Source organism: Silene latifolia, chromosome 4, assembly GCF_048544455.1.
Source record: "Silene latifolia isolate original U9 population chromosome 4, ASM4854445v1, whole genome shotgun sequence".
Lineage (NCBI taxonomy): Eukaryota > Viridiplantae > Streptophyta > Magnoliopsida > Caryophyllales > Caryophyllaceae > Silene > Silene latifolia.
In genome coordinates this window covers 84745040-84817128 of record NC_133529.1, presented here as the reverse complement: position 1 = coordinate 84817128, position 72089 = coordinate 84745040, and the positions used below count along the sequence as shown (strand labels likewise).

Sequence of the window (72089 nt, the reverse complement as noted above, 5' to 3'; positions counted from 1 at the left end):
ATACTCCACTTGGGATTGAGGATGATGCCACCATAGCATTAACATGTTGTTTGGGTGATTTGGAGGCTTCATCAAGCTTAGCCATGGCCTTCTCAATCTTCAAATTGATGGTGTCAATATGAGCACTTAGTTGAGCACCCAATTAAGTGATGGAATCTACCTAATGCTTTCCTCCTCTTATGGCCTTTCGAGGCCTACTATATTGGGAATTATGAACGGCCATCTCTTCGATTTTGGCCCATGTTTGATTGTCATCAACTTCGGTAAACATCCCATTGGATCCCATATTAAGAATATTGCGGGAGTCTTCATATAGGCCGTTCCAAAATTGTTGCACAAGGAACCACTCACTAAGTCCATGGTGTGGAGAAGAACGACAAGTGTCCTTAAATCTCTCCCATGCTTCAGATAATGATTCCTCATCCTTTTGCTTGAACCCGGTGATTTGGGCTCTAAACATATTAGTCTTCTCCGGAGGGTAGAATTTCTTGTAGAAGGCAAGTGCTAACTTCTTCCATGAATCAATACCAAGTGTAGCCTTGTCTAGGCTCTTCAACCATTACTTTGCGGTACCGATCAAAGAAAAAGGAAACAATACCCATCGGATTTGGTCTTGAGTAACTCCGGTTTGAGAAATTACATCACAATAGTCACAAAAAGTCTCCATATGTGAATGAGGGTCTTCACTAGGCATCCCTCAAAATTGACTTCTCTCAACTAATTGTATGAATGCGGATTTGGCAATGAAATTACTGGTTAAATGTGGTGGTGTAGGAGTACCGTTTGGTAGGTTCTCCTCGGTTGGTACGGAATGTGATGAAAATTTAGGCATTGTAGGTTGATTTTGTGGTGGGTTTTGAATTGGGGTATCCTCTCCTTCTCTTGCAAAAGGGTTGGTAAACTCAATGTTATTTGGTTGAATGTCCACAATCTCGAAATCAATAGGTAATAAATTACCTTGTGATCTCCTAGTCATGCAAAATATCAAACAACTCGAAAACAATTAGAACAACCTTGAGGAGATTAACTTCCCCAAGGTAAAGAAAGACACAACTAAAAACAATTAATGAAAATCAAATCAATTAAACACCGTCTCCGGCAACGCCGCCATTTTTGGCTTGGTTAAAACTCGTCGTCAAAAGCTACCAACCAAAACGATATTTATAACTTCATAAACTACTCTTAGCAAAGAGGTAAGTAAAGGTCGGATCCAAGGGACGGGTATTAATGTAGGATTTTCAATTGTAAGTAGCTATGTCTAAGGGTGTCACAAATTGGGTTGAGATGAGATGTAGTCTAAACTAATCAACAAGATGAATGTAAATTAATGAAAACAAAGTAAAGCAAATAAAGGGGTTTGTAAACAATTGATTAAAGGCACTAGGGTGTCATGGGTTCATAGGGGATTCATGGGAGTAGATTATACAAACATGTTCTCAATTAGATGCAAGCACTTATTGTTGTGATGGGATTGAGTTAGTGCATGTCTTACAATCCCTAGGAAGATTTGGGTCCCAGAGCCGAGTCGTCTAGACTTTACAACAACAACAAGTCGACCTAATTCTTCCTATTCAACTCTATGCATGGTCTAATGAGACTCGAGTTGGTTTATATCTTACAAGCCTCATTGAAAAGATAAGGGATGGTCAAAAAATGCAAGGATTCATAGGCTCGCATTTCATCAAACATAACATGTGCATAGGTTGAAATCACAACAAGCAAGCAAATTGATTATGAAAACATATTAGATTAAGAATAGACCAATCCCCATATTTGTTTCCCCTAATTCCCCATTAATCCTAGCTAGAGAAACTACTCACTCATGATCAAGTTTAGCATGCTAATAAGGTTGTCAATCATACTAACAAAGCAAAACATGATGAATAAAGTAAAGCGATTAACAATAATTAAACAAGGGTAAAAAGGAATTATACCTATGGAGATGATCCAAATAATAAAGCAAAGAATAATAGAAGTACTTGATGATTGATGGAAGATTGTCAATCCTCCAAATAAACCCAAATAATCTTCTAATTACCCAAATAAAAGGAAGAACAATTGAGAGATTAATTACAGATTAAGATGTGATTAATGTTGAGAAATGTATTACAACTAAATTAAGACTAATTTAAGAGAGGATTAAGAATTGATTGAACTACTATTAAGAGTTGATTATAACTTGATGATAATCTAGGTAGTACAAAGGGGTATTTATACTAAAATTAAGTACAAGGATTAGGGTTACTAAGGGCTTAAATGACTATTAAGACCCTAATAAAACTTGAGGAAATGCAACTCCCGAGGGACATGCCCGGATCGTCTCTGCTAGTCCCACTATGATCCGCTCGTCCTGTGCTGAGGCACAGGTTGTTCTGTAAGAAGATCCGCTCAGATCAAGGAGGAGACGCTCGGATCATAGCTCTTAAATCCGATCGTCCTGGGATAAAGCCGCTCGGATCATGGCAATTTGGTACGCTCGGATCATGCTCGTGTCGCTCGGATCCTTGGATAGAGTTGTTCCCTTGTTTGGCTCCTTAACAATCCGCAAAGATCGTGTTGGGGATGCAAGGATCTTTTCATTATTTCCCATTTCACTTTATTTATCTACTTAGGCCTCTAGTGTCGGTCTTCTCTTTGATGCTTGGTCATTAGATGCGATCCATTTAGCTCCATTTCGCCTCATAAATGCAAGGTTAGAAATCCTCTCCTACCAAGGACACAAAACCTCAAAGAATATGCAAAATGGGAAACTAAATATAATAAATGACCCAAATATGTGCTAGAAAACATGGGAACGAGGTTAATTCGGGGACTAAATGTGCTCAAATTTAAGTCACATCAAACATCCCCAAACCGAACCTTTGCTCGTCCCGAGTAAAGAGGTGACTAAAACTAGGACCTTTATTTAAACTAGCCTACTAATATAACCCATATGAGACAATTAGCTGGTCTCACTCCGCCCCTTCAACTCACAACAAGACAACCATGAGGTAAGATGCCTTCTTCCAAGGCAAGGTGGGGCTTGCCAAAATGGCGATACATCCAATTATTAAGCACACAAAAGAATGTAATAGATGCATCTACAAAATAATAGCCACTTTCCTCATCTAAATGGCGGAAATTATCTAGAAGGGAAGCAACCTAAGGATACACACTCCATCATAGATATGGTTTCTTCAAATTACTAAGCCTAAAAGGATACCAATAAATCACCTCCAAGTTGTGTCAAGTTAGGGTACCTTTGTCCTCAATTGCTAAATGCTTTCGTCAAGAGTAGACTCCCTATAATGTTAGAAACACTGTAGGATTGCGGAATTCCCCCTCTTGCCTAGACAAGAAGAAGGGTCCTCCCCTCTCCACCACGCACAAAAGTGGGTTCAATGGAAAAAGGGATCAATGTACTTTGAGTTTCGTAAACGGAGTTTGCTTTTGGTTTTGTTATTCCCCCCAATTTCTTGTGGCATTTGACATTTTTGAGAACAATTTCTTTTGCCATTTCTTTGATGTTTGGCAATTTTCAACTTTTGCATTTTTTGAACATTTTCAAAGTCACTCTAATTTGTAACGAGGGTGCTTATATTTGAAGCATAGGAGTTCTTGTTTTTGTACTCCTCTTTTCTTTGATGCAGTTTGCAAACTTTTTGATTTTCATTTTGGTACTTGAACTCAAGTTGATAATTTCTGTGCCCATTCCCTTTTTTTTGACAAAATGTGATAGATGTGGAAGATGGTTGCATGGTTTCAAGGGTCACCTTGGAATAAATGGTAGCCAAAGAGTCATCACATCACAAGGTACTCTTGACTAGGCCTTAGTCCATGGGTCAAAGGATACTAGCATGACACATCATACGGTGTTTTAGAGGTATTCTAATGAGCAAAGTCTCAAGAAGAAAAAGTATCTATAAGAGCCATAAATACACTTGTCAAGTTTCCCAAATAGATGTTTTCACAAAAAAATTCCTAAAATGCAACTACATGCCATGATCCAACTAACATTTATAAAACCTAATACATATGCTTCTATCAACTAGTATGCCATATAAACTACATGAAACTCCTAAGATCACATTGGTTTGTATCGCATCAATCAAAATAAAGCCACATAGTCATTAACATAGAGAGGAAAAAGGAAATTGGAAAGATCATACCATGCGGTCTTCATATTCCTCATGCCTCGGATGTGGCGTAGTCGATCCAATGTGATAAGAGGACAAACAAACACAAGTATATACACAATATACAATTCTACACTATAATGGAAAGGACATGTTTTTGGATTTTAAAATTTTTCAAATATTTATGGTTTTTGTTTATGTGAAATGAAAGAACATGTTTTTGATTTTTTTAAAAAAAATTCAATTTTTATCGTTTTTGATTTTAAAAGTTAAGTTAGAATTTCCCATCCCCACACTAGTATGAGCATAGTCCTCAGTGGCCAAAACGATAGGAAATTATGCAAGCTAAATGAGAATGCATGATTTCTACACTAATATGGAAACTATATGACATATATACAAGTGATGCATTCTAATCTATCCTATATGATGCATGGTTTTATTGGTTGGAGAGCTAATCTAGATTAACTCCATTCCTTGTGTTTGAACTTCCCCAAAACGATCAAGACACCTTTTCTAGTGTCAAAAAGAGGGAGTTCATGCACAAGGGAAAGATGCAATGCATGAAACTAATTGTCATTTTGGATTGTACAAGTGGGAACAATAAATGAAACACCTCAATGGAACCGAGGTGGGAGTCCTTTAAATGTTGCTAGGACTCAAAACAAGTGATCAAGATTAAAATTTTAAAACAAGAGATATAAACAAAGCTAAAGGAGGTGTAGGAAACTCATAATGGAATAGCTTGAAGTTAAGTGATCAACCCCGCATATGTGGCATCCTCCAAATAGCTTGTCAATCCTCAATTGTCGCTCATGGCGACATCCTCATCATTATCATCAATCTCTTCTTCATCATCCTCATCATCCACCTCCACTGATCCGGAGGCTTCACCATTTCCATCATCATCATTGGGACTTGAACCTTACTCTTCTTCTTCTTGACATGAATCATTACCTTCCCCGTCTTCATAAACAACAACCTCCTTCCTATTACCCACCCGACTATCAGTTTAGGAATATTGAGAAGCACTTTGGAAGAATACCTCCATATCCGCCCAACCAGGAAAAGGACATGAAGGATCAAGAAGTCCTTGCCTAGCTAGATGTAGTAGGGGCGGATATTGAGCATGGTAAGCATTCACCCGATCTTCGTGAGCTTCTTTATGCATTTGTTGCATTAGTTGGGTCAAATAGTCGTTGCCTACCATGACATTGGAGCCACTCGGTTTGAATTCTTGGTAGGCAAAGGGGTATGGTGGAGTCACAATGGAGGAGGAGGAGGGCTTTGCATTTGGTTCCCTATGTTGCTTCATTATCACTTAGGCTTCCTTGGGGACGGGCAATAGGTAGTTTAGCCTACAGACGGAGAGACGGCAAATCTTGCTAGGCAAGACGAAGGACTTAGCTTCTTTGATGAGCCACTCAAATTTGTTGTCAAGGTTGTTATTCTTGACCCAATGGAATTTGTTGATCATATTGCTCATACCAAGGAGGTTTCTCCCTTTAACCGGTTTGTAGGTGTTATCTTTGTTGAAATTTGGATTAAAGTGCTTAGCTAGCCTCGTTACTAAGCCGCCGTTTACAATGAAGGCCGCTCCATCTTTCCCGTTATCAATCTCAAGCCACCGATCAAGCAATAGTTGAAGAATGTTGTAATTTTTGGTGAACTTTCCATTGATATTCATGTAGGACTCAAGGTAGACAAAATCAAGTTCGGTGAAGTGATTGGTGCCTTTTCTAGAAATCAAGGTATTGCCCACAAACTTGTGCCATACTCTTATGCACGGATGATGAACATATAGAGCATGACACTCCCGGAAAGAATCAAACTTTCGACCGGTAATAGCTTTCCAAAGGGGTCCGACATCATATTTCAAAGGCTTCTTCTCATAATGGTGATATTGTAAAAGACCAAACACATTACCAAACTCATTCAAAGTCATGCTTCTACTCTTGTTCTCAAGATGGAAATCAACAAAATATCGAGTCTCTACCTTAGACACCTTCAAGGAGCTTATGAACTCCATGGTTAATGAAGGGTAGGTCAATTCTTCCATTTCAAAGAGGGCTAACAACCTCATGGACTCGAAAAATGTTCTAGTTCTTTCAAGCACACCCAATTTTTCCAAAGTGTCTTGACATATAAACTTGGTTGCCGCAATAATCTTTCTAGTAAGGGATAAAAATGCATTCCTATGAGCATCGTTTAAGAAAGTTACCTCCGGAAAATTTGGCAATTGTTCTATAACCGGAGTAGGTGTGGTAGCTTCCCTCAATAGGAGTTGCGATTTCTTGGATTTTCGCCCTTGGTTGTGTCACTACCAAAGCCTTAGATGCAAGAAGAGCTTGTTGTCTCTTTGATAAATTTAGAGTCTTGGGTGCCTTGTTTCCGCCTATGGTCCTTGTCATTGTGTTCTCCTTCTCAAATTTGTATCAACAAACCAATATTGTGCTTGAAAGCTCCTTGTTTCCTCAAACTTCAATCAATTCCTTAATCAATTTTAGGATTCTCGAATTTGTACTCAAACCCTAGAAAATTGATTTAATTTGTAAGAAATTTGATGTTTAGATGGTCTTTTGTTGATAAACGAGTGATTTAATCATGTTCTGAGCAAGTTTTGTTTGAATGGTGGTGAATTTTGTTGAGAAATTTGTGTTTTTGAATGAGGGGTTGAGGGTTTTGAGGGACAAAAGTTACGTGTTTGTGTTTGTGGAAGGTAGAAATGAATTGGGAAGGTGGAGTCATCCCGTGTGTTTGGTAAATAGCAGCTCGGGACGCGCGGATTCAACACGGGACGCTCAGATCGTCTTACAGCATTTCCAGAAATTGTAAACCCGTGCCAGGACGCGCGGATCAGTCTCAGCTCAAGCGGATTCTCTTTAGGGATGCTCAGATTCTTCTGAGGACAAGCAGATTTCTATACAGGGAAATTTTATAAACGTTGAAGCATGCCAGGACGCGCGGACTGGTGCCAAGACGAGCGGCTCTAAGTATGGGATGAGCGTCCTGGAGATGATCTGCTCAGATTTTCTTACAGGATAATTTCTTCACTTCAAACATTCCAAGGACCCGCGTCCTAAGGCCAGGACGCTCGGATCCTTCTCTAGGATGCCCGGATCGATACTGGGGACGTTCAGATCATCTTCAGCTCCCACGGGCTCAGGTCTGCCCGTGGGGTTTCCTTTTCCCATATAATTCTTTCTTCTTTTCCTTTGTTCATTGTTGTGGGTGCACTATGAAGGCTAAGTTAGCCTAGGCACTTGTTATCCCCACACTCGATCAAACACTACACATCAAAACATGTTAAAATACCTCCCTCACTTGCTCTCATGTCAAAAATCTTTGATCAAAGCACAAAAATGCAAATCGAAAAATGACAAAGATGCAATAAAGGAAATAAAATGCGAGCTAAGGGGTTAGAATATTTACAAATGGTGGTTTAGGGAGGACTCCACCAAACTCTCATTATTGGATAAGATGTCAAGGGGGCAAAGCCAAGGTGTTGTTGATGTTGCTCAACACCTTGTAGAAGTAGTTGAAGGCTTGCTCATTGTTATGATAGAGGTTTTGGGTAGACCTTTGCACATTGTTTTCTTCATTGTTGTATTCCAAGTCAAAGTGATGACAAGGATCCACAAAGCCTTGGTCTAGGGTCATAGCATTTCTAATATAAGGATTGACCAACCCTTCAAATTCGTCGGCCCATAGACCACAAACTTCACTAGCTTGTTCCCCAATGATGTCATGAGTTGATAAGGGAAACTCTTCTTTCTTGTTGTCTTGGCCGATGAGGCCTTCTTCATTACTTGTCATGATGGGTGAGCTATTCAAGCTCTCATTGTTGATGAAAATTCCTTGCTCTCCGGATAGAGCTACTTGAAGGTCATCCACTTTCTTCTTCCATGCGGGTGGTGTTTCTTTACTTATGGCTTGATCCTTGCATAGAGATTCTAGCTTCTTCCTATCGCTTTCTCGGCTATAATGATCGATCATGAAACATGGCTCATGTAGTCGGGGAGCTCTCATGGTTTTGTCAAGATTGAAAGTGATTGTCTCATCTCCCACTTCAAGTGTGAGCTCTACATATTTCACATCGATTACCGCTCCGGCGGTATGCAAGAAAGGTCTTCCTAAAATGATAGGAATGTTGGAATCCTCTTCCATATCTACAATGACAAAATCCACCGGGATGAAGAATTTGCCAATTCTCACGGGCACATCCTCCTATTGAAGGAAATGTAAATCTTTATACATACTAACATACTCATATATGTCGAAATTAATTTGTCATAAAATTAAATGTGGATTTTATGCATGCAAACAATATTAAAATAGAGGAGAAATCATGTCCTTACATTGATGATCTCGGTTTAATGGGCACAAGAGAGATCACCTTTCTCTCTTGTTCTTGAGCTTTCCCTTATGGAAGAACAAAGATCCAAGTATAGGATCTCTCCTTAGGATTAATACCCAAAGCTTTCTCTTAATTTAATTAATATTACAAGAACTAGTATAATATTAATTAGTAGAAAATTGACCCAAAATTATTATAAACACTTAACAATTTCGGTTTAATGGAGAAGAATAAGGGAGCTTTTTATCTCTCTAGAAATCTTAAATTTTGGATAATAGTTTGAATGAATGATACACTAACTAAAACTAAGTAGTGTATATTAGAAAATATAAGACAAAACCCTTCCCTTTCTCTCTTGGAAAACCGGGTGGGTGGAGGTCTTTAGGGGAGCCAATACATGCCCATATTTGTCTTCACAAGGTTAATAGGGTTGCATGGCTACTCTTGCTTTTTAATCATTATGTTTACCACTAAATAAAACAATTAATTAGCTTAAACCTCTCTTATTATTTTGGTCCATTTGATAATATGGAATCCATATTATTTTTGTTAATTGTCAATATGTCACATGTCACATGTCACATAAATTTGTTATGTATTTTTAACATATTAAAAATCAACGTATTATCAAAAATACGTCACATACAAAAATCGACTTAGTAATATCATAATTACTTGTACCAAAAATTTTACCAATTTATAAATCACAACAGTTTGTATTTATAACAATTCATTCAAATTTAATTGTTACATTAAACAATTATTTCATTCGAGTAATGATACAATTCAATTACTCAGACCGTATCTTATTTAATCACATTTCAATTTGATACGTAAATTTTACTTCCAAAATCGTCCGTCAATTTTCAAGTAATTTAATTAACTCGCAACATTATACGATTAATTAAATAATCAATTAAGAGTGTTGCCCTATAGGTATGACCTAGGGGGTCAACTGATCACCACCGTCGCACGACAATAATGTCAAACTCTAGTCACCAATCATTACCGATATATGTTGACCATTGACAAGAACAAAATAACTTCCCAATTGTATTCTTTATAATGAGATTTAAACATGTGATCATCATGATCAACAGTCGTGATCGCATTATTGTCGGAGGACACATATTCCAACAATCTCCCACTTGTCCTCGACAAGTGTGCGTCACCAATTCTCTTGTCCTATTACTATCTCCCACTCAATGCAAGGTGTCTTTCAGGTCGTACTTGCAAGTGATCATATCGAGAGTGGTTTCCTCGATCTGGAGAATAACTGATTGACCGGACTTATCTATCATAGATACTTTCCGAGCGTGGCCACGCATTTCCAGTTCATTACTCCTCGAGTGGCCCTGAGATATTGTTATAACCCTGACTAGGGGTGGACAATTCCTATCGCACTCATTCCCTTTGACTAGCCACAGCCATCATAACCCAAAATATGCCCATTTGACCCCATTTACGAAGGTCGTAGTAACACAAATCAAAGTTAATCTGAAACTGTGCCATCTTAGGCGAATAGTCTTTAGTCAAAAGAATCGACTCATTCGAATACTATAGTAGCTCTCGCCACGACCAGGCTATATAAATTTGCCAGAACTCTATAAGCGGTCATTAGGCCCGACAAAATGTTCCTAACAGTCTGCCTATGTGATCGACTAGTCATCTCACATGACTCTATGGTACTTGAACTTGCCATCAATCGCATCACACTCTAGTCACTTCGAGACGTCACCTCATACAAGTAACTATGGGCAAATACAATGTTAATCCATGTTCACTTTAACGGGGTTCAATTGTCTTCACAACCCGTTTGGATATAACAATGTACAAGGTGAGTTAATAATAACTCAAACGACAAATGTCGACATCACACTCGGGTAGTCAATATCATATTACAACCTTGTGATGTATATCATAAGTGTAAACACTCATTGACTGCAATAGAAGTTTAACATCCCATGTGTCCATGTGTTCAAACTTCTTACACTTGCATTTCCTTTACATTCATGTTCTCTCTCATAGCATGAATCTTACCAAGTGCACATCAAGGTTCCCGACCTTGGTTTCGGTTCTTTAACTTGAAAGAACTTTCTTATCGACTATCACATAACGAACGAATTTGTGATGAATAATATAACTTGTACTGATCAAGTATTCCATCCACACACAATGCACTAGGTATATGTTTTTTAGAATCTTGTAACAATTTGTCAAGATTATTAGCTTAGTACTTCTTACAAGTCCTAGCTTAACTAGGAAAGACTGATTTTTGAATAACTTCTTATTCAACTAAGCATCTTTCCAAAAAAACTTCTTATTTCTCTTTCTAGGCTTGAAAGATTTGGGATTCTCATAAATCCTCACATGTGCTCGGACTTTCTATAATATGTGAAACCTCTTATCACATAATGAAGTATTCCGTCAAACACCGAAATCGCTCATCGGATTCTACTTGAGAATTCATGACGTTTCTATTATGGCTTACCAATCAATCATCATGCTCTTATGCATATGATTTATAATTGGACATGTACATGATTATTCTAATGGCGGAAACATTAGTTACTAATAATCATGAGATCAACCGTTCATAGATTCAATGAACGACCATGACTGCTAATGGTAATTCCATTTTCATCTATATGAATAACCTATGTGAATGTTGATACGATGTGTATCCCTTAATACTAATCCAACATCCCTTGATGTAATTGGATTCATCATTGTCCATTTTCATCCAGAATTGAAAACTCAAAAGCTTCTTTATGAAAGAAGGTATTAGCTCGTCATTCTTTAATGAGTGATGAGTCGTAAATATTCAAAGGATGATAGCTCCCACTAAATTCCATGTCTTCACATGAGAATTTCCTAACTCCCACTCAATTCTACACATTTCGAAATTGATTTCTCAATCGAAATTTATTCAAGAATTGAAGTATAAATTGTATTGCCAAGTTATTAAGATAGAACCATATATGTTCCCATCATATCCCTTCAAAATACCTATTTTGAAGTGGTCTCATCTTAACCTTACGGAAAGATATTTTAAATCTCCAACACACTCATGTCATAATGATGTGTAGTAATGTCATTATTCAAATATAAACAATATCTAGAATACGTCCTTCGCAAATACCCTTTTGGAAGGAGGTTTAACCATTTCATAGTGAGGTTAAGTAATGACATTTGCGTGGTTAAAACTTTGGCCATTGAAGATATCGGTATGTCAATCTTTGCAACTCGATCATAACTAGTATGTTACTATGATTCATTTAGGCTCTTAAGTAAATCTCAAGGTTGAAACTATTGGTCAAATGTTTCATAAACTTAGTCAAAAACTTGTTAAGACTTTACATTAGTCATTTTTCTTCCAAAACTTTCTTTTGGTCTCCTCGTGTATTTATCTTGAGAATATTCTCTTATGTTTACTACACTTGGTCTCTTTAGTCATATAGAACTAACTTGAGACCATAGATCTCATCTATTCGGCATACTATGTAAATAGATATAACTTCATTCAAATCATTTTCTCTTGCGTAGATCTTCATTTATACAAGTACACAATTTTATCTTGCCTTGTGTGTTGTGTCCTCATTTTTCTCCCACTCTATCTTTAGAATAAATACACTATATATTCAAAGATAGCATATGAGACACAAATTAATGATGTTGAAGTATAAGGAGAACTATCTCATAAATAGACTAATAGTTATTGATATCATATGTGTACTTGGTGATTGACATTCCTTTATGAGAGTTCATAGACTCAAAATCGCTTTATAAATGATCATACACAAGCCTTAAGCATTTGGACATATAATGAAACCCGTCATTATATTTGTCTATTAGATCACTTTAAGTGACTAATCTTATGTTTCAAAGTGCAAGCATTTAAAGATGAATTTTTAGAACATAAAAAAAAAGGATAAATGATAAAACGGGTGACTTGGGTTGCAAACCAAGTCACCATTATCCAAAATACAAACCATTATCCAAAATACCTTTCCATGTCGAACACGGAAACTACACGAGGAGACCAAAAGAAAGTTTTGGAAGAAAAAATGACTAATGTAAAGTCTTAACAAGTTTTTGACTAAGTTTATGAAACATTTGACCAATAGTTTCAACCTTGAGATTTACTTAAGAGCCTAAATGAATCATAGTAACATTCTAGTTATGATCGAGTTGCAAAGATTGATATACCGATATCTTCAATGGCCAAAGTTTTAACCACGCAAATGTCATTACTTAACCTCACTATGAAATGCTTAAACCTCCTTCCAAAAGGGTATTTGCGAAGGACGTATTCTAGATATTGTTTATATTTGAATAATGACATTACTACACATCATTATGACATGAGTGTGTTGGAGATTTAAAATATCTTTCCGTAAGGTTAATCTCATGATTATTAGTAGCCATGCAACCCTATTAACCTTCACCGATGATTTAAGTAGATATGGCCACATTACCGCTCGTGGTAATGTGGCCACGCTCGGAAAGTATCTATGATAGATAAGTCCGGTCAATCAGTTATTCTCCAGATCGAGGAAACCACTCTCGATATGATCACTTGCAAGTACGACCTGAAAGACACCTTGCATTGAGTGGGAGATAGTAATAGGACAAGAGAATTGGTGATGCACACTTGTCGAGGACAAGTGGGAGATTGTTGGGAAATGTGTCCTCAACAATAGTGCGATCACATGATTTAAATATCATTATTAAATCTCATTTTAAAGAATACAATTGGGAAGTAATTTTGTTACTGTCAACTGGTCAACATATATCGGTAATGATTGGCTGACTAGAGTTTGACATTACTGTCGTGTGACGGTGGTGATCAGTTGACCCCCTAGGTCATACCTATAGGGCAACACTCTTAATTGATCATTTAATTAATCGTATAATGTTACGAGTTAATTAAATTACTTGAAAAATTGACGGACGATTTTGGAAGTAAAATTTACGTATCAAATTAAAATGTGATTAAATGAGATACGGTCTGAGTAATCGAATTGTATCATTAATCGGATGAATTTATTGTTTAAAGAAACAATTGGATTTGAATGAATTATTATAAATACGATTTATAAACGGTAAAATATTTTTGTACAAGTAATTATGAATTACTAAGTCGATTTTTGTATATGACGTATTTTTACTAATGCGTTGATTTTTAATATGATGAAAATACATAACAAATTTATGTCACATATGACATGTGACATATTGACATTTGACAAAAATAATATGGATCCCATATTATCATATGTGCCGAAAATGGGAGGTGGTTTAAACAAATATTGTGTTTGTTTAATTAGTGGTGAGCATAATGATGATTAACCTAATTCTAGCCATGCACCCTACACATTCTTGTAAAGAACAAATTGTGCATGCATTGGCCTTCCCTTCCCCTCCTACCCGGTTCTACCTAGAAAAGAACAAGGAGTTCTTTTGCTTATTTTAATTATTATTCACAATATGTATTGGTGTGTAATAATTTATTCATTCACTTCACAATATAATTTTTAGAGAGATAAAAATTACATTCTTCCTCACCTCTTCTCCTACCCGGTTTTAGGAGCAAAAACCAAACAATTTTTGGTTCAATCTTAGGCGAATAGTCTTTAGTCAAGAGAATCGACTCATTAGAATACTATAGTAGCTCTCGCCACGACCAGGCTATATAAATTTGCCAGAACTCTATAAGCGGTCATAAGGCCCGACAAAATGTTCCTAACAGTCTGCCTATGTGATCGACTAGTCATCTCACATGACTCTATGGTACTTGAACTTGCCATCAATCGCCTCACACTCTAGTCACTTCGAGACGTCACCTCATACAAGTGACTATGGGCAAATACTATGTTAATCCGTGTTCACTTTAACGGGGTTCAATTGTCTTCACAACCCGTTTGGATGTAACAATGTATAAATTAAAGATAAAAGACAAATGTGATTGTGAACATGAACCAAAACAACACTTTTATTTCATTTCAAAATCTAACAAAAACTTGGTACACGTTTAAGTCCCATATATGGACGTAACATGTCCATCATGCTTAGCCTGCGATAAAGGCTTGGTGAGCGGATCGGCTATGTTGTCATCCGTCCCAACCTTACAAATAGCAATTTCCTTTCTTTCAATGAAATCTCTTATTACATGATATTTTCTAAGTACATGTCTAGATCTATTACTAGACTTCGGCTCCTTAGCTTGGAAGATCGTCCCACTATTATCACAATAGAGAGTGATGGGATCATTGGCGGTAGGTACTACTTTTAGACCTTCCGTGAATTGCTTGATCCACATAGCTTCCTTGGCAGCTTCGATGCTTTTGCTATGTACTCACCTCCGTTGTCGAATCCGGTTATTCTGACTTCCTTGAAGCTTCTCCAGCTTACGGCACCACCATTGAGCATGAAAACAAAACCAGCTTGTGATTTCATGTCATCTCTATTTGTTTGAAAACTTGAGTCCGTGTATCCATTAACACGCAACTCAGTGTCTACTCCAAACCTAAGGATAGAGTCCTTAGTTCTTCTCAAGTACTTAAGGATGTTCTTGACAAAGAATCCAAAGACTCTCACCGGATTTCCTTGATATCTACTCGTCATGCTTAAGGCATACGAGACATCAGGACGTGTGCATATCATGGCATACATGATTGATCCAACAGCGGAAGCGTAAGGGATCAACTTCATGCGTTCAACATCATGGGGTTCGGAGGGACATTGAGTCTTGCTCAATATCGTCCCGGTTACCATAGGTACCAAACCCCTTTTGGATTTGTCCATGCTGAATCGTCGAAGAATCTTATCAACATAAGACTCTTGACTTAGTGCCAATATCCTCTTGGATCTAACTCTATAGATCCGGATACCTAATATGCGTTGTGCCTCTCCTAAATCCTTCATTTGGAAGTAGTTACCTAACCACTTCTTAACAGAAGACAACATTGGAATATCATTTCCAATGAGTAGTATGTCATCGACATACAAGATTAGGAACACAACATTGCTCCCACTGAATTTCATGTATAAACATGGTTCCTCAATATTTCGAGCGAAACCATTTTCCTTTATAACATGATTGAATCGATGATTCCAACTTCTAGATGCTTGCTTAAGACCATAAATGGATCTCTTAAGCTTGCACACTTTGTTAGGATTTTTAGAATCAACAAAACCTTCGGGTTGTATCATGTACACCTCCTCTTCTAAATGCCCATTTAGAAAAGCGGTTTTGACATCCATTTGCCATATTTCATAATCATGAAATGCGGCGATCGCTAACAAAATCCGTATGGATCTTAGCATGGCTACGGGGGCGAAGGTCTCATCATAATGTAGACCTTGGACTTGGGTAAATCCCTTTGCCACTAGCCTAGCTTTGTAGACATCGTCATGTCCTTCTATGCCATTCTTGACCTTGAATATCCATTTGCATTGGAGGGGTCTTGCCCCTTTAGGCAAATCTACCAAGTCCCAAACTTGGTTTTCATGCATAGAATCCATTTCGGACTTCATGGCTTCAAGCCATAAGGAGGAATTCGGACTAGAGATTGCGGTCTTGTAGGTGGCGGGTTCGTCATTTTCTATAAGTAACACATCGAGTGTTCCATCTTACTCGATAAGTCCCACATATCGATCGGGATGGCGAATTACTCGACTCGTCCTTCTTAGTGGAGGAGTTACAACCGCGTTAGACGACGAAGGAACATCTTCTTGCGTCTCTACCTCGGTTTGTGGCTCTTGAACTTCATCAAGTTCAAAATTTCCCCCACTCTGTCTCTTAGAAATAAATTCCCGTTCTAAGAAGACAGCCTCGCAAGACACAAACACTTTGTTCTCTTGAGGTTTATAGAAATAGTAACCTCGAGAGGTCAAAGGATAGCCTACAAAGACGCACTTTTCAGATCTTGGGGCAAGCTTATTGTCGGGTTTAGTTTTGACGTAAGCATCACATCCCCAAATTTTCATGTAGGATAGATTAGGAACTTTTCCTTTCCATGTTTCAAATGGAGTCTTTTCGGTGGCTTTAGTGGGACTATTATTTAAAGATAGGATTGCAGTTTGGATTGCAAATCCCCAAAACGAGTTAGGTAACTCGGTTTGACTCATCATGGATCGAACCATATCAAGTAGGGTTCGATTTCTCCTTTCGGCAACACCATTCAGTTGTGGTGTTCCGGGTGGAGAAAGTTGTGATATGATACCACAACCTTTCAAGTGTGAATCAAATTCAAGGCTAAGGTATTCACCACCACGATCGGATCGTAGTGCCTTAATCCTCTTGTTCAATTGGTTCTCTACTTCGTTTTGAAATTCTTTGAATTTCTCAAACGCTTCACTCTTATTCCTAAGGAGAGATCCTAAACTTGGATCTTGTTCTTCCATTAAAGGAAAGCTCAAGAACAAAAGAAAAGGAGATTTCTTTTGTGCCCAATATAACCGAAATCATCAATGTAAGAACATGATTTCTCCTCTATTTTATATTGTTTGCATGCATAAAATCCGTATTTAATTTTATGACAAATTATTTCGACATATAAGAGTATGTTAGTATGTATATGAATCTACATTTCCTTCAATCGGTATCAAGAGCCACGGTTGTTTGCATGCAAATCGGTTAAAAGTTTTTCCGAGTTATAAGAATAACAAATAAAACTTGTAAAATTTGTGTTATTATGATATATCACGAAATTAAACCATGAATGTTAATATTTCTGGTCCTAAAATGTTTTAGGATATTTTGGTTAATTTTTCGGATTTTTATTGTTCATAATTTACAATAATGGCATTTAAATGTGATTTTATGAGTAAAAATGTCATTTTTGGTCTAAAATTAGCTATACTTCGAATTTTCCATTGATTTTTGGATATGTTGTCACATATATTATTTTGAGATAACCTGTAAAGTTTCATAATTTTTGGACTTGTTATGCTCGAAAAATGAATTTTTCATTATTAAATTCGGATTTAGGTGAAAAATAGGTTAATATGAGTTAAATTTCGAATCTGGTCATAGAAAATTAATATGTTGTCACATGCAATTTTACAAGATGTGTGTAAAATAATTGGCTATAAAGAAGTCTTTTTGCATGATTTATGGATTTTTGAAGAAAAATAGCATAAATAGTGACATTATTAGTGGAAAATTAATAAAACATAATCTATGACTTAGGAAAAACGTCTAATGTTGCATTTTATTATCTTTTTCAGATCTAAAATTGAAAAGTTAGTGAAAATAATTTTTCCATGTTTTTATGATTATTTTATTAAAAATCGATAAACCGCAACATTGTTTTTCCGGTAAATTTTCGAAATTTTTATCCTAAGATTTTGAACATTATGAGTGTCATGAAAATTTTCCAGAATGTTCATGAGTTTAAATTTCAAATTTCAAATTTATTTGAAATTTTGTGATTTATTTGAACTTTAATAGATTATTTTTGTAATTTTTGGTCCATTTATGAACAATTTTATAAAATATGGGTTAATTATGGTCAAATTATTAGTGAAGACTAAATTTTGAGTCCTAAGAGGTTAGGGTAATTAACTTATGCATAAATATGAGTTTATGTATTTTTGTGATTATAAAATGTTGAAATCACGCAAATCCGTAAAAACCGAGTAATATACGATATTGGCTAATTAAAAGGCGATTTAGCATAAAATTGAGCATGTTCTTACATATTATAATGCTGCATTTTCTTTATGATTGTCATAATTTTAATTTATGTAATTTTTGAATTATGTAATTTTACTTAGTATGGCCTTAGAATTTAATTGTCCCGAAATGTATGGGAATATCGATTCGGTTGTAATTTTTATTGTGATCTCGTATCACCGTTTTGTAATTTAATAGATTTATTTTATTTTAGTTACAAATGTGTAATAGGAAATTATGTAATTTATTATGTAATTTTATTCATTCCGGAGTTCCAAAAGACGGATTTCTTCAAGAATGACGATACATAAAGACGGTGTTACCTCGAGATGCGTGCCACAACCGAAGTTCAAGGGACCAATGGAGTTGGTTTCCGAATATGTAATAGTTAAATAGTTTTTCTATTTTAGGAAAGGCCATACTAGGATTTATTTATCTTTATGCTTGCATTTTATTTTATGTCACATGCATCGCTAAATCGCCATAACTAAAACATGCATTTTTATCTTATCGAGTTTATCGACCGTGTCAATTCAAATTATCGTAGTTCACCGCTTTAGTTCACTTAAAACGTGATAGATAATAAATTGGCATGACCTCTCGCTAAAACAATTAATTGAGACATAGCCTTACCAAATAGTAGAAACCATGAAAACCTATTTCGCGAGGGAGTGCACTCGGCTACCCCGGGGTACAAACCTTGTTACGTAGGGGAAGTGGGTGATGAATGTTTATCCACTGAATTCATGTTGATAAGGGATGTATCGGCTACCCCGTGCCCAAGTTGATGTGGGTTTGGATAATGGACACATTTATTCGAAATTTGGATTGAACTCAACAAAAGTTATTGATAAGGGTTGCATCGGCTACCCCGTGCCCTTGTTGATGTGTTTTGGGCTATAGATAAACATTAGAGTAATTTTATCGACCAAGAGTTCTAAAAGTAGAATCGATTAAAAGGTTAATCCACCGAGTTATATTAATAAAGGTTGCATCGGCTACCCCGTGCCTAAGTTGATATGAATTTGGGTCTTGGAATCATTTATAATAGTTGGGTAGAGGTCACTATATAAATGTTCATATCTTGTTAATTTGCAAGTATGATTTAAAAAGACAAATGTTAATATTTTCTTTCCTCCATATTTGTAGTGCATTACAATGAATCCAACAAATGCTACCGCACCGATAACTATTGAGTCATATCACCATGTTCTTGACGACGTATGCTCCAACAATAATTTCGATACAACTAGAGAACTTCATTTCGGGATAGGTTCGGATGGAAACCTTAACTTCATCACCTCTTCTAAACCACCCACTTCTACTAGACCTCGCGTGAGTCCATCTCAGGAAGACTACCTCATACGATCTATAGGGTCTTTATCTCTGGAAGATAAGGATGCCAAAGCTAGTGGGAGCTCTAGCAATCAAGTTCTTGCTTCAAAGGGCAAGAGGTTCAAGAAGAAAGGAAAGAAAATCAAAAACTTCAAGCAAGTTAATGATGAGTGCCATTATTGCTATGGCATGGGACATTGGCTTAGGAATTGTCCCATGTATTTGCGAAATATAAGGGAAGGACTCATTGCTCCAAAAGGTACAATTCCTAAAGAAATTTATGTTATTGATATAAATTATACTTCCACTACGACATGGGTACTAGATACTGGTTGTGGTTCTCACCTTTGTAACCATTTACAGGGTTTAAGAGATGTGGAGAGGCTTAGCAAGGGAGATGTGGATCTACGCCTTGGAAATGGAGCTCGGGTAGCGGCCGAATCCAAGGGAACTTATGTTTTAGCTTTGCCTAATGGATTTGAGTTGTATTTGCATAATTGTTTTTATGTGCCTACGCTCTCTAAAAACATTATTTCAATCGCCATGCTAGACATGGACGGTTTTTGTTTTGTCATTAAGAACAATCGTTGTACTATTTCTAGGAACGACTTGGTCATAGGCCAAGCTTCCTCTATCAATGGAATTTACATTTTAGAGACCTCAAATCCGACAAATGATATTTATAACATTCAATCAAAGAAACTCAGAACAAGTGACCCAAGTGAAGCGTTCATTTGGCATTGTCGATTAGGTCACATAAACGAGAATCGCATCAAAAGATTAGTTTCGACTAATGTGATTACACCATTTGATTATCAATCATTTGGTACATGCGAATATTGCCTACTTGGCAAAATGACTCGTACTCCTTTTAGTGGTAAAGGGACACGAGCTAGTGAGCTATTGGGACTCATACACACCGATGTATGTGGACCAATGACTATCACCGCTCGTGGTAATTATGACTACTTCATAACCTTCACCGATGATTTAAGTAGATATGGGTATAGATATCATATGTGTACTTGGTGATTGACATTCCTTTATGAGAGTTCATAGACTCAAAATCGCTTTATAAATGATCATACACAAGCCTTAAGCATGTGGACATATAATGAAACCCGTCATTATATTTGTCTATTAGATCACTTTAAGTGACTAATCTTATGTTTCAAAGTGCAAGCATTTAAAGATGAATTTTTAGAACATAAAAAAAAAGGATAAATGATAAAACGGGTGACTTGGGTTGCAAACCAAGTCACCATTATCCAAAATACAAACCATTATCCAAAATACCTTTCCATGTCGAACACGGAAACTTAAAGTTCTAAAGATTCAAAACATAAATTAAAGTAAGACAATGAAAAGCAAAGCTCCATAAAAGCTATCCATAGCTTCTCCATGGTTTCTCATGCTTGCTTTTCCTTTCTCTTGTCTTTGCTTGGTGGAGGCCCTATTTACAATAAAAAGGGAGATACATTATCACAACTTTGCATCATAATACCATAGTTGAATTAGAAACATAAAAGAAGGTTAGTCATTTACCTACTGGAGTGATCTTTCCAGCTTTGATATCACCAAGGTATTTGGAACAATTTCTTTTCCAATGTCCCATGCCATTACAATAATGGCACTTATCAAGAGGACCCTTCTTGACTTTTGAGGTGCTAGCTTCACAAGACTTAGCTTTGGTGAATGTGGGAGCTTGCTTCTTGCCCTTTCTCCCATTCTTCTTGAACTTCCCCTTACTTTTAGTGCTTATGTTAAGCACATCCTTGGGAGGGTTCACATTTAACCCCATGTCCCTCTCGGCTTGCACAAGTAACTTGTGCAACTCCTCAAGAGACACATCCTTGTCTTGCATGTTGAAATTCACCCGGAATTGCACATATGCCTTGACTTTGGACAAGGAGTGTAGAATCCTATCTACGATGAGTTCTTTGGGGATTTCAACCTTTTGAATTTTCAAGGTCTCGACAAGCTCCATGAGTTTGAGCACATGAGGGCTAACCTTTTGGCCCTCTTTGAAGTCGAGATCAAAGAATGCCGCGGCCGCCTCATATTGGACGATCCGCGGAGTTTGTGAAAACATGGTGTAACACCCCCGTTTATTTAAGGGCCTGAACTAGGACTCCTCAGATAAATGACGGTGTTACCATCTCGGTTTCCCGAGGTAGTGAATAACAAAGTACAACAATACCAAAGTACTTTAAATTAAAACTTAATGATTACATGTTATTACAATTATCCCACTAAACTAATATAAGATAAATACAACTCGTAGCGGAAAATAAATTAGGTGATAACTTCTACTATGTGGTCTAAACTTCTAGGTAGATTGGCCAAGTCCTCACGCATCCCATAGCTCCCAAGTCAGCTAATCTTTAGTACCTGTCAAATCTGCTCCCCATTATGGTTCATCACAGGTGTTCACGAATACACAGGGTCAACCACGAGGTTGAGTAGGGAAAACAATGAAACAATAAATATGATATGCATGCTCCTCCGTCACCTCCATCTCCATCTCAACACATATCTCATATCTCATACCCCGGACAACCCAGCCATACCGATCCCCGGTAGACTATATATATCGACCGAAGTCGATCTGCCAGCTCAACAGCTGAGGACACCAGGGCAAGTCCTGCAGAACCCGCCTGGGCCTTATCACAACATCACCTCGTATCTCAACATCGTCACCACCACATCATCCTCCAACTCCAATGCATATGAAATGCTCAACAGTAATTAATGCAATACAATATGTATATAATTCACTGAACTGATAAATCATAAAGTCATGCCAGTTACCCGATGTTGTGATATCATACTCAATACGATCAAATCAGTCAATCACCTTTCCGAATATAAATGATAACGTAAATCAACAACCAGGAATCAAGTCAACACAATTCAACAATGACGATAATAAGACAAGTGTATTTCCCTACCTCAAGTGCCAGCAAATCCAATTAAGCGATTAAGCGGTCAATGGACAGATGCCCAATAATATATCATCACGAAATCGCTCTCTGAAAGATAAATAATGATAACAATTACTTCACTATTCCCGTTCCCAAGATAGAGGGTTATTAATGATAGAACTTCCTAAAAATGGAAACTTTCCCGATATAGTAATTTTCTATTTCAACAAACCCGATTCAAAACCCGACTTGAATTATTTAACTGACTCGGAAATTAAATTGGATAATTAATATGATAATTAAATGGATTATAAGATTAAAGAATCCGAATCAAACATTGAACAACTCAACAATCCCGACTCAAACCCGTCTCTACTTATTTTAATGTACTCGGGAATTAACTCAAATAAATTATTTAGAAGACTCGGGGATTAATTAATAAATTAAGAATATGACCCATAACGAAATATAACGATTGAATTACGAAAACCCGCTCCAAAAACCAAAACAGCCCGTCATCCACACACCCCCCTTCACACGCACTCACGCACCACCACACACCACCTCACCACCGTGTCAACCACCAGGTCAGTCCCCCACTTCAACACCACCACCAAGGACCACCCCCACGACGGTCGACTCTCGCCGGCGAGTCAGACCGTGGCCTTCTTTTGGCCTGGTTCCACGCCGTGCCTCACCAACACCCACTGTTTCTCTCCTTTCCTCCACCGCAACCAACACCCTATCCCTGCCTCACCACCACCGTACTGCTCACCGTCATCCCACGAACCCAGACACCGTGGCACCACCATTTCGACCTCCCCCGAGTCCACGGTGGTGCCACCCCAACACAGCCTCTCTAACTCGCCTGAAACCCGCATCTTAAACCCGTTTCTACCACCCCTGTCGCTGCCGCCTTTTACTGTCATTATCACCGCTCAAAACCACCCTAACCACCACCACTCCACTCGTCCCTTACCACCCATTACACTTACCCCGACATCAACCACCCATATCCCCTCTCTAAGACACGACACTACAACCAACAACCCACGACATTCATATAAAACAGAGGAAGGAATTGCTCTTACCATTTTTCTGCCACCATAACAGCCACCACGGCCGCCTAAGGACGTCGACGACCACCCCTAGCCCTTCCTTGCTGCACCGTGACCACCCATGCTCTCTCTCTCTCTCTCTCGTTTTGCGTGAAAGCCGAGTTTGAAGCTGGTGAAGAAGGGTGGCGTGAAAGAGGGAGGCGGGTTGAGGGAGGTTAGGGTAAAATTAGGTTTAGGCTTTAGGGTTAGGGTTAAATTGGGTTAGGGTTATTGGGCTGGACATGTTATTGGGCCAACTCAAATGGGTCGATGATTAATTGTTTAGCTCACCTTTCGAATTATATATAAAACCGACTCAATTAACTTAGCTCGATACGACGCGAGTTAAATAAAGTAACTTAACATAATTATCGACTCAACAATTTGCCCGACTCAATTAGTAATATAATATGATAAAATGTATAATAAATAATATTATATGATATCCATTTAATTTATTATATAAAATACGGGGTATTACAGTCTTCCCCCCTTAAAATGAACTTCGTCCCGAAGTTCGCTCCCATACTCAAACAACAGAAAGGTATTGTATATTGTGCTTACGGGCGTCACGCAATTCTAACACGGTTAACACACTTTTGACTCATCGATTAAACGTAACAAATACGGAATGTTACATTCTGCCCTCCTAAAAATAAACTTCGTCCCGAAGTTTAACTCATCTTTTTCTTAATCCAATTAACTACTACTAATAACTACCTGCGAACACCAATGTATAACAACTAAATTATTCATCTGAGAACACCGTCATCTTCCTTCTAAATTCCGATCTCAAACTCAAGTAACTCAATAACCATGGTCTCACTGGACCGCAACGTAACTCGGCACAAAGGCCCCACAACTCAATACTAGTGGCCAATCTAAATCTCAATATCAATAGTTTAACTACACTCTTCTTTTACACATCAACCAACTAACAGAAGCATGAATAAAACATATAGAACTCATTTGCATAGATACCCCACAACGAAACATCTACTTGGTCAAAACTACCATCTACAAACAAGTGCAACATAAACATTAAGATTTTACAATCCTACCCGACTAGAAACATGGTTACGTCCTCGTAACCTCTTTTCAATTTTCATATACCTATACAACAAAATCATTATCAACCACATGTGACAGGAAAGAATACATGATAAGGGATTGCGCATCAACGTTAAGGTCGAAACGAGGTTTTATTAAGGAATTAACTGATTGTCAACAAGTAGCATTTATTACTAGCTCATGCTTAACTTAAAAACACAACATCAAACTAAAAGAACAACAAGAAAGGAACCAAGGTTTACACGGTTTCACAACTAAACAAATTTGATGATCAATTATAGACTATGAACGAGCGAGAGCAAAATCAACAAAACAATTTAAGAACTTCTCACATTTGTAAACATATCACAGAAATAGATCTACCACTACTATCTATCACAATCACAGGATCTTATTGACACGTCCATTCCACCCTTTACTCACTCACTGGTTTAGGTCACGAATTAGGTCGATGAATTTAAGCAATCAACAACATACCCACAATTCATACTTTAAATTATAAAAATTGTTTGCACGATATCAATTCTGAAAACATGTTTCCCAATAAAAGTAACTACATATGATCTATGACAACGACAACATTACTTCCATATCACACCTATGTTTCACATTTTAGCAACCATATCATTCAATTGTGTCCAAAGAACTTAGTATAATTCATTCTCAAAGAAAACAAGAGATATTGTATAAATAGTTTAAACATATACATTTGCCATCATATACTTTGTAGAACACTAGCTATGATAAGAGATTAGCAACTTGAACAACTTCTCTGATTTGCATGATTGAATAATTAGGCAACTCGTAGGCTCAATTAAATGTAACTATAATGACTATCATTTAAACCAATGCATATCATGTGAATCATCAAAAGAGTTATCCCATTATAATTGCCAACATAGTTATCATGACGATTTTTATTGTAATATAATTGATAGTAACGACTCGAGAATATAGATATGCCAATTGTCATGTTATATCAAACAGTTTCCTTTATATCACACCCATACAATTGCAAGAATCACTTTAGCATTTTATGACAATATAATAACGAACATATGCAATAAGGAATAACAACATTGTTTATTATCATGTTATAGTTTTAGGTCCAACTGAAATAATTTAAAGTGATGAAGGTAATAAATATAACTATTGGCACACAACTCATATGAAAGACATTAGAACTTAGATGCATCCTTCATGTGTGTACATTTGGACATACTCATTACTTTCATCCATGTGTAAACATTTAGACATAATTATTATAATTATTCATGCGAGTATATTAGAACAATCAAATTAACTTTTAACGCCATCAACTTTACCAAGATATGAGGACATAGTTTTATATTATATATATATTCGACCACCTTGCAAATATGATGAACATACTAGAGATATTACAACATGCCAAACATACATAAAATATGCAACAACTGGACTCGTATAAAATATTTCACCCTTGATTAAGAATCAATTTAAGCTATCCAATTTTACTCACGCTATCATGCCAACAATGTTATCAACTAGACTTTAATTTTATCGCCTGTTAAGATACATAACTACTGAACATGCGTGCTACTATCATCATATAAAACATTATAAGATCACATTAATAAGGCTCATGAAATAACCAAACAATTATATGAAAAATCACATAGTACGCACATTTTACAAGTCATGATTCGCGTTGTAACTTCTAAAAATCACAAATAAATAACCGTCCAACGAATACTTGAGTTAGATTACTTTTTATAACATACCGAGAGTTAAAAACACAGGGGAAAAAGAATTATGTCTAAAGCACAAGAATTTCATTTTTAAAGCATTTTACAACTCAGTTGTTCCAAATAAGTATGTGACGGCAATTGGTTCGAAACTTGGGCCAGATTTCAAAACGTACCATTTAATATAGAAGCATCAAGAATTTTCGTGGCTTAACAATTTGAAAACATATGCGAATCTTCTGATCGATGGAGTTAGAATTATGCAAAAATTATCAATACAATTTAAATGAGGATTTTTACAAGATCATTGGTCAAAACATCACTGCACAGGAACTTCCTGACCACAGCCCACTAAAATATTTATTACTTCTAATCCGTATATCATATAAGCATGAAACCAACGCCAAATGAACACTAACTCACGAGGCTAACTCTCATAAAATTTTCATCCATAGGAAATTAACAGAAAAGAAATGACAGCAAGATCAATTACAGAGTAAAATCAAACAAAACGGATTTCAACACTAAATCATTCATTTTCCATGTTCCAAGCTCTTACAACCATACTATCAATACTAACTCATCCTAACTTAAATCTCACACTTTTGTATTTACGTAAACATCTATCCCATAGAAGTCCCTTCGCCTCCCGACCTACCCCTTACATCTAATCACGATTGCTACGATTAGAAACAAGCAATTCAATGGTGTCTCTCATTACTATCACGATACTATACTAGCATGGCTTTGGGATCATATAACCACATATTACCAGACATAATAGCACTATCAACACGTCATTAACATCCATCCAGATAAATATCATAATTTCAGCACTAGGTCTCAAGGTATACATCCACTCGCTTATATCCAAGGTTTTCCTTCTAACTATCCCATTCACTCGTTTTCTCTTGGGTTGCCTGGTTCAAAACTGAGAGGGCAAAAGAGCACGCATTAAGGGCGCCTTCTTAACCGCACTGTGAGCTCCTAACAGTTTATTCCCAGGGGTTCATTTTATTTAGACACATCCTACGTTCATTGGGTTCATTGGTTTAGGCCTGAGGATCGTTCGCTCTGATACCACTTTGTAACACCCCCGTTTATTTAAGGGCCTGAACTAGGACTCCTCAGATAAATGACGGTGTTACCATCTCGGTTTCCCGAGGTAGTGAATAACAAAGTACAACAATACCAAAGTACTTTAAATTAAAACTTAATGATTACATGTTATTACAATTATCCCACTAAACTAATATAAGATAAATACAACTCGTAGCGGAAAATAAATTAGGTGATAACTTCTACTATGTGGTCTAAACTTCTAGGTAGATTGGCCAAGTCCTCACGCATCCCATAGCTCCCAAGTCGCTAATCTTTAGTACCATCAAATCTGCTCCCATTATGGTTCATCACAAGTGTTCACGAATACACAGGGTCAACCACGAGGTTGAGTAGGGAAAACAATGAAACAATAAATATGATATGCATGCTCCTCCGTCACCTCCATCTCCATCTCAACACATATCTCATATCTCATACCCCGGACAACCCAAATGCCATACCGATCCCGGTAGACTATATATATCGACCAAGTCGATCCGCCACCAACAAACGAGGACACCAGGGCAAGTCCTGCAGAACCCGCCTGGGCCTTATCACAACATCACCTCGTATCTCAACATCGTCACCACCACATCATCCTCCAACTCCAATGCATATGAAATGCTCAACAGTAATTAATGCAATACAATATGTATATAATTCACCGAATCGATAAATCATAAAGTCATGCCGCTTACCCGATGTTGTGATATCATACTCAATACGATCAAATCAGTCAATCACCTTTCCGAATATAAATGATAACGTAAATCAACAACCAGGAATCAAGTCAACACAATTCAACAATGACGATAATAAGACAAGTGTATTTCCCTACCTCAAGTGCCAAAGAAATCCAATTAAGCGATTAAGCGGTCAATGGACAGATGCCCAATAATATATCATCACGAAATCGCTCTCTGAAAGATAAATAATGATAACAATTACTTCACTATTCCCGTTCCCAAGATAGAGGGTTATTAATGATAGAACTTCCTAAAAATGGAAACTTCCCGATATAGTAATTTTCTATTTCAACAAACCCGATTCAAAACCCGACTTGAATTATTTAACTGACTCGGAAATTAAATTGGATAATTAATATGATAATTAAATGGATTATAAGATTAAAGAATCCGAATCAAACATTGAACAACTCAACAATCCCGACTCAAACCCGTCTCTACTTATTTTAATGTACTCGGGAATTAACTCAAATAAATTATTTAGAAGACTCGGGGATTAATTAATAAATTAAGAATATGACCCATAACGAAATATAACGATTGAATTACGAAAACCCGCTCCAAAAACCAAAACAGCCCGTCATCCACACACCCCCCTTCACACGCACTCACGCACCACCACACACCACCTCACCACCGTGTCAACCACCAGGTCAGTCCCCCACTTCAACACCACCACCAAGGACCACCCCCACGACGGTCGACTCTCGCCGCGAGTCGACCGTGGCCTTCTTTTGGCCTGGTTCCACGCCGTGCCTCACCAACACCCACTGCTTCTCTCCTTTCCTCCACCGCAACCAACACCCTATCCCCGCCTCACCACCACCGTCTCGCTCACCGTCATCCCACGAACCCAGACACCGTGGCACCACCATTTCGACCTCCCCGAGTCCACGGTGGTGCCACCCCAACACAAACCTCTCTAACTCGCCCTTTGAAACCCGCATCTTAAACCCGTTTCTACCACCCCTGTCGCTGCCCGCCGCCTTTTACTGTCATTATCACCGCTCAAAACCACCCTAACCACCACCACTCCACTCGTCCCTTACCACCCATTACACTTACCCCGACATCAACCACCCATATCCCCTCTCTAAGACACGACACTACAACCAACAACCCACGACATTCATATAAAACAGAGGAAGGAATTGCTCTTACCATTTTTCGCCACCATAACACCACCACGGCCGCCTAAGGACGTCGACGACCACCCCTAGCCCTTCCTTGCTGCACCGTGACCACCCATGCTCTCTCTCTCTCTCTCGTTTTGCGTGAAAGCCGAGTTTGAAGCTGGTGAAGAAGGGTGGCGTGAAAGAGGGAGGCGGGTTGAGGGAGGTTAGGGTAAAATTAGGTTTAGGCTTTAGGGTTAGGGTTAAATTGGGTTAGGGTTATTGGGCTGGACATGTTATTGGGCCAACTCAAATGGGTCGATGATTAATTGTTTAGCTCACCTTTCGAATTATATATAAAACCGACTCAATTAACTTAGCTCGATACGACGCGAGTTAAATAAAGTAACTTAACATAATTATCGACTCAACAATTTGCCCGACTCAATTAGTAATATAATATGATAAAATGTATAATAAATAATATTATATGATATCCATTTAATTTATTATATAAAATACGGGGTATTACAGTCTTCCCCCCCTTAAAATGAACTTCGTCCCGAAGTTCGCTCCCATACTCAAACAACAGAAAGGTATTGTATATTGTGCTTACGGGCGTCACGCAATTCTAACACGGTTAACACACTTTTGACTCATCGATTAAACGTAACAAATACGGAATGTTACACATGGTCACAAGTTTGGAGTAAATCTCATTAGCATTGCCCATTTTAAAAGCTCTCCTTTGGAGGTCCGCCTCCATCGCAAATATTAAGACATTTTTCATTGCGGCGGACTCCTTTTGGTAAGCCTCATATGCTTCCCTAGTGGCCGCGGTGGACCTAGTGGAGGGTTCGGGTGGAGAGGCCTCGGTGAGGTAACGAAGCTTGTCGTCACCTTCGGCGGCTAATTTGAGTTGGGCATCCCAATCGGAGAAATTTGACCCATTCTTTTCAAGTTTACATCGATCCATAAAGGATCGGAGCCAAGATGAAGTAGCGAGAGGTGTAGCATTAGGAGTTGGTGTTGGTGTTGCCATTTGTTATGAAAAAGAAGTGGTCTACAAAACAAAATATAAGGAGTAAAACAATTGTCGTTTTAATATTACTCGTAAAAATGTATGATTTAAACAAGTTTTATGCATTTTTCTAGTGACCTCTACCCAACTAGATAAATGATTCCAAGACCCAAATTCATATCAACTTAGGCACGGGGTAGCCGATGCAACCTTTATCAATATAACTCGGTAGATTAACCTTTTAATCGATTCTACTTTTAGAACTCTTGGTCGATAAAATTACTCTAATATTTATCTATAGCCCAAAACACATCAACAAGGGCACGAGGTAGCCGATGCAACCCTTATTAATAACTTTTGTTGAGTTCAATCCAAATTTCGAATAAATGTGTCCATTATCCAAACCCACATCAACTTGGGCACGGGGTAGCCGATACATCCCTTATCAACATGAATTCGGTGGATTGACATTCATCACCCACTTCCCCTACGTAACAAGGTTTGTACCCCGGGGTAGCCGAGTGCACTCCCTCGCGAAATAGGTTTTCATGGTTTCTACTATTTGGTAAGGCTATGTCTCAATTAATTGTTTTAGCGAGAGGTCATGCCAATTTATTATCTATCACATTTTAAGTGAAATAAAGCGGTGAACTACGATAATTTTAATTGACACGGTCGATAAACTCGATAAAATAAGAATGCATGTTTTAGTTATGGCGATTTAGCGATGCATGTGACATAAAATAAAATGCAAGCATAAAAATAAATAAATCCTAGTATGGCCTTTCCTAAAATAGAAAAACTATTTAACTATTACATATTCGGAAACCAACTCCATTGGTCCCTTGAACTTCGGTTGTGGCACGCATCTCGAGGTAACACCGTCTTTATGTATCGCCATTCTTGAAGAAATCCGTCTTTGGGAACTCCGGAATGAATAAAAAAAATACATAATAAATTACATAATTTCCTATTATACATTTGTAACTAAAATAAAATAAATCTATTAAATTACAAAACGGTGATACGAGATCACAATAAAAATTACAACCGAATCGATATTCCCATACATTTCGGGAAATACCAATTAAAATCTAAGGCCATACTAAGTAAAATTACATAATTCAAAAATTACATAAATTAAAATTATGACAATCATTAAGAAAAATGCAGCATTATATTATGTATAAACATGCTCAATTTTATGCTAAATCGCCTTTAATTAGCCAATATCGTATATTACTCGGTTTTTACGGATTTGCGTGATTTCAACATTTTATAATCACAAAATACATAAACTCATATTTATGCATAAGTTAATTACCCTAACCTCTTAGGACTCAAAATTTAGTCTTCACTAATAATTTGACCATAATTAACCCATATTTTATAAAATTGTTCATAAATGGACCAAAAATTACAAAAATAAGCCATAAACTTCAAATAAATCACAAAATTTCAAATAAATTTGAAATTTAAAATTTAAATTCATGAACATTCTGGAAAAATTCCATGACACTCATAATGTTCTAAATCTTAGGTTAAAAATTTCGAAATTTTTCCGGAAAAACAATGTTGCGGTTTATCGATTTTTAATAAAATAATCATAAAAACATGGAAAAATTATTTTCATTAACTTTTCAATTTTAGATCTGAAACAGATAATAAAATGCAACATTAGACGTTTTTCCTAAGTCATAGATTATGTTTTATTAATTTTGCACTAATAATGTCACTATTTATGCTATTTTTCTTCAAAAATCCATAAATCATGCAAAAAGACTTCTTTATAGCCAATTATTTTACACACATCTTGTAAAATTTCATGTGACAACATATTAATTTTCTATGACCAGATTCGAAATTTAACTCATATTAACCTATTTTTCACCTAAATCCGAATTTAATAATGAAAAATTCATTTTTCGAGCATAACAAGTCCAAAATTTATGAAAATTTACAGGTTATCTCAAAATAATATATTTGACAACATATCCAAAAATCAATGAAAAATTCGAAGTATAGCTAATTTTAGACCAAAAATGACATTTTTACTCATAAAATCATATTTAAATGCCATTATTGTAAAATATGAACAATAAAAATCCGAAAAATTAACCAAAATATCCTAAAACATTTTAGGACCAGAAATATTAGCATGCATGGATTAATTTCGTGATATCTCATAATAACACAAATTTTACAAGTTTTATATGTTATTCTAATAACTCGGAAAAACTTTTAACCAATTTGCATGCAAACAACCGTGGCTCTGATACCGATTGAAGGAAATGTAAATCTTTATACATACTAACATACTCATATATGTCGAAATTAATTTGTCATAAAATTAAATGTGGATTTTATGGATGCAAACAATATTAAAATAGAGGAGAAATCATGTCCTTACATTGATGATCTCGGTTTAATGGGCACAAGAGAGATCACCTTTATCTCTTGTTCTTGAGCTTTCCCTTATGGAAGAACAAAGATCCAAGTATAGGATCTCTCCTTAGGATTAATACCCAAAGCTTTCTCTTAATTTAATTAATATTACAAGAACTAGTATAATATTAATTAGTAGAAAATTGACCCAAAATTATTATAAACACTTAACAATTTCGGTTTAATGGAGAAGAATAAGGGAGCTTTTTATCTCTCTAGAAATCTTAAATTTTGGATAATAGTTTGAATGAATGATACAGTAACTAAAACTAAGTAGTGTATATTAGAAAATATAAGACAAAACCCTTCCCTTTCTCTCTTGGAAAACCGGGTGGGTGGAGGTCTTTAGGGGAGCCAATACATGCCCATATTTGTCTTCACAAGGTTAATAGGGTTGCATGGCTACTCTTGCTTTTTAATCATTATGTTTACCACTAAATAAAACAATTAATTAGCTTAAACCTCTCTTATTATTTCGGTCCATTTGATACTATGAAATCCATATTATTTTTGTCAATTGTCAATATGTCACATGTCACATGTCACATAAATTTGTTATGTATTTTTAACATATTAAAAATCAACGTATTATCAAAAATACGTCACATACAAAAATCGACTTAGTAATATCATAATTACTTGTACCAAAAATTTTACCAATTTATAAATCACAACAGTTTGTATTTATAACAATTCATTCAAATTTAATTGTTACATTAAACAATTATTTCATTCGAGTAATGATACAATTCAATTACTCAGACCGTATCTTATTTAATCACATTTCAATTTGATACGTAAATTTTACTTCAAAAATCGTCCGTCAATTTTCAAGTAATTTAATTAACTCGCAACATTATACGATTAATTAAATAATCAATTAAGAGTGTTGCCCTATAGGTATGACCTAGGGGGTCAACTGATCACCACCGTCGCACGAGAGTAATGTCAAACTCTAGTCTGCCAATCATTACCGATATATGTTGACCAGTTGACAGTAACAAAATTACTTCCCAATTGTATTCTTTATAATGAGATTTAAACATGTGATCATCATGATCAACAGTCGTGATCGCATTATTGTCGGAGGACACATATTCCAACACCTATACCCCTAAAGGTACTTTTGTTGATCGATCCGCCATTTGAAGAGTGATGTTGGTGCATTTGAGCTCTCCCATCCCTAGCCTCTTACATACCGAGTATGGCATGACACTTGCACTTGCTCCAAGGTCACACAATGCTTTGTTGAATGTAGTGTCGCCAATGGTACATGGAATAGAAAAACTTCCCGGATCTTTGAGCTTTGGAGGGGAACTTTCTTGAAGAATAACACTACTCACTTTGGTAAAGGCAATAGTCTCTAGCTTTCGGATGGATTTCTTCTTGGTAAGAATATCTTTCATTTATTTTGTATAAGCCGGAACATGATTGATCAAAAGAGCCTATTGTGATTAGACTTCCATTCCCAAGTCGACAAGCTAAGCCTAAGCTTGATGACCAACTTGGAAAGTTCATTCTTCTTCTTTGAAACTTCATTGGAGGTAGGATCTACCTCCTTAGAGTTCTCCACAACTACTTGCGTGTGAATAACATCCACAATATCTTCCTCAATTGGCCTCTTCGGCCCCTCATATCTTGTACCACTTCTCAAATGGATGGCACTAACCGTCTCATGTCTTGGGGGATTACCTTGAGGTGGTAATTGCCCCTTTTGTCTTTGAGAGCTAGAAGATGCAAATTGAGTCAATTGAGTTTCTAACATTTTGGTGTGGGCAAGAATGTTGTTTATGGTGATCTCTTTAGCTTGGCTATCTTTTTGCATTTGGGTGAAAAATTCTTGTTGGTTCTTTTGCATTTGGAGGACCGCTTTTTGAACATCAAAGCTTTGGTCATTTGGTTGGTTGTAAGAAGGTTGATTTTGGTAACCTTGGCTTTGGTTGAAAAAGGGTCCTTGAGATTGGTTTCTCATTGGAGGTGGGGTGTATGTTTGTTGGGGGTTTTGACATTTTGGCTCTTGTATGAAAGATTTGGATGGAATTTGGTATTCTCATTGTAGTAGTTAGAATAAGGGGCACCACTCTTGTATGCTTAGAAAGCATTGACTTGTTCACTTGTTCCCCTAAATTTGCTTCGATCATGTCCCAAGGTTCCACAACTTTCACATACTCCACTTAGGATTGAGGATGATGTCACCATAGCATTAACATGTTGTTTGGGTGATTTGGAGGCTTCATCAAGCTTAGCCATGGCCTTCTTAAACTTCAAATTGATGGTGTCAATATGAGCACTTAGTTGAGCACCCAATTGAGTGATGGAATCTACCTCATTCTTTCCTCCTCTTATGGCCTTTCGAGGCCTACTATATTGGGAATTATGAACCTCCATCTCTTCGATTTTGGCCCATGTTTGATTGTCATCAACTTCGGTAAACATCCCATTGGATCCCATATTAAGAATATTGCGGGAGTCTTCATGTAGGCCATTCCAAAATTGTTGCACAAGGAACCACTCACTAAGTCCATGGTGTGGACAAGAACGACAAGTGTCCTTAAATCTCTCTCATGCTTCATATAATGATTCCTCATCCCTTTGCTTGAACTCGGTGATTTGGGCCCTCAACATATTAGTCTTCTCCGGAGGGTAGAATTTCTTGTAGAAGGCAAGTGATAACTTCTACCATGAATCAATACCAAGTGTAGCCTTGTCTAGGCTCTTCAACCATTACTTTGCAGTACCGATCAAAGAGAAAGGAAACAATACCCATCGGATTTGGTCTTGAGTAACTCCGGTTTGAGAAATTGCATCACAATAGTCACAAAAAGTCTCCATATGTGAATGCGGGTCTTCACTAGGCATCCCTACAAATTGACTTCTCTCAACTAATTGTATGAATGCGGATTTGGCAAAGAAATTACCGGTTAAATGTGGTGGTGTAGGAGTACCGTTTGGTAGGTTCTCCTCGGTTGGTACGGAATGTGATGAAAATTTAGGCATTGTAGGTTGATTTTGTGGTGGGTTTTGAACTGGGGTATCCTCTCCTTCTCTTGCAAAAGGGTTGGCAAACTCAATGTTATTTGGTTGAATGTCCACAATCTCTCCAATACCTACAACTCTTGAATTACCTTTAGCAACTCTTCTATTGTTGGTTAAGGTCCTTTCAATCTCAAAATCAATAGGTAATAAATTACCTTGTGATCTCCTTGTCATGCAAAATATCAAACAACTCGAAAACAATTAGAACAACCTTGAGGATATTAACTTCCCCAAGGTAAAGAAAGACACAACTAAAAACAATTAATGAAAATCAAATCAATTTAACACAGTCTCCGGCAACGGCGCCATTTTTGGCTCGGTTAAAACTCGTCGTCAAAAGCTACCAACCAAAACGTTATTTATAATTCACAAACTACTCTTAGCAAAGAGGTAAGTAAAGGTCGGATCCCAAAGGACGGGTATTGATGTAGGATTTTCAATTGTAAGTAGCTATGTCTAAGGGTGTCACAAATTGGGTTGAGATGAGATGTAGTCTAAACTAATCAACAAGATGAACGTAAATTAATGAAAACAAAGTAAAGCAAATAAAGGGGTTTTTAAACAATTGATTAAAGGCACTAGGGTGTCATGGGTTCATAGAGGATTCATGGGAGTAGATTATACAAACATGTTCTCAATTAGATGCAAACACTTATTGTTGTGATGGGATCGAGTTAGTGTATGTCTTACAATCCCTAGGAAGATTTGGGTCCCGGAGCCGAGTCGTCTAGAGTGTACAACACCGAAAAGTCGACTTAATTCTTCCTATTCAACTCTATGCATGGTCTAATGAGGCTCGAGTTGGTTTATATCTTACAAGCCTCATTGAAAAGATAAGGGATGATCAAAAAATACAAGGATTCATAGGCTCACATTTCATCAAACATAACATGTGCATAGGTTGAAATCACAACAAGCAAGCAAATTAATTATGAAAATATATTAGATTAAGCATAGATCAATCCCCATATTTGTTTCCCCTAATTCCCCCATTAACCCTGGCTAGAGAAACTACTCACTCATGATCAAGTTTAGCATGCTAATAAGGTTGTCAATCATACTAACAAAGCAAAACATGATGAATAAAGTAAAGTGATTAGCAATAATTAAACAAGGGTAAGAAGGAATTATACCTATGGAGATGATCCAAATAATAAAGCAAAGAATAATAGAAGTACTTGATGATTGATGGAAGATTGTCAATCCTCCAAATAAATCCAAATAATCTTCTAATTACCCAAATAAAAGGAAGAACAATTGAGAGATTAATGAAAGATTAAGATGTGATTAATGTTGAGAAATGTATTATAACTAAATTAAGATTAATTTAAGAGAGGATTAAGAATTGATTAAACTACTATTAAGAATTGATTATAACTTGTTAATTGTTTATAATCTAGGTAGTACAAAGGGGTATTTATACTAAAATTAAGTACAAGGATTAGGGTTACTAAGAGCTTAAATGACTATTAAGACCCTAATAAAACTTGAGGAAATGCAACTCACAAGGGACATGCGCGGATCGTCTCTGCTAGTCCCACTATGATCCGCTCGTCCTGTGCTGAGGCACGAGCTGTTCTGTAAGAAGATCCCCTCAGATCAGGGAGGTGACGCTCGGATCATAGCTCTTCAATCCGCTCGTCCTGGGATCAAGCCGCTCGGATCCTGGCACTTTGGTACGCTCGGATCATGCTCGGGCCGCTCGGATCCTTGGACAGAGTTGTTCCCTTGTTTGGCTACTTAACAATCCGCAAGGATCGTGTTGAGGATGCAAGGATCTTTTCATCATTGCCCATTTTACTTTATTTATCTACTTAGGCCTCTAGTGTCGGTCTTCTCTTTGATGCTTGGTCATTAGATGCGATCCATTTATCTCCATTTTGCCTCATAAATGCAAGGTTAGCCATCCTCTCCTACCAAGGACACAAAACCTCAAAGAATATGCAAAATGGGAAACTAAAGATAATAAATTACCCAAATATGTGCTAGAAAGCATGGGAACGAGATTAATTCGGGGACTAAACGTGCTCAAATATGAGTCACATCACGTAGTCACCCAAGTACGAAAACAATACCGATGAAGGTATGTTATGTTTTATTTTTTAGTTGTTTAAAAAATAAAAATTTTTAATTGTTTATAATGTTAATTGTTTTATAATTGTCTATAAATTGTTAATTGTTTTTATTGTTTAATTGTTAAAAAAAAAAAATTGTTTCTCGATGTAGGTGACAGAGCTCCCCTTCAGCTCAATTTTGACCCTATATCCCACATTGGGGGTTTCATTTATGAGGAGTTCGTGCCGATCTCGATCAAAGATTGTTTTTTAGGTGCATTTGACCCTGATGGGGATGGTCATTGTCGTTTTTGGGTAATGTGACATGCTAAAACAGGAAATAAAAGAATCTACTTCGAGATGCAAAACCTACTTTTGGAGAGCTGAAAGACAATGTCTATGTCAAAGTTTACTATGGTCGGCTAAACAATACTTGTAGACAGTTTAAATGGACTCACCGTATAGGATGTCAAAAACCAAACAAATGGGATGGAAGGTTTGGATTTATTTCGTTTTGCTACATTGTTCAACTGGACCATATGTTTGGTGACAATGTCATATCTATTAGATGGCACACACATTTGGTCCGGTTCTTCAACATATCTTCCTTTTCGAGCTGCTCCCAGTGTCCGTGCCCTGAATGGTATTCTATGGATTCTTTTTACAGGTAATCATTTTGTGCAATTACGCGTCGATGATAAGTGTGCCATGCCTCCGATACACGGTCGTTGGTCGTCACTTCGCGATGACGACATTGACCGTTATGAATACATTCATATTGAAAGACTCACTTTTTGGATGTCGTATGTATTTTCGGGTCTGATTCACAACCGTTATCGTAATGAAGATGATGTAATATATGTGTAATTGGGGAAGATTTGATTATTGGTAATATTAATCGTACCGTTATTTTTTTTTTATGATTCACAACCCTTATCGTAATGAAGATGATGTAATATATATGTAATTGGGGAATATTTGATTTTTGGTAATATTAATCGTATCATGTTATTAATTTTTTTTTATACTCATAGTTTGTTTTTATACGTAATTTTATTGTCATAGATGTTTTGATAAAAAAGAAAGGTCCATTCGTGTAGATTACAAGAAGAGACCCAGGCCATTACGTGTAAACTACACGAGCCAGGCCAGGCCCACACGTGTAAGATACACGAAATGGTCTAGGCAGGGACGTGTAGGTAATATGAATGGGCCTAAGCCAGGTCGTCAATTCTGCACGAATTACCCTAGGCTGTGCAGTGTTTTCTACACGTTTGGGCCATGAATTAGGCATTTTTTAGTTTTTAACTTTCGCTAAAATCGCTTTAATCTTCCGTTATCGTATTTGTACTTAATGCTAATCGTAATCGTTATCGTAATCATAATCGACCAATAAAAAAATATGACATCCAAGTCTAAAAAATAAAATTATTATAATAGAAAGTCTATCATAAGAAGTTCAACAATAAAAACAAGAAAAATGTAAACAATACAACAAATGTAACACTAATAAAAACAAGTTCAAGAAACTAAATACTAATAAGTACTCCAGCTTGTCGAATGCTCTAAAGAAGCCCATCATTGGTCATCATTAACTCCCAATCCTCCCTCGGGATCCTCGCTGGATCTTCTCTCATTGCCTCCCGATCATCCCTCGTCATCCTCGCGGGTTCTCCTCTCAATGCCACTGCTCCTACCGGTGTGACAACGTCTGCCTCAGCAACGGGGGGTCTACCATTGTATGCACACATATGTGGATGGACAATGTGGACATGGGTTACCTGCACGCCAAGCCAGTCTATGGACATGCAGCAGCCAGAAAGCCACGCTCGGTGGCTCAGAAATGCTTTCGACCGGATCGCTTTAGACCAGTCGGTTTTGTCTCAGTGAAGGTCTGGAAACGATGCTAGAGATTTTCGGAGTCGCCACCAAGAAATTATGGGATGCCTGGAAACCGTTCGAATCACTTTATACCTCGGTCAATCAAGGCAAAAAAGCGGTACTTGACATAGGTACTAAAGATAAGGAATCGTCCCTCTTTAGCATCCTATCACTAGAATGAGTCTTGTTCGCTCTTGATAAGTTCGTCCACTATCCAAAGTTTCTGAGTAAGAGGTGAGGGTACGTATTGGGAAACCCTTTAATCGGACACCCAACCCTGCCCGCGGTATTGGCCTCTACTGATCGATCTTGGTTGGTTAAGTGCAAAAGTTGATAAAACGAGATAAATGCATGAATGTGCATCCACAAGTTTAAACATAACATGCGAAAGTTTGCTAAGTCGGTTATTTATCCAAGTATCAAGTAATTGATGTCGAGTTGGATTTAATGTTGATTTGCATGCAAGACGAAAATTAAACATCCATTTACGAAGTGAGGTTTATGGTGCTTAACATGATCCATTTGTCTTAAAATAGTGTTTTAGAATGCAAAGTGTAAAATGCAAACTCATCAATCTGATCTGTCCTGTGTTCGGGTTAACCGAAGTCAGGATCGTCCTAGACGAGTGCTGGAAATGGGGCAGGAGCAGTGCCAGGCAGCCTATTGAGGTGCGAGCCTGTTGGCGATGCAATAGAGCCTGCCCAGGTTTGAAATGTAGAAAACAGGGAGCCTGTCTAGGCGCGAGTTAGGTGACGGCCCAAATGGGTGTCTCCTGGTTGTTCAAAGTGTTTGTTAAATCGTTTGTAAAAGGGTGTTAAAACCCGCTTTTGTTGAAAAGGTCGTTAAGACCGCTTTTGTGCTAATATGAAGAACAGGAATCGGAATAATTATAGTTGTATTGATAATATTCGATGTCGGGTTTGGTTTTGCAAACTTAACATGGATTGTTTTGTAAAAAAAAGTGTAAAAATGCTTGATATGAACTCAGTATATTAAGTTCATTGCTTTGTAGTTAGTCAAAGTTTATCATCGTACTCGGGTTAAACCAACATGGTATGTGGAACCAAGGATGATTATCCATGTATGACTAATATGATCTTTTGCAAATGTAGAAAAATGAATCTTCTTTATTAAAAGAACAACCACAGAGCCGATGTGTCAGCCTGTGGTTGAAACTACAAATTATAATTTTTTTTTTATTGAAAGAGTACCCCACCAACGTTCGTTTCAACATTTATATATGATCTGATTTTCCCCTCTTGATATTTGTGTAAAATAATTTGCTATGATTAATTTACTTTATTAAAATTATAATTAATAATTTTCAGTGATAAGTTGATAAAGATTTAAAAATGAACAACTGGAAAAAATAGTGAAAAAATTATTAAAATAAAAATACTTTAAATATTGACAAAATACATTATTAAAATATAAATTTAGCCAATTATTATTGGCGAATTGAAGAGTAACTATTGAAATAAAAATAGAGTTAAATTCTCTTATTCTCTAGATGTACATCTTTAAAGATCTAAGGGTCGACAGAAACTAATAATTAAAACTATAGGTTACAAAGATTGAAGAATTCATTTCAACGGGAAACAAAAAAACTCAAAATAAGTAATTAATATTATAAACATTAATAAAAAAATGAAAAAAAAAGAGAAATTAATTGAAGAAGAATATTTGCTTCGAAAATATTCGAGCGACGACTTCAATACTAATAAAAGCATTCGATCTCTAAAGTTAAAGAGTAGCGACATAAATAGTGATTAAATAGTAAAATATATTTCAAAATGAAAAGATGTACAATTAATGATTATTAATAAAGGGTGAAAATTTGTTTGAAAACAAAAATTTCTACATTAGAAAAAGAAAATTAATATTATCCTTTAAAAAATTAGGTAGAGTTAAATACAATTATCATTAGATTTACAAAATTTGGGTCAAAATAGCGGAAGTGCGAGATTTTTCCAACCGATTGCAAAAGAGTCATGTCTTATAGAGTGGGTGGAGGAGGAGTATGGAGGCGGCGTTTCTATAGAGGAAGAAGGAAGGTTGAGCCGTTGAGGGAGGTAGTGGTGCAAAGAGTTTTAATTAGGGCTATTGATTGAGGGAGAATTTATATATAAAAGATTACGATGGTGGGTATAAATGGTAAATGAGGGACATTACGGGCCATATACTAAGTTTAGACGCTTCGGATACACAAATTCTCATTTAAAATGGCGTATTTATCTTAATTTTAAGACGAGTTAATTAAAATCGGTAAGATAAAATTAAACTTTTTATTAGGTACTAACAAAATAGTAATTGTACTATCTAGCTAAATAAGGTGTTATTTGACCCGTTTTATTTATCTTAATTTTAAGACGAGTTAATTAAAATGGGTAAGATAAAATTAAAGTTCATATTAGGTACTAATAAAATAGCAATTCTACTATCTAGCTAAATAAGGTGTTATTTGACCCATTTTATTTTTTAGATGGATATACCCATTTTAAGTGAGACCAATTAAATGAAGGATATAATTAAATGAGAGACAATTGTGAATATCTCTAATTAAGCCCGTCAAATGTATTAGGAGGCTCGGGCCATACAGGTTGGATCACAATTCACAATACGAGTCGGTTACATATGGATCGAGTCAAAGTTAGACTTCAAGCCAAAATAGTATATGTCCGTTATATTATCATATTTTGAGACGAAAAAACACACTTCGTAAAATTAAATCATATTTAATATTTATAATATAATTATATTCCTTAATTGTCAAACATATTTTAAACTAGTTATAAAAATTAATTTTTTTTTAAAAAAAAATTATTAGTTAATAATATAAATTTTATTTATTTTTTATATTTAAAATATTGAAATACTATTTTTCTATTTATTTTATAAAATATAATATTCAAATATTAATGTTTTAATAATATTATTAATTTATCTTTGACCCAACGGCTCAAACGACTTGGATTTCAACCCTGAAATAAGTTTCTTGTTCGGGTGAAACGGGATGGGTTTCGACCCTAAAATAGCTTTTGTGTTCGAGCACGGGTCACGAGTCAACATTAACAGGTCTTCCACCTAAGAAAACAGGAGCGGATCAAGTGTTGACGGATCTAGCTGCGATACATTCATAAATTGCAACATGAATCATGAATGTACATGTACTTATAAACAGGAGCGAGTCACTATTATTTTAACGTTTGTATAATGTCTCATATGATAACCCAACATGAACCTAGCTAATACCATAGCACAACTGCACAAGTGCAACAATTGTATTAATTTATCCGATCTTATTCTTAATTACCTTAAACATATCTTACTTTACGTAATTATTTCGACCATTTCAAATTTTCGATTATTGTGTGTTCATTTTCATCTGTATAATTTAGTTTCATCATATAAATTAAGTTTTTTCTTAAAATCGCCCAACCAAAGTAGCAACTCAAACTTAGCTAACAAGATGACAAATCATACTACAACGAATACTTGGCCAATTAAACTTACTGTGTCAGTTTTGCTTCATGATATTACAACGTTCGTCATGTACAAACCTGCTATTTGCAGTTGAATTATAATTCAAATTGAAAATATGACTTTACACAAAGAGTAATTATTATAATTTTTTTTTACATAATTGATGATAACAAAATCTATAATAGCAACCCGTGCAATTTGCACGGGTTTAAGACTAGTAAAAAAGGCTTTAAAATACCCTTTAAAAATTTAATTAACCTAATATCATCACTGAGTCACGGATTAAACTGTCATGGTATAAGGAACCAAGGGTGATTATTATTCATGGTTAAAAATGCTTGTTATAAAAAATGTTTTGAAATATTTTAAATGGTAAAAACTGATTGTAAATAATAAATGAAAATAGAGGAAAAGATGAACTCAAACACATTTGAGTTCTGGCTGGGTAGGCCTAAAGAGGCGCGAGGTTGGTAGTGGTGACAACTAACGTCATTTTTTTCTAGTCAAAACTCAGTTTTGGCTCAATCAATCCGTATTTTGGATCATATTATGCATGTTTTATCATCTTAAAGTCATAAAAAACAGATAAAAAGAACATGAAATAAGAGGATTAATTACCCCCTCATACTTACATGCTAGGTTGCTTGACGATAAATCGACAATGTGTAAAACCTCGTGAGTCGGAAAACTCGATTTAAAACCGTTTTTGTAAAGTATGGAGTGTTGCTTAGCTTTAGTGATGGTGTAGTTGGTCGAAGTGGCAAGTCAAGTGATATAATGCACGATGACAGTACCAAACAATGTGTAAGGCTCGTATTTTCAATCGGTAGGTCGAAAATACGCGTCGGTTGTTGACTCGAGAAGTCGAGGTCTAGAATTTTAAGGGATAAAAGAAGGGGCAGACTCTCGCATACCTTCGAATGGTGGCATTTGAGGGGTATTTATAGAGGATTGTGTGGTGGTGTGTGTTTTGGGCGACTTGGCCATATAGGCAGCTTGAAGAGGCGCGAACATGTCCGCGGGTGTACGAGTTGTCTTTTCACTATCACGGATTTGGATTTGTGGTTTGTTCTATCCTAGGTTTTGTAGGACATGATTTTTGTACTTGACCATCAAGTATACCGTGTATACTTAGCATGGAAGCATTGTGACGTTTGTTTTTTGTGTTTGACTCGTTGTTGGAGTCGGGATTTTAATTTTGAGTCAGTTTTTGGTCCGGTGTCGGTTTTGACTCTAGTTAGTGTCATTGCGACCCCGCCGTCAAGCGTAAAACACTCCAGGTATTTTTTAAATTTTTTGAAAATGTTTTTGTTTTCGAAATCATTTTTGAGTTTTTCGACGCGTAGTTTATATAAACTAGCGATCAAACGTAGCGATTCCTAAGCATGTTGTAGTTCGATAATCATCAAGTGTTTATTAGAGATTCGATAGATACCAGCTATCTACAAAGCCCCCACTTTGACTAAGGCTTGGACAGGGCGAAAGTCAAAGTACAGCCCCCAGGTCAATCGAAGATTACAATCTGGAGACCGAAGCAACGTTGAGGGGCTCAAAAGGATTTGGGCCAAGGACCTGCTAGAGCAAGAGCTCTCAGTCCAAGCCTTAATGCTGTCCAGGCCAACTATACTATCCAGGCCAACTCCTCACCAGTTCCTGCACAGGGCAACTGGCTACAATTCCTGAGCCAAGGGACGAGCCCATGGGCTTGACCACGGTCCAGTTAGCTTATGGGAAGTACCACCTACAACTTTGCCTAGGGTCAGTTGTGGACATGGGCCACAGGCCGGTCTGTGGATTTGGGCCACCTACCGATCTGCGGTCACGGGCCACCTGCACGCCAAGCCAATCTGTGGACATGCAGCAGTCTTTTAAAAGCCACGCTCGGTGACGTAAAAATGCTTTCGACCGGATCGCTTTAGATCGGTCGGTTTCGTCTCGGTAAAAGTCTCGAACCGATTAGAGATGTTCGAAGTCGCCACCAAGAATTGTGGGATGCTTGGAACCCATTCGAATCCACTTTATACCTCGGTCAACCAAGGCAAAAAGCGGTGTTTGACATAGGTACTAAAGATAAGGACTCGTCCCCCTTTTAGCATTCTATGCCTAAAATGACTCTCGTACACCCTGGATAAGGCCGTCCACTATCCAAAGGTTCTGAGTAAGGGGTGAGGGTACGTATTGGGAAGCCCTTTAATCGGACACCCAATCCCGCCCGCGTTAGCGGCCTCTACTTATCGATCATGGTTGTTTAACTGCAAAAGTTGATAAAACGGTGTAAATGCATGAATGCACATCCAAAAGTTTAACCTAACATGTGAATATTTTCTAAGTCGGTTGTTTATGCATTTACCAAGAAATTGGTGTCAAAGTTGGATTTAGATTGATTTGCATGTGAAAACGGAAATTAAACATCCATTTACCAAGTTCAGGTTATGATGCTTAACACGATCCACTTATTGAAAAAGGGTGTCAAATGACAAAGTGTAAAAACGTAAGCTTGTCAATCTGATCCATCATGTATTCGGGTTTAACCGTAATCGGGATCGTCCTAGACACGTACCAAAACGAAAAAGAACAGTGCTAGGCAGCCCCATTGGGGCGCGAGCCTATTGGCGAGGGAAGGGGCTCTGCCCTGGTTTTAAAATATGAAAACAGAAGGCCTTGGGCCGCGAGCCATGAGCCGAACCAAGAGGCGTCTCCTGGTTGTAAAAAAGGTTGTTTAAAACCATTTTAAAAGGTTGCTAAAAAGGTTATTTAATACCGTTTTGTGATTAAATGATTTGCATGACTCGGAATAATTACTATTATCTTAGTAATATTCGTTGTCAGATTTGCAAGCTTGAAAAGCATAGTTCACAAATAAAAATGTAAAATGTTTGATATGAACTAATATGTTAAGTTCATTTCTTTGTAATTAGTCAAGTTTGTCATCTTACTCGGATTGAACCGACATGGTATAAGGAACCAAGGATGATTATGGATTATGACTAATATATTTACAAATGTAAACAAATGAGAAAAATGGTAACTAAAATAAAAGGTGTTTAAATTACCCTTTAATTTGTAATTACCCAAATAATATCACCGAGTCAGGGATTAAACCATCATGGTATTAGAAACCAAGGGTGATTATGATTTATGGTTAAAAAGTTTGTCATAAAAATGAATTAAAATGGTAAAAACCGTAAAAGGAAAGAAGTAAAAATAAAAGAAAGTGTTGGATGAAAGACGAACTCAAACACATTTGAGTCTGACCTGGACACCCACAACAGGCGCGAGCTTCCCTGCATAGCAAGGAGCTTCCGTCTCAGGCCAAAACTCGGTTTTGGCTCGTCTAACCTATATTTGAATCGTGTTATGCATTGTTCATGCTCATAAACTCATAAAAACAGTAAAGACATGAAATAAATGAGATATTTACACCCTCAAACTTACGTGTATTGATGTTTGCGAAATAGACGACTTTAGAGACGGTTTTCTCGTTGCGACAAATCGCGATCAAAGAAGTTTAAAAAAAGGTGCCTTAAAAAAGGATTTTTTTTGAAAATGTGTTGAAAATATGTTAATTAAAACATGTTGATTGATGAATTGAGTTGGTCAAATGGGTCGGTCGAATGCACGGCGACGGTACCAAACAAAATGTATAAGGCTTGTGTTTACGATCGGTAGGTCGTAAACACTTGTCGATTTTGTGACTTAGGAAGTTGAGTCTAGAAGTTTAAGAGAAAGGGAGGGAGCGGACGCTCGCGTGAAGATTATGGTGTGTGATGGTGGGTATTTATAGAGAAATGTGGGGGTGATAGGTCGGTTGATTTTGCTTAGAGGCTAAGCAGATGGCCTAAAGAGGGGTGAGCCACCTCGTGATGGAAAGGGGTGTATTGTCCCTTTCAATTTGGACGTGGCCAATTCTCCATCCATTGTTGATATGTGGCATTTATTTAAGATGTTGTGTAATAATATGGGCATCTAATAAGATGATTTTGGTGTTACTTGACGTAGGTGTTTTGTGTGCTTGACTCGGGTTTGACCCGTGTGAGTCGGGATTTGAATTTCGAGTCGGTTTTTGGCCCGGTGTCGGTTTTGACTCTAATTAGGGTCATTTTAATGCAAATGGCATGATAAAAACATTCATGGCATTATTTTCGACATTTGAGATTTTGTTTGACTCGGGTTGAATCAGGTTGACTCGAGTTGCGGGTTTCTGAGTCGGTTTTGGGTCCGAAGACGGTTTTAACTCTAAATAGTGTTATTTTAAGGCAAATGAAGTTAGAAAACTTTTGAAATCATTTTTCATATCCGAGTAGTGTATTAAACCGTCTCATATATAGCCAATCCACGCACGCATATCAAAAACACGTTATAGTCCGATCATCATCGGGTGGTTTTTGAAGGTGCGAATCATCTGGTATCTCAGAGCCCCCACTTTGACAAAGGCTTGGACAGGGCGAAAGTCAAAGTATGATCTCCAGGTCAATCGAAGATTACAACCTGAAGACCATTGCGACGTCGAGGCGACTCAAAAGGGTTTGAGCCACGGACCTGCCGTCGGGAAGGGCGACGCCCAGGCGACTCGAGGGTTTGAGCCAAGGACCTGTCGTCGGGAACAGTTTAGAGTCTGTCGACTTTTGATCCGGGTCGTTTAAAGTCCATTAAACTACGTATAAAGGCTCGCCAGCCATAAGAAGGAATCATACCTGAGGCATCTTCGGGATACGTCCTTGAATCATTTGCGCGCAAAGGCTCGCTAGCCGGTGTTGAAGGTGGTGCGTTTTGAGGCTCGCCAGCCATAGGAAGGAGTCATACCTGTGGCATCTTCGGGATATGTCCTTCAATTTTTTGCGCGCAAAGGCTCGCCATCCGGTGTTGAAGGTGGTGCGTTTTGAGGCTCGCCAGCCATATGAAGGAGTCATACCTGAGGCATCTTCGGGATATGTCCTTGAGTCGTACCTTGTGTGCTTGCAAAGGCTCGCCAGCTGTGATAAGGAGTCATACCCGAGGCATCTTCGGGGATACGTCATTGAGTTGTACATTGTTTGCGGACAAAGGCTCGCCAGCTTGTGAAAAGGAGTCATACCCGAGGCATCTTCGGGATACGCCCTTGAGTTGTATCTTGTTTGCAGGCAAAGGTTCGTCAGCCATATGCGTTGTAAGGCTCGCGAGCCATCTATGGTCGAATGATCGACCATGGAAAATAGCATGTGTGACATCCATTTAAAAATCGGCACTCGTTGGGGAGTTAGAAACTTCTCAGGACTCGCCGGGGATATGAGTTGCTGCTCGCTGTGAGTTAGCGTAAGCCATGTAATCAGCGGGGTTAATGCTCTTGGACTTGATGGGTCGCCGTTTGTTGGAAAGAACCCAGTACTTAGTTGGAGTGAGTTTGTCTTCTTAATATTACCTGCATGGTTAGTGACCACACAAATCCGTAGTCGCATAGACAAGCACGTAGCATGCAAGCATATAAGCACATAAGCATGTGAGCAGTTAGCATATAAGTAACCACCATGTAATATCTCACGCGAGGGGAGATAAGGTTTCGAAAGTTGTGAAGTTTAAAAGCTGTTAAGAGTTGGAAATGGTTTCTCATAGATTCGTGATTTGATAGATTGGAGACACGTGACCGTTACGACATTGACTCACACAAACGCATACTGACAGACTGACAAGCAGACGATCGTGAGCATGATGCAAGCTTAGGTTCGATGCGACATGAGGGTGATTCTGACAGACTTTGCACATGTAAGTGCAACTCCTAGCCAAGAAAGGGTGACAACGCGTATCAAATCCCTGAGGTTGAAGGTTCGCTCTGTTGGGGAACATGAATTGATTAACTTCTCCAGACATCTTTGCCTCCGTTTGCTTGTTGGAGATCCCTTCTCGAGGTATGATGATTCGGAGTGCGGAACCAAGACCTTGTCATCGTCCGAACCGAGCACTAGGCTAAAGGCGGTCTTATTTTAGACCGTAGTTGTGACTCAAAAGATGTATGGGGATAAAGGATGGGCGGCGTCTTGAAAGAGAAGCCCCCAGAGTGAGAAGGTGAGATTTTGACAAAACAAGGAATGGGCGACATATTAAGGAAGAAGCCCCCGGTAAAGAGGTATGAGATTAATTTTTGCAGCATGGTGGGCTGCTTTTGAGGATTAATGTTGATGGTTGAGATTGAAATGGGTGTGCGGTTGTGTCCCTGTTGGGGACTACCTACGTATTCGCGTGTGTGCGAAATCAAACCATATCGTACTTCTGAGCTGGTTACTGAGGATTGAAAATTGGAATTATTTTGAAAGGGATGTACGGTTATGCCCTTGTAATAGGACTGCCTACGTATTCGCGTGTTTGCGAAATCAAACCAGATCGTAGTTCTGAGCTGTGTGTGCAATGGGTTGCAAATTAAAGGTGTGAAAATTGAATGTGTGTGGGGGTGTGGTCGTGCCCTTGTAATAGGACCGCCTACGTATTCACGTGGTGTGAAATCATACTAGATCGTAGTTCAGGGTGTGTGTGCCTAAGCGAGATGTTAGGACCTTTAAGTGATTTTGAGGTGTATGGTTGTGTCCTTGAAGGACTGCCTACATGTTCACGTGGTGTGAAATCAAACCAGATCGTAGTTCTAAATGTGTGTGCCTAAGCGAGTTGTTAGGACCTTAAAGTGTGAGGGTCACAACGGTAAATTCCGTTTGGTGGCTCGAGAAATTGATTTGAGATAATTCCTCCTTGATCATGAATCGAAGAGGTGTAATTTGTTAAAATGTTCCTTATCATGTGAGCACACTAAAGAGTGGACCCTAAGGGTAGACTAGGTATGTCCCGTTCCGTATCTGGGTCAGGGTGAAAATGGCTTCGACATTATGGAGTGTGGAGCTTGGTAATAAAAGGTTTGTTTGAGAGATAAACATCTGGAGTTGAGGGTCACGACGGTGAATTCCGTTTGGTGACTCGAAAGTTGATTGGAGAGAAATACCTCTTGATCATGAATCGAAGAGGCATAGCTTGTGAAAATGTTTCTTGTTACGTGAGCACACTAAAAAGTGGTCTCTAAGAATGAAATGTGCATGTCCCGTTCCAGGGAGCAATGTTTTTTGAAGACTCCGTATCTGAGTCAAGGTGAAAATGGCTTCGACATTATGGAATGTGAAGCTTGGTAATAAGAGGTTTGTTTGACAGATAAAATTCTGGAGCTTGTATTTTGTGGTGTTTAGGCCGGCGGGTTACGGCTTTTAATGTGGTGCTGAATGGGGTCTCCGGCTTGATGTGGCCTGAGCAGGAAATGGTTGGTAAATAATTTGGGATAAGAATCCCATGTCTGGACCTTAAAGGGTAAGGTGTAATATTACGAGCTTGAGGGGAATCCTCAGAAGCCTAGATAGTTCTCCCTATAACAGTCTCTAGAAGGACTTAGGGGTGAAGTAGTGTTGGTTATGATCTCGAGGGATATCCCCAGGATCCTAGATAGGTTTCCCTGTAGTAGTAGTCTCTAGAAGGACTTAGGGGTGAATCAGTGTTGGTTTAGGTTCTGGTATTTGGTGTTTTGGACTCATAGATCCTGGGTTTTGGACTAGTTGGACGCATGGGTCCTGGGTTTTGGACTTGTTGGTCCTGGACTTGGTATTTTAGACTTATTGGCCTTGGGCTTTGGACTTGTGGGTCCTGGACTTTGTATTTTGGTGTTGGACTCGTTGGTCCGAAGTTTGAAAAGTGACGGTTTAATTCCGTTATAACGAATTTGAATTTCGCTATTTCATTTTTGTTTGAAAAAGGACGGTTTTAAATTCCGTTGTTTGGAATTGAGAGAAAAAAACGAATTTGAATTTCGCTATTTCGTTATTTGTTTGAAAAGGACGGTTTTAAAATCCGTCGTTTCGAATTGTGGGAAAATAACTAATTTGAATTTCGCTATTTTGTTTTTGATTCGAAAATGACGGCTTTAATTTCCGTCGTTTGAAATTTCTGAAAATAGTGAATTTAAATTTCACTATCCTGTTTTTGATTTGAAAATGACGGCTTTAATTTCGTCGTTTGAAATTTGTGAAAATAGCGAATTTGAATTTCACTATTTTGTTGTTTGATTTGGCTTTAGCCTTGGCTTTCGCTTTGGCTTTGGTTTTCGCCTTTGTTTTGGCTTGGATCTATTGGTTGTTTGCCGTCCTTCATTCGAAGAAGGTAAAGGTGCAGACGCGGATGTACATGTTGGTGAGAGGTTGATATTTGACGATGGGATATTTTTGTGGGGAATGGGCTTGCCTACCGTCATTGATCATGAACAAGGAGATGTTCTGGTTTGTTATCTAGGTTCGTCGTAGGGTCCCTTTGATAGAAGCTCGTTCTAAATAGGGTGCTAATGAAAGGTTTCTATTGCCAGACATGGAATAGGTAAAGAGATGGACACGGAGTTTCGAGTCCTCTGCTTACTCGATACGGAATGTCACTCGAGTGTACTCACATTGAATTGGAACATATTGTTTCTTTTAAATTAATTCTCAAATCAATTCTCGTTGTCAACGGGAAATGGTAAAGGGGAGAATATATGATAGTTGGAAATTCTGCTTTTATTTAGATAAAAAAAGAGGTTAGCACAGACTCGATGAATACATGTGACTCATGGGCACAGCCCCCAGTTTGTCACTTAGGAATAAAAGGAAAGACACTAGGAAAGATATGAGAAAGCCTAAGACTCGGACTCGGACTCGGACTCAGACTCAATTGTAGATACGGACTCTTAATCATCACTTTCCCCCTCGAAGGTCTCTTGTGCAGCATCCAACGGCTTGAATGTCTGGTCTCGAGCATTAACCCACTTGAGCACTTAACTCTCGTTGTTGGGAATGATATGAGGACAATAGTCCATGAGGCTTTCATCTCCTTGCAGAAAGAGATGTTCATGAGGGTTATTTTCATCACTTGGTTGGCATAGGGATGAAGCTATCAGTTCATGGTTGTCGATCATATTTTGAATCACATGTTTCAGTTTGAAGCATGTTTCAGTGTCATGACCTTTTCCTTGATGATATTGGCAATAGGCATTGCCGTCCCAGAAACGGGATTTCCTACTTTCAGATGGGTCTGGAGTGGGCCCAATTGGTTGTAGCTTCCCTTCAGTCATAAGTTTTTGAAGAGCTGCGGCATAGGTTGTGTTGAGTCTAGTGAATGTCCTTTGAGAACGTTCAACCTTGCTGTTTGACTTGAGACATTCGGGAGGATTGTCTTGACTGAGAGGTGCAATTATGATTTTGCCAGCCTCGATCATATCCTGAATGGCATGCTTGAGTTTGAGACAGGCTTCGGTGTCATGGCCCTTGCCTTGATGGTATTGGCAATAGGCATTACCATCCCAGAATCGGGCTCTCCTGCATTCTGGTGGGTCCGGAGTCGGACCAATGGGTCGCAGCATTCCTTTTGAAGCAAGTATCCCCAGAGCGGTGCCATATGTTATTCTCAAATCTTCGAATACCCTTTGATGTTTTCCAAAGGTTCCCACATTTGTGTTTTTGGGGTGTTTTTGTGAGTTTTGTTATTGTTTTTGATTTTGTCAATCCTGGGTGGAAACAGGATTTGCTCATTGTCAATGGACAGTTTTTGGGATGTTGATTGATATTTTGAAAGGGATTTTGGTGAGGCAATTTTATGTTCTTTGTTGGTAGGTTCGTGGATGTGGGAACCATCAGATGACTCCTCATTTTCAACAGCTGTTGGTTGGTAAACCAAGGGTTGGTTTCCTTGATGGCCAGGTTCATTTTCAGTATTACTAAACCTTTTCTCCAAATTAGCTACCCGGGTATTCAAATCATCGATAGCCACTTGCAGCTTTGAGAATATGTTGTTGATGGAGACGAAGAGCATCATTATAAGGCTTTGTATGCCATCCTCATCAATTGCATGAATTTTCTCATCGTCAGGAGAGATGAGATGAGAGCAGTCTAAGGAAGATTCCTGACTGTGTTCAATAGGGTTTTCAGGATGGTTGTTTTTGTTGTTTGTTGAGGGAGGTAATGGTAATTCACCCTTTTCAATCATGTCAAGGATGGCACCTTTTAGGGGGAGACACATTTCAGTGTCATGTCCGCGACCTTGGTGATATTGACAAAACCGTTTTCCGTCCCATCTACGTCCTCGCTTGTTTGGTAGAGGGTCTGGGGTTTGACCAATGGGTTTGAGCTTTCCTTGGGAGATTAGTCTTTCCAAGGCTGTGGCATAAGGCATACCCAAATCAGGGAATGACCCATGAGGTCGTCTGGTTTTGGAAGCCCTCCAACTAGGGTTGGTTTTGTCGTTGGCATGTAGTCAGCTTTCAAGTAGCTTAATCCTTTGCTCAATATCAGAAGTGGAAAGATTCCCGGTTATCATTTTGTCCTCAACTTGGGAGAGACGAGTGCTCAACTTTTCCACGGTAGTTAGGAGTCGAAGGACCATGTTGTTGGTTTCAGCAGAAGTCATGGCGGATAAAGGTTGATCAGCTTCTTGAGTTTCCAGTTGGCGATCGATGGCACCCAAGGGATTCCTATTTGACATAACGATAAGCGTTATAACTTGTCTTGGCAAGGTATTACACAAACAAAGGCAAGTGCGACACATATGTACAAAAGGCAGTTTTGTCGTGAAGACGTGACGGTGTGACTAGGTTATGAGTTCATTAAAGATCGTGAATGACCTCTTGTGTTTGAACTCTTGGTCCATGACTTTGAACATAGACTCGAGTGTCAATTTTGGCATAGTGATGCCTAGACAGACGACTTCTGATGAGATTTGGAAGTTTGTCCATGGCGTGACGCCGCTGGAAAAGACATGTACACAAACTTGACCTTTGACCCGTAATGTAAGGGAAATGCGGGTTTAAAACCCGACAGGTTTCGACTCTGCTAATGCCATTGAAGATGTCTCGACAATTAGGCGACACGACCTAGACCAGAAGGTAGGTACTAACTTCGGCGGAGATTCGGCGTTATCTAGACTACTTGACTTGAAATCGACTGGACTCTAATCGACTCGAGGCTGAATCGGAAAGGTGGACTGAAATTTTCAAAAATAGAATTTCTCAAAAATGTTTATTTGTCGTTTTATGGACGGTTTCCGAAGAGTAGGGATCTCCGAAAGTCGGCCAGTTGAAAGGGTTGTCTTAAGTTTGTTTGCAAAAGACGGTTTGAGTTGAAATTGCGGCGGCTCTGAAAACAATGTGTTGTTTCCAAAGACGGTGTTTGAAATTCCGAATCGCAGATTTGAAAATCGAGAATTGAAGAATTTGGAATCGTCTTCACAATGGCCATGAAAACGGTTAAATTTGTTTTCAAAGGATTGAAATTAGATTGAAAATTTGAAAACGGTTAAATTTGTTTTCAAAGAATTGATTTTGATATGAAATTTGAAAACGGTTAAATTTGTTTTCAAAGATTTGATTTTGAATTGAAATTTGAAAACGGTTAAATATGTTTTCAAAGATTTGATTTTGAATTGAAATTTGAAAACGGTTAAATTTGTTTTCAAAAGGGTTGAAGTTGGATTTGAAATTTGAAAACGGTTAGATTTGTTTTCAAAGATTTGAAATTGAATTTGAAATTTGAAAAAGGTTAAATTTGTTTCCAAATGGTTTGAAATTAGATTTGAAATCTGAAAACGGTTAAATTTGTTTTCAAAGATTTGATTTTGAAATTTAAAATTTGAAAGCAGTTTAAATTGCTTTCGATTATTTGAAATTTTAAATTGTGAGGATTAAATTCGTCATTACGACGGGTTAGAAAACCATTTTAACCTTTAAAAGGAGGTATACAAATCGAAAAGTGTGACAATTGAAATCGTCATCACGACGGCTTAGAAAAGCCAAATTTGATTTTGAAAACGAGATTTGAAATTTGGAAAGTTGCATGTGTTGAAATCGTCATTACGACGGTTTGAAAAACATTTTTGTTTGAAACATGATTTCGAATTTTGAAAATCCGAGGGTAGAATTCGATATTACGATGGCGTAAAAGGGTGCTTTGAGAAAGCAACGGTCGACGAGGGACCGAGGTTTTAAACGGCCATTATGACGACGTCAAAGGGTATTTTAAAATGACTTGTGAAAACCAAGGTTGTAAATCGTCATTACGACGACATGAAAAGGTGTGCAACGGTCGACGAAAGACCGAGGTTTGAAACGATTGTGAAAAACCGAGTTTGAAAATCGTTACTACGACGGCCTAAAAAGGTGCTTTTAAAACGGTTGTGAAAACTGGATTTGAAAATCGTCATTACGACGGCCTAGAAAGGCGTGTTGAAATGGTTATAGAAAACCGGATTTGAAAATCGTCATTACGACAGCCCAGAACGGCATGTTGAAATGGTAGTAGAAAACCGGGTTTTAAAATCGTCATTACGACGGCATAAGAGGGTTGCAACGGTCGGTGAATGACCGAGGTTTGAAACGTCTATTATAACGGCGCGAAATGTGTTTTTAAAACTGTTGTAGAAAACCGGTTTTGAAAGTCGTCATTAGGACGGCCTAAAAAGGCGTGTTGAAATGGTTATAAAAACCGGGTTTGAAAATCGTCATTATGACGGCCTAGAAAGGCGTGTTGAAAAGCAACGGTGGGCGAAAGACCGAGGTTTGAAACGGCCATTATAACGGCCCAAAAAGTTGTTTTTGAAAGTTTGAAAAATGACACGGAAGGACTTATGATCACATAACACGTAAGCACTCACAGTTCATTATATTATGCATAATGCTGACACGGGTTTTGGCTTAAAAGGGTGAGTTACATACCAAGCAATCAAACCCCGATTTGCGAGAGAGATATCAATCCAAACAAAATGGGTAAGGAGGGTGCCCTAGCCTCGTGCCCGAAAGTGATGAAAGCTCTTTGACGAAACAGAAATGTGTAACGTCAACGGTATGATTGACTCAATCGGGATTCGAAACGCGGGGATGAGAAAACTCACGCCGACGAGACGAGCCAATTGGTCGAAAAAGGTTAGGTTGTGGGCCCGGACAAGGAACCTGACTTATGACCGTAATATCAATTAATTCACTTTAACCACGACCTCGTTCGAGTTTCACCTTTAAGGATCACAAAGACACAAGTGTCCTAGTTTTCCCAGCGGAGTCGCCAAATCTGTGGACATGGGCCACAGGCCGGTCTGTGAATTTGGTCCACCTACCGATCTGTGGTCACGGGCCACCTGCACGCCAAGCCAATCTGTGGACATGCAGCGATCTTTTGAAAGCCACGCTCGGTGACGTAAAAATGCTTTCGACCGGATCGCTTTAGATCGGTCGGTTTCGTCTTGGTAAAGGTCTCGAAACGATTAGAGATGTTCGGAGTCGCCACCAAGCATTTGCGGGATGCTTGGAACCCGTTCGAATCCACTTTATACCTAGGTCAACCAAGGCAAAAAGCGGTGTTTGACATAGGTACTAAAGATAAGGACTCGTCCCTCTTTTAGCATTCTATGCCTAAAATGACTCTCGTACGCCCTGGATAAGGCCATCCACTATCCAAAGGTTCTGAGTAAGGGGTGAGGGTACGTATTTGAAAGCCCTTTAATCGGACACCCAATCCCGCCCGCGTTAGCGGCCTCTGCGGATCGCTAGTGGTTGTTTAAGTGCAAAAGTTGATAAAACGGTGTAAATGCATGAATGCACATGCAAAAGTTTAACCTAACATGTGAATATTTCCTAAGTCGGTTGTTTATGCATTTACCAAGAAATTGGTGTCAAAGTTGGATTTAGATTGATTTGCATGTGAAAACGGAAATTAAACATCCATTTACCAAGTTCAGCTTATGATGCTTAACACGATCCACTTATTGAAAAAGGGTGTCAAATGACAAAGTCTAAAAACGTAAGCTTGTCAATCTGATCCATCATGTATTCGGGTTAACCGTAATCGGGATCGTCCTAGACACGTACCAAAATGAAACAGAACAGTGCCAGGCAGCCCCATTGGGGCGCGAGCCTATTGGCGAGGGAAGGGGCTCTGCCCTGGTTTTAAAATATGAAAACAAAAGGCCTTGGGGCGCGAGCCATGAGCCGAACCAAGAGGCGTCTCCTGGTTGTAAAAAAGGTTGTTTAAAACCATTTTAAAAGGTTTCTTAAAAGATTATTTAAAACCGTTTTGTGATTAAATGATTTGCATGACTCGGAATAATTACTATTATCTTAGTAATATTCGTTGTCGGATTTGCAAGCTTGAAAAGCATAGTTCACAAATAAAAATGTAAAATGTTTGATATGAACTAATATGTTAAGTTCATTTCTTTGTAATTAGTCAAGTTTGTCATCTTACTGGGATTAAACTGACGTGGTATAACGAACCAAGGATGATTATGAATTATGACTAATATATTTACAAATGTAAACAAAAGAGAAAAATGGTAAATAAAATAAAAGGTGTTTAAATTACCCTTTAATTTGTAATTAACCAAATAATATCACCGAGTCACGGATTAAACCGTCATGGTATTAGGAACCAAGGGTGATTATGATTTATGGTTAAAAAGTTTGTCATAAAAATGAATTAAAATGGTAAAACCCGTAAAAGGAAAGAAGTAAAAATAAAAGAAAGTGTTGGAGGAAAGACGAACTCAAACATATTTGAGTCTGACCTGGACACCCACAAGAGGCGCGAGCTTCCCTGCATAGCAAGGAGCTTCTGTGTGAGGCCAGAACTCGGTTTTGGCTCGTCTTACCTATATTTGAATCGTGTTATGCATTGTTCATGATCATAAACTCATAAAAACAGTAAAGACATGAAATAAATGAGATATTTACACCCTCAAACTTACGTGTATTGATGTTTGCGAAATAGACGACTTTAGAGACGGTTTTCTCGTTGCGACTAATCGCGATCTAAGAAGTTTAAAAAAAGGTGCCTTAAAAAAGGATTTTGTTTTGAAAATATGTTAATTAAATCATGTTGATTGATGAATTGAGTTGGTCAAATGGGTCGGTCGAATGCACGGCGATGGTACGAAATAAAATGTGTAAGGCTTGTGTTTACGATCGGTAGGTCGTAAACACGTGTCGATTTTGTGACTTAGGAAGTCCAGTCTAGAAGTTTAAGAGAGAGGGAAGGGGCGGACGCTCGCGGGAAGATTATGGTATGTGATGGTGGGTATTTGTAGAGAAATGTGGGGTGGTAGGTCGGTTTATTTTGCTTAGAGGCTAAGCAGATGGCCTAAAGAGGCGCGAGCCACCTTGTGATGGAAAGGAATGTATTGTCCCTTTCAATTTGGACGTGGCCAATTCTCCATCCCTTAGTGATATGTGGCATTCATATAAGATATCGTGTAACAATATGGGCATCTAATAAGATGATTTTAGTGTTACTTGAGGTAGGTGTTTTGTGTGCTTGACTCGGGTTTGGCCCGTGTGAGTCGGGATTTGAATTTCGAGTCGGGTTTTGGCCCGGTGTCGGTTTTGACTCTAATTAGGGTCATTTTAATGCAAATGGCATGATAAAAACATTCATGGCATTTTTTTCGACATTCGAGATTTGGTTTGACTCGGGTTGACTCAGGTTGACTCGAGTTGCGGGTTTCTGAGTCGGTTTTGGGTCCGAAGACGGTTTTAACTCTAAATAATGTTATTTTAATGCAAATGAAGTTATAAAACTTTTGAAATCATTTTTCATATCCGAGTAGTGCATTAAACCATCTCATGTATAGCCAATCCACGCACGCATATCAAAAACACGTTATAGTCCGATCATCATCGGGTGGTTTTTGGAAGGTGCAGATACTGGGTATCTACATCAGTCCTCCTGAAGATGTCCACATCAAAAAAGAAACGACACCCAACAAGAGCACATGAAGAGAGTACAATGTCATAGTTGTTATTTTGTCTATTGTATGAGTCATTTCTTTGTTACCTGTACTGCCTTAATGGCTTTTGTTCTCTTCTATTTTAGTCCACAAATAACTTGCTAATCCTAGCTTATATAATCTGTAATCTTTCAAGGAAGGAGGCATCTTTTTGAGAATGAAAACAAACTGCATTGCAGATTAATTTCGTATGTGGAATTACCAGAATTCAATCACCTATGTGGGATTGATTCTATACTGACCTATGTGGCAGTCCTCTATCTTGTTCTTTTTATATGTTCTCTCTTGTTTAATCACTTTTATTCACGGGTCATTCACCCCTGTGCAAGCTAACAAACCCAGTATTGAGTCTCAACCACAGAGTTCTTAGTTGCATAAAAAAGGAAAGAACTTTAAACCCAAAATCTTAAACCTGCACTTTCAAATTTCCAGTCTTTGCATTCCCTTAAATTTTCTGAATTTACCTTGAAAACCTGCATTATTTAGTTTAAAATGACCCCATCTTTAGACTGACACTGCTGTCAATCATTAATTTGTCACCCCTTGTGGTTACTCCAGTTTATGAGCTAAATATATGCTCCAAATTGGTAATCAGAGCGAGCCAAGGTTAAAAATTTCCTATAAATACCCCACCTTTTTATCATTCCCCACTATACTTTTACTTACAAAAAAATCATCACAAAATGGATAATGAGAAACTAAATCTCCTTGAGGAAACTGTCAGAAGATTAGTTGGTAGCATGGAAAATATGTGAACTGCTGTCAACAGCCTGGTTCAAGATTGAGGCATAGAAGAAAATTCAGACTTTGATGATGGAGTAACAATGAGACCCAGATGAGGTAAACATGACTCTATTAAAATAGACTTTCCTGAGTTTAATCGTAGTCTAAACCCTGATGACTTCCTAGAATGGCTTAGATCTATGGAAAGAATCTTTGAGTTCAAAGGTTACAATGACTCAAGAAGTTTAAGGTAGCCATATTAAAATTAAAAGGTTATGCTTTACTATGGTATGAAGGCATGAAAAACAAGAGGTTAAGAGGGGGGAAGGAACCTATCAAATCTTGGGATAAACTGAAAAACAAAATGAAAAACAAGTTTATCACAACTGACTATACCCAAGACCTATTCCTGAAACTCACTCACCTGAAATAAGGAGATGATTATGTGGAAACCTATCTCAGGGAATTTGAAAATTTAACCCTACAGTTTGAGTTAGAAGAAAAACCTGAACAGAAAATGGCTAGGTTCATAGAAGGGTTAGACCCAAAAATTGTTGCCAAGGTGAAACTACAACCACTTTGGTCATTTGATGAGGTGGTCAGGGTATCTCAGATATTGGAAAAACAAGGAAAAGATAAAACCAGTGTCCCAAAAACCCAAACAAAACCCACAACCTCCAAACTTTACACCCTTGTGAGATTCAACATTCGATCTAGGGAAGATAAAGGGAAATCAACCATCATCAAGTCCCCCCTGGTGACCTGAAAAGAAGGTGTTACCAGTGTCAAACTTATGGCCATTTCAGCAGGGAGTGTCCCACCAAAAGAACACTCACTACACTGGAGATCCAGCTGATGGAGGAGGATGGGAGTGCTGAAGTAGAAGGACCTTCTGAGGAATCCACAAAAGGAGAGTCCATGGATCAATCTGACAGAGAGATGGTACTAGCCCCTGATGAAGGACCATCACTGGTGCTCAGAAGAGTTATGCACACTCATACCTTAGAGGAAGGCTAAAGACAGCAGATATTTCTGTCCAGGTGCACCATACAGGGAAAGATTAGCCACCTAATCATAGATGGTGGCAGTTGTGCTAATGTGGCCTCCACTACATTAGTGGAAAAGCTTAAGCTCCCAACCAAAGAATATAAGCACCCTTACAAGATCAGGTGGCTTAGTCAAGGCACTGAGATTGATGTGACCAAGCAGGCCCTCATTTCCTTTTCCATTGGGCAAGTCTACCAGGATTAAATCATGTGTGACATCATTCCTATGGATGCTTGCCACATCTTATTAGGAAGGCCTTGGGAATTTGATAAGAGCATTGTGCATCATGGGAGGAATAACACCTACTCTTTCACCAAGGATGGCCAAATGATCACTCTCGCCCCATTGGCCATCGCTGTGTTACCCAAACCCAGTGATAAAACTACAACAGGTTCCATCAATAGGGCTTTATTACTGAAGGAGTCTGAAGTCCTGCAAGAAATAAACCAAGGAAACCTCATCTTTGCTGTCATTCCCAAAGAAATCAAGGTCCACTCTTGTGTACCCCAACCTGAACCCCTTGAGAAGCTCTTGGGAGAGTACATTGATGTTTTCCCTACTGAACTCCCTCCTCGTCTACCCCCTCTTAGAGGAATTGAACATCAGATTTACCTCCTCCCAGGGGCTACCTTACCCAACAAGCCTGCCTACAGGTGTGAACATGCCACTGGTAAAGAATTACAAGACCAAATCTCTGACCTTATGAACAAGGGTTATGTTAGGGAATCCCTAAGTCCATGTGCAGTACCAGCTTTATTGGTACCCTGAAAAGATGGCACTTGGAGAATGTGTATAGATAGCAGGGCCATCAACAATATCACAATCAAATATAGATTCCCAATATCAAGACTAGATGACCTCTTGGATGAATTGGGTGGAGCAAAAACTTTCTCCAAAATTGACCTGAGGCAGGGGTATCACCAGGTCAAAATTAAGTTGGGTGATGAATGGAAGAAAACGTTTAAAACCAAGCTAGGGCTATATGAGTGGCATGTCATGCCATTGAGCCTGTCCAATGCACCTAACACCTTCATGAGACACATGATTGAAGTTTTGAGACCTTTTATTGGAGTATCAACAGTTATATATTTTGATGATATACTGGTATACAGCCCTATCACCACAAAGCACCTAAGACACCTGAGAGAAGTGTTTTTGACACTCAAGAAACACAAACTTTTTGGAAAGTTGGAAAAATGTTCATTTATGGTTCCTGAAGTTTCATTCCTAGGGTATATTGTCTATGGCCAGGGCATTTCAGTGGACCAAGAGAAAGTGGAAGCTATAAAATCCTGGCCTGCACCAACCAACATTACTGAACCAAGGGGCTTTCATGGACTAGCTTCCTTCTACAGGAGGTTCATTAAAAACATCAGCACTATAGCTTCCCCAATCACTGAGTGTCTAAAGAAAGGAGAATTTAAATGGCCCTACACAGCACAAGCTGCCTTTGATGAAATCAAAGATAGGATATGTTCAACCCCTATCCTAGTGCTACCTAATTTTTATAAACTGTTTAAGGTAGAGTGTAATGCAAGTAGGGTAGGCATAGGAGTAGTACTGACTCAAGAGAAGAAACCAGTGGCATTCTTCAGTGAAAAGCTCAATGGAGCAAAATTAAACTTTTCAACTTATGATAGAGTTATATGCTATGGTTAGGGCTTTGAACCATTGGCGACACTACTTGAAACCTAAACCCTTTGTTCCGCACTCTGACCATGAGGCCCTTAGGTTCATCAACGGGCACCACAAACTGAATCCTAGGCATGCCAAATGGGTGGAATTTCTACAGTCCTCCTCCTTCACCAACAGCTACAAGGAAGGCAAGCACAACATTGTTGCAGATGCCCTCTCCAGAATGAACCATGTACTAGCCCTAATGGAAGGAAGGGTCCTTGGTTTTGAAATGATCAAGGAAAAATACTCTAAGGATCCTTATTTCTCCTTGGATTACCACAATTGCAAGGAAGGTAAACCTTATAAACTACTCCTGCAACAAGGGTTTTTATTCAAAGGAAATAAGCTGTGTATCCCAAGAAGCTCAACAAGGATCTCTTGATAAGAGAGGTTCACTCTAGTGGTTTGGCTGGTCATTTTTGAATTAACAAGACCTTGGAAATCCTACAGGATGAATTCTACTGGCCAAAAATGTTAACAGATGTGCAAGCCATTATTCAGAGGTGTGGCCATTGTCAGAGGTCCAAGAGTCAGTTCAAAGCTGGACCCTACTCCCCACTACCTGTCCCTAACAAACCATGGGATGATGTGAGCCTAGACTTCATTGTGGCCTTACCTAAGATACAGAGGAGTAAGGATTCCATCATGGTAGTAGTGGATAGATTCAGTAAGATGGCACACTTTGTACCTTGCAAGAACACAGAAAATGCAGTAAGTGTAGCTGACCTATACTTCAGAGACATAGTGAGGCTACATGGAATCCCTAGATCTATGGTCTCTGACAGAGATGTGAACTTTCTGAGCTATTTTTGGAAGGCTGTTTGGAAAATGCTCAAGGCCAGACTACTCTTCAACACAGCCTACCACCCCTAACCAGATGGACAGACTAAAGTCACCAACAAGACCCTGACTCAGATCCTCAGGAGCATTATGAGTAAATCTCTGAAAGACTGGGACCTCAAGTGAGCACAAGCTGAGTTTACTTACAACAGGGCTCATACTGCTGCCACTGGACTATCCCCATTTGAAGTGGTCTATGGCATGAACACTCATACGCCCCTTGATCTGGCCAAGATACCTACTAAGGAGTGTAACTTTGATGCCCAAGCAAGGGTAGAGTCCATCACCAAACTTCACAAAATGGTGCAACAACAAATTCAGAAAACAAATGAGAAGTACCAAAGGTGGGCCATGAAGGCCAGGCCTAAGAAACCATTTCAAGTTGGTGATCTAGTTTTGCTCCACCTGAGAAAGGAATGGTTCCCAACCAAGAGGAAAAACAAGCTTATGACTAGGGCAGTGGGACCCTTTGAGATCAGTCAAAAACTTGGTGATATTGCTTACAAATTGTTCTTGCCTGGGAGTGATGTTGTGCAGGGAACATTCAATATTGGGGACCTGTCACCTTACTATGGAGAAGAAATCAATGGAGAAGGGAGTCCTACAGATGAGGCTTGTTTCGAAGGAGAGGAGATTGGAGTAGGAGCTCTCAGTCCAAGCCTTAATGCTATCTAGGCCAACTCCTCACCATTTCCTGCACAGGACAACTGGCTGAAATTCCTGAGCCAAGGGACGAGCCCATAGGGCCTGAACATGGTCCAGTTAGCTTAAGAGAAGTACCACCTACAACTTTGCCAAGGGTCAGTCCTCTAGAAGATGTCTACATCAATAAAGAAACAACACCCAACAAGAGCACATGAGGAGAGTATAATGTTATAGCCGTTATTTTGTCTGTTGTATGAGTCATTGCTTTGTTAGCTGTACTACTTTACTGGCTTTCGTTTTCTTCTGTTTTAGTCCGCAAACAACTTGCTAATCCTAGCTTACATAATCTGTAATCGTTCAAGGAAGGAGGCATCTTTTTGAGAATGAAAACAAACTGCATTGCAGATTAATTTCCTGTGTGGGATTACCAGAATTCAATCACCTGTGTAGGATTGATTCTATATTGATCAGTGTGGCAGTCCTCTATCTTGTTCTTTTTATATGTTCTCTGTTGTTTTATCACTTTTATTCACGGGTCATTCACTTCTGTGCAAGCTAAAAAAACCCAATATTGAGTCCCAACCACAGAGTTCTTACTTGCATCAAAAAGGAATGAACTTTAAACCAAAAATCTTAAACCTGTCACTTTCAAATTACCAGTGTGACACCCCAAGAGATTGAGAGGAGTTTCTACCCACCACTCTAGTAACAAGGCCTTGTGCTTTTGGGCTTAAGTGAGGACAAGTAATGGGTCTAAAGGTACACATCGCATCTTATTGGGTTGTGTTACGACAGTAGCGGGTTGGGTTGTTATAAATGGTATCAGAGCAACCCCGCGACCATGTAGTGAGTCAGTGGTCAGGAGTACCCGGGTCACCCACCTAGCGGGGGAGAATTATGGGGCTTGGTTGCTTTCAAGTGCGAGGCACAACGAGGACGTTGTGTTCTTTAAGTAAGGTAGTTTGTGACACCCCAAGAGATTGAGAGGAGGTTCTACCCATCACTCTAGTAACAAGGCCTTGTGCTTTTGGGCTTAAGTGAGGACAAGTAATAGGCCTAAAGGTACACATCTCATCTTATTGGGTTGTGTTACGACGGTGGCGTGTCGGGTTATTATAACCAGTCTTTACATTCCCTTAAAGTTGTCTGAATTTGTAATACTACGGTTTTATGAGCCTCTGGGTACTCCATCGAGTGGGCCTTACTTTGTCGAGTAAGGGTGTTTTGGTTTTTAGAAAAGTATTCTGCCTGTAGGGTACTCGATCGAGCATCCTGGGTACTCGATCGAATAAGTGGCACTCGATCGAGTACGTCAGCTACTCGATCGAGTAGCTCGGTTTACGGGTGATGTTTTGTCGGGTTTTGTTAATAACACGGATTAGTATTTAAATCGTTCTGTCATCTTCATAATACACTTTTACAAACCTAACTACATTGAAAAGAGATTTAAGTTACGTTCTTCGCATTCATCTGTGTTATTCACAAATCCCGGAGCTTGAGAGGTCGGATTTCATCGTTCTTTACATCTTTGTGATCCTTGCGTCGAGGGTAAGATCTACGTACCGATTTTATATTATTTAATCAACTTTGTTTAAACCCTAATTTTGGGGATTGGGGATTTGTGTTAGTTTTTGTATGGTTAGTGATTATGTGATGATATGTTAGGAGGAGGACTCGTAGAGGAGGCTTTTTGATACAGCTGTTGAGATCGTCTGCGTGTGTTGCATTCCAGGTAGGGTTTCCCTACTCAGTATTAGTTACATAATGTGATGGTTGTTGGTTGTGATTGTTGTATAATATCGTATTCGTATTGTGACGGTTGTTGGAATTGGTTAGTGTTGATAGTTGTAATAGTTTGTATCTGTCTGTGGTATTCGGGGTGCGTCCCTGGCTGAGTAGGGTCACTTGCGGGAGTGGCTTCACGCTCATTATTCGCCTTCTGTGGAACCCGCCACAGAAGGGATGTGCACATTAATGGATTTGGGTTATTCGCTCTATGGTATGAGCGGGGCTTAGGTGGGAACGGCTGCGGTCCCCCACTGGCGGAGTGGAGTAACTTTTTGTGACGGGTACTCTAGTAGGACTACACACTTTAGTGTATAGTCAGTGATGAGGATTAATTATGGAGTTTGGGTTATGTGACGGTTGAGATGTGTTGGTTTCTGTCTTATAGTGATTATATATATGATTGTGTGATTAGTACTGACCCCGTGTTTGTTTTGAAAAACTGTGGTGATTCATGCGGGTATGGTGAGCAGTTGTTGAGCAGGTATGAGTCGAGACATATGGCCTAGCTGGGATGAGTCACCACGAGATGATAGAGTCTTCTGCTGTAGCTTGATAGTTTGTCAGACATTTTATTTAGTTGTTTAGACAGTTGGTTTAAGAACATGTAACCGTACTTTTATCAGTTGGTTTTGGATTGTATTCACTAAACTTTATACTATTTAAATGTTGTTTCTTTATTGTCTTTTGATTATCATTGCCTCGGGAAACCGAGATGGTGACATCTTTATACCTGAGTGGTCCTGGTAAGGCACTTGGAGTATGGGGGTGTCACAAAGTGGTATCAGAGCGACGATCCTGAAACCTGTAACTAATGAATTTAGTGAATATAGGGAGTCAATTAAAATGAACCCGGGGTAAAAGTTGTAGGAGCTAATGCAGAGGCTTGGGAGACGTCCTAAAGTCGCGAACTCGCCCTACAATTTTGAACCGGTCACAAGGGGGGTATGTGTCAAGGTCGTATGTGTTGTCTGTTGGTTCAAATGTGTGCATAACGTTGTGTGTTGTGAACTGTTGGATGTTGGAAGTGGAGAATTGAAAGTATGGTTAAAAGAGAAGAAAAGTGTCTTATATGTGAATTGAATGAAAGGCATATTGGTTGTTTATAATGTGGCATTTTGATAATGTGAGTAGAATGGTTCGTTGATTGTGTATAGAATCGCTAGAAAACATGAGTATTTGTGATAGTATTGAAAGTGTGGTAATATATGTAAGATTGGGAAGTGAGATAACATGCCGGTAGAATTCACGAGTCTGCATGACTCGATCGAGTGGGGGGCACTCGATCGAGTGGGTGAGGTGCTCGATCGAGTGGGTCTGACTCGATCGAGTGGATAGTTGACGTTTTTATGGTCAGAACCGTGTTTTGGGGTACTCGATCGAGTACTTAGGAGCACTCGATCGAGTAGAGGGCACTCGATCGAGTGGGTTATCAGCTCGGTCGAGTATGTTAGAGATCAGAAAGTCTGTTTGGGGTCTGGAGTCGGGGCACTCGATCGAGTATGTTGGGCACTCGATCGAGTAGCCTCAACTCGATCGAGTAGGTTTTGGCACTCGATCGAGTGGGTTCTGGGTAGGCTGTTTTCGTGTTTTGGGTTATAGTATGTATGTTTATATCTACGTTTTCTTATATAGTTTCAAGATGCCGCCAAAGAAAACCGCTTTGTATGCGAGAGCTGAGAGCATGAACGTTGACGATATAGTTAAGATGTTGGAGCATCAAGATGCTCTTACGGAGGCCCTAAAGAGAGTGGAGAAAGATAAGGAGGTTGATCACTCTAAGATCAGTCTCTATATAGCGAGGTTTAACCCGAAAGACTATAAGGGAACTGGGGAGCCAATTCTTCTTGACAATTGGCATCGTGAGATGGAGAATATTATGGATCTGGTACATTGTCCGGATGAGATGAGGGTAGAACAAGCTGCATTCTACTTGAGGGAGGCAACAGGAGAGTGGTGGGATAAGGTGAAAGTGAGTGCTAGAGAGATGTATGAGAAGCAGGGGCTGTCTGCTATCCCTTGGGAAGAGTTTAGGAAAGCTATGACGAGGGAGTTCGTGCCGGAGCATGTGAGGAGTAAGTTGTGGGAGGAGTTTGATGGGTTCAATATGACCTCTGAGATGTCTGTGGCTGAGTAATACAAGAAGTTTAATGAGAAGTATAGATATGCTGAGGATATGGGATTGAGTGAGGAGAATCTAGCTCTGAGGTTCGAGAAGGGGTTGACCCCCAAGATAATGGATAAGTTACCCGTGGGAGTCCTTACCGATGTTAAGGAACTTATGAGAGGGCTGGGAGAGCTGAGAGGTTGGTAGAGATGGCCCGGGAGAGAGGTGCTGAGAAAAGAAAGGCTGAGAGCGAGGGTGGTGGCCAATCTAGCTACAAGAAGGGCAACCATACTCAGGCTAGAGTATATTCTTCCTCGTTCGGGTTTAGTGTTTGGGGCTTCATACGGGCGTGGCCGTGGTAGTAGTGGTGGTAGTTGGGGTGTGACTCGCTTTAACTCGTGGCGGTGTAGGCCACAAGAGACATGAGTGCACCAAAGGCGGTGAACGGGGTTACCAGAGGTCGAGACAGGGAGTTTTTCTCGGGGGCCGCACGAGTTTTGCGAGCAACAGACCGGGCTGGGTCATGGAACAACCGGGAGGTCGAGCAACAACGGGGAGGTAACCGCAATGGCGGTAATTCTTATCGAAGCTTGACTACGAACACCAACAACAACCAGGGGTCGGGTGCTAAGCCGACTACCTCTCCAAGATCTTGTCCATGGAGGTGGGCGAAGACCAAAGGGAAAGTCATGTTTATGATGGAGAAACAAGCAGCTGAGGATGACGCACATGTTATCACTAGTACCTTTCTTGTTAATGGTGTTTACATCTTTGTTTTGTTTGATTCAGGGGCGTCGCAGTCGTTTGTATCTTCGAGTCATGTTAAACAGTTGGGTTTGAAAGAGTATGAGTCTGTAAGTGAGCAAGTTTTTATACCTTCGGGAGAGTCTGTAACATGTGGGAGGTTGTTTAGGGATGTATCTATGATAGTTGGGCAAGTTGATCTACATGTAGACTTGCTAGAGTTCCCTTTAAACGGTTTTGAGATGATAGTCGGGATGGATTGGTTAGGGAAGTACAAAGGAAAGATAGACTGTCATAAAAAAAAAAGTGTCTTTGAGAGGTCCTAGGGGCATTAGTGTGTCTTATCGTGGGTTTGTTGTCAAACCCAAAGTTAAGTTGATTGCAGCCGTAACTTTGAAGTCTTATCTGAGGAAGGGGTGCCCGTTGATCTTTTGCCATGTGAGAGATGACCGGATAGAGAGTCCGACAGTTGATCAGATACCAGTGGTGGGGGAGTTTTCAGATGTCTTTCCAGAGGAGATTCCGGGGTTGCCGCCGAAGAGGGAGATAGATTTCACGGTTGAGCTAAAATCGGAGACATGGCCAATCTCTAAGGCACCCTACCGGATGGGTCCTAAGGAGTTGGAGGAGCTCAGGAAACAGTTAGATGATATGATAGAGAAGGGATACATTAGACCTAGTGTATCACTGCTGGGAGCACCAGTTCTTTTTGTGAAAAAGAAAGATGGGAGTTTGAGGTTGTGCATAGATTACAGAGAGCTGAACCGTGTAACGGTGAAGAACAAGTATCCTTAGCCAAGGATAGATGACCTGTTTGATAAATTGAGTGGTGCAGCAGTCTTTTCCAAGATTGATTTGAGGTCGGGGTACCATCAGGTAAAGATTAGAGAGGTGGACATACCAAACACAACTTTCACGTCGAGGTATGGCCATTATGAGTATGTGGTGATGCCTTTTGGGTTATCTAATGCACCGGCTGTGTTTATGGATTTGATGAACAGAGTTTTCAGTCAGTTTCTGGACAAGTTTGTGGTGGTTTTCATCGATGACATCTTAGTCTAATCCAAGACTAAGGAGGAACATGAGAAACATCTGAGGATTGTGTTGCAGACCTTGAGGGAGCATGAGTTGTATGCTAAGCTGTCCAAGTGTGAGTTCTGGTTAGAGAAAGTTGCTTTTCTGGGGCATGCGATCTCTAAGGATGGGGTATTTGTGAATCCGGCAAAGATTGAGGCAGTTACCAAGTGGGAAGCACCGAAGAATGTAGTTGAGATCCGGAGTTTCTTGGGTTTAGCTGGATACTGCAGACGGTTCGTGAAGGATTTCTCCAAGATTGCTAGACCTATGACGGCTTTGATGAGGAAAGAAAACAGGTTTCGTTGGGATGAGAGTGGTGAGACGGCGTTCCAAACATTAAAGGATCGTTTGACCACTGCTCCTATCTTAGCATTGCCTGAAGGGAGTGAGAACTTTGAGGTTTATACAGATGCCTTGAAGAATGGGTTGGGGTGTGTGTTGATGCAGAATGGTAAAGTCATTGCCTATGCTTCTAGGCAATTGAAGCCTTATGAGGAGAATTATCCTACACACGATCGAGAGTTGGGTGCAGTGGTGTTTGCTCTCAAGATTTGGAGACATTACCTTTATGGGGCGACCTTAAAGGTATTCTCAGATCACAAGAGTCTCAAGTACATCTTCACTCAAAAGGAGTTGAACATGAGACAGAGGAGGTGGATGGAGTTGATTGGCGATTATGACATGGATATTATCTACCATGAAGGGAAAGCCAATGTAGTTGCAGATGCTTTGAGCAGGAAGAGTGTACATTCCTTGTGCACAGCTATATCTTTGATGAGGTTGAGAGATGAGGTTGGGAGGTTTGGGATACATATGATGCAGAGAGGGGATGCCTTGGGAGATTTGACAGTGCAGCCTGATCTATATGATAATATTCGAGGTAAACAGGTGTTGGATCCTAAGATGGTATAGTGGAGAGCTGGAGTAGACAAAGGGACAGTGTCTAGATTCTCTATTCATACAGACGGTAGTTTGAGGTTTGATGGGAGGTGGTGTGTCCCTAATGATGAGGAGCTGAAAAAGACAATCATAACAGAGGCACATTGTACACCATATTCAGTACATCCAGGTGGTGACAAGCTGTACAAGGACTTAAAGAAGACGTTCTGGTGGCCTGGGATGAAGAAAGAAACAGCTGAGTTTGTGGCCCGTTGTTTGACTTGTCAGAGAGTTAAAGGGGAACAACGACGACCACAAGGTAAGATTCAGTCTCTTGAGGTACCTGAGTGGAAGTGGGAATCCATCTCTATGGATTTTATCGTGGGTTTGCCAAAGAGTCAGTAGGGTAACAACATGATATGGGTTATAGTGGATCGACTGACTAAGTCAGCTCATTTTTTGCCAATGAAAGATACATGGACTAAGGCACAATTAGCTATGGCTTATCGGAAGCATGTGTTAAGGTTACATGGGGTGCCTAAAGATATAGTATCTGACAGAGATGCGAGGTTTATCTCAAGGGTTTGGAAAGAGTTGCAGGAATCTTTCGGAACGACATTGAAGATGAGTACAGCATTTCATCCTGCAACAGACGGACGGACCGAGAGAACAATCAAGACTCTTGAGGATATGTTACGAGCTTGTGTGATGGATTTTGGTGGCAGCTGGGAACAGAGGTTGGATTTGATTGAGTTTTCTTAAAACAACAGCTATCACACTAGTATTGGCATGGCGCCATTTGAGGCCTTATATGGGAGGAGATATGGGAGTCCGATTTGTTGAGACGACAGTGCAGAGGCAGTGGTTTTAGGACCAGAGATGGTACATGAGATGGTTGAGAAGATAAAGACGATCAAGGAAAGGATGAGAGCAGCTCAGGATAGGCAAAAGAGTTATGCAGATCTACATCGCCGGGATATCGAGTTTCAGGTTGGGGACAAGGTTCTTCTGAAGGTGTCTCCTATGCGTGGGGTTATGAGATTTGGGAAGAGAGGCAAGCTGAGTCAGAAGGTCATAGGGCCATATGAGATCCTAGACCGGGTTGGAGAGGTTGCTTATCGTTTGGCTTTATCGTCTTCTTTGGATAGGGTACATAACGTGTTTCATGTATCCCAGCTGCGCAAGTATATGAGTGATCTGTCACATGTGTTAGAGGCAGAGAGCATAGAGCCAGATGAGTCCTTGTCTTATCTTGAGGTGCCTAAGCAGATTCTTGACCGGAAGGTTAGGAAGACTAGGAGTGGTGAGACAGTTTTGCTTAAGATCCTTTGGTCTAATCATGAGGTAAAGGAAGCTACATGGGAGGCAGAGGAGGCCATGAGAGAGCGTTAACCTTTACTTTTTGATCAGGTATGTATGGTTACGGGGACGTAACCTTGTTTCTTTTAGGGGGTAGGAGATGATCGCAAAGAGTTTTCACACCCTTTTTTGTTGTGTCGGTATGTTTTGTAGTGGTTTGAGTCGGGTTGAGTTTGGTTTGAGTCGGGTTGAGTTTGGTTGGTAGCATGTTTTTATATGAGTTTTGTTTT

The 72089-nt window shown here is 38.8% G+C and overlaps 1 protein-coding gene, 1 long non-coding RNA gene and 2 other non-coding genes across 4 annotated transcripts; 3 read left to right on the top strand and 1 right to left on the bottom strand.

Annotated features, from left to right (window-relative positions):
- Nucleotides 1–353: 353 nt before the first annotated feature.
- LOC141654564 (small nucleolar RNA R71) lies at nt 354–460 on the top strand. Its single transcript, XR_012548120.1, has one exon. It is a non-coding gene; the product is annotated as a small nucleolar RNA R71 (small nucleolar RNA).
- A 21275-nt stretch (nt 461–21735) lies between these two features.
- LOC141652323 (uncharacterized) lies at nt 21736–23636 on the bottom strand. Its single transcript, XR_012547143.1, has 3 exons — nt 23505–23636; nt 22441–22521; nt 21736–21889 (listed from the first exon to the last, which is right to left on the bottom strand). It is a non-coding gene; the product is annotated as an uncharacterized LOC141652323 (long non-coding RNA).
- Nucleotides 23637–35251: 11615 nt separating this feature from the next.
- LOC141654074 (small nucleolar RNA R71) lies at nt 35252–35358 on the top strand. Its single transcript, XR_012547652.1, has one exon. It is a non-coding gene; the product is annotated as a small nucleolar RNA R71 (small nucleolar RNA).
- Nucleotides 35359–60953: 25595 nt separating this feature from the next.
- Nucleotides 60954–61514, top strand: LOC141651709 (uncharacterized). The gene has a single exon (XM_074459410.1). It carries the CDS (start codon nt 60954–60956, stop codon nt 61512–61514), a length of 561 nt encoding a protein of 186 aa, XP_074315511.1.
- The last annotated feature ends 10575 nt before the right edge of the window (nt 61515–72089 follow it).

Coding starts and splice junctions, on each gene's coding strand:
- LOC141651709 (XM_074459410.1), top strand. CDS start 60,954: ATGTGTGACATCATTCCTATGGATGCTTGCCACATCTTATTAGGAAGG.